General features: G+C 46.8%; 1 protein-coding gene across 1 annotated transcript; it reads right to left on the bottom strand.

Moving 5' to 3' along the window:
- Positions 6,549–43,086, bottom strand: LOC100525140 (up-regulator of cell proliferation). The gene is given in 7 exon segments (XM_021079349.1): positions 6,549–10,340; positions 10,343–11,011; positions 11,014–12,297; positions 14,061–14,099; positions 14,296–14,346; positions 24,064–24,134; positions 42,962–43,086. Coding segments are annotated over 7 exon segments (2,763 nt in total). The 5' UTR covers positions 42,976–43,086; the 3' UTR covers positions 6,549–9,705.

The raw sequence follows: 54,468 nt of genomic DNA, 5'->3' as shown, positions 1-54,468 counted from the left end.
TTTGTTTTCTAAGTCTGTGGAGCTGTTTCTCTTCTGCAAATAAGTTCATTTGTATCCTTTTTTAAAAGATTCTACATATAAGTGATACCATATGATATTTATCTTTGATTTACTTCACTTAGTGTGATAATCTACAGGTCCATCCATGTTGCTGCAAATTTCATTCTTTTTTATGGCTGAATAATATTCCATTGTATATATGTACCACATGTTCCTTACCCATTCCTCTGATGCTGGATATTTAGGTTGCTTCCGTGTCTTGGCAATTGTAAATAGTGCTGCAGTGAAATTATTTTGAATTATTGTTTTCTCCGGATATATGCCCAGGTGTGGGAATGCTGGATCTCATGGTAGTTCTATTTTTAGTTTTTTGAGGGACCGCCATACTGTTTTCCGTAGTGGTTTCACCAATTTACATTCCTACCAACAGTGTAGGAAGATTCCCTTTTCTCTGCACCCTCTGCAGCATTTATTATTTGTAGGCTTTTGATGATGGCCATTCTGGCTGGTGAAAGGTAGTTTTGATTTGCATTTCTCTAATAATGAGTGATGCTGAGCATCTTTTCGTGAGTTTTTTGGCCATCTGAATGTCGCTTTGGAGAAATGTCTGTTTAGATCTTCTCATTTTTGTTTGGGTCGTTTACTTTTTTGACCTTGAGCTGCAGGAGGCATTTGTATATTTTGGAGACTAATCCCTTGTTGGTCACTTTTTTGGCCGATATTTTCTCCCTTTCTGTGAATTGTCTTTTTGTTTTGCTTTATGGTTTCCTTTGCTGTGCAAAAGCTTTTAGGTTTAACTGGGTCCCCCTGTGGTGCAGTTGGTTAAGAATCCAGCTCGAGTCACTGCAGAGGTGCCCAGAACATGGGTTAAAAGGATCCGGCATTCCTGCAGCTGCAGTATAGGTTGCAGCTGTGGCTCAGATTCAGTCCCTGGCCTGGGAACTTCCATATACTGCAGGTGTGCCCATAAAATTAAAAAAAAAGTTTAATTAGGTCTCATTTGTTTATTTTTATTTTCATTACTGTAGGAGGTAGATCTGAAGGAAGATACTGCTGTGGTTTATGTCAGAGTGTTCTGCCTGTGTTTTTCACTAATATTTAGGTCTTTAATCCATGTCGAGTTTATTTTTGTGTATGGTGTTAATGTTCTAATTTCGTTCTATTACATGTAGCTGTCCAGTTTTCCCAGCACCTCTTATCAAAGAGACTGTCTTTTCTCCATTATGTATTCTTGCCTCCTATGTCATAGATTGGTTGACCATAGGTGTGGGGGTTTATTTCTGGGCTTTCTATCCTGCTGCATTGATCTGTATTTCTGTTTTTGTACCAGCACCATATTGTTTTGATGGCTGTAGCTTTGTAGCATAGTCTGAAGTCAGAGAGCCTGATTCATCCAGCTCCATTTTTCTTTCTCAGGATTGCTTTTGCTATTCAGGATCTTTTGTGTTTCCGTACACATTTAATTTTTTTGGTTGTTCTAGTTCTGTGGAAAATGCCATTGGTACTTTGAGAGGGATTGCATTGAATCTGTAGGTTGCCTTGGGTGATACAGTTATTTTGACAACATTGATTCTTCCAATCCAAGAACATGGTATGTCTTGCCGTCTGTTTGTGTCATTTTTTATTCCTTTCAACAGCTTCTTAAAGTTTTCAGTGTGGAAGTCTTTCACCTCTTTAGATAGGTTTATTTTCAGTTATTTTATTCTCTTTGATGTGATGGTAGATGGGATTTTTTCCCCTTAATTTTTCTTATCTTTCAATGTTAGTATATAGGAATGCAAGAGATTCCTGAGTATTAATTTTTTATCCTGCAACTTTACTGAATTCGTTGAGCTCTAGTAGTTTCTGATAGCATCTTTAGGATTTTCTGTGTATAGTATGTTATCTGCGGTGACAATTAAACTTTTTCTTTTCCAATTTGGATTCCTTTTACTTCTCTTTTCTTTCTTTCTTTCTTTTTTTTTTTTTTTTTGTCTTTTGTCTTTTTTTTTTGTTGTTGTTGTTTTTTCTTTTTCTTTTCTAATTGCTGTGGCTAGGACTTCCAAAACTATGTTGAATAAAAGTGGTGACAGGGGAAAGCCTTGTCTTGTTTCTTGTTCCTGATCTTAGCAGAAATTCTTTCAGCTTTTCTCCACTGAGTGATGTTAGCTGTGGGTTTGTCACATTTGGCTTTTATTATGTTGAGGTAGGGTTCCCCCTGTGCCCTTTTTCTGGAGAATTTTGATCATAAATGGGTGTTGAATTTCATCAAAAGCTTTTTTTGCATCTATTGAGATGATCATATGTGTTTTACTCTTCATTTGGCTCCTGTGGTGTATCACACTGATCTGTGGACCTTGAAGAATCCTTGCATCCCTGGGATAAATCCCACTTGAGCATGGTGTATGATCCCTTTAATGTATTGCTGGATTCAGTTTGCTAGTGTTTTGTTGAGGATTTTGGCATCTGTATTCCTCAGACATAATGGCCTGTAATTTTCTTTATTTGTGGTATCTTTGTCTAGTTTTGGTATCAGGGTGATGGTAGCCTCAGAATACGTTTGGAAGTGTTCCTTCCTCTGCAGTGTTTTGGAAGCATTTCAGAAGGATAGGTGTTAACTCTTCTCTAAATGTTTGATAGATTTTGCCTGTGAAGCCATCTGTTCCTGGACTTTTGTTTGTTGCAAGTTTTTTAATCACATTTTCAATTTCAGAACTTGTGACTGGTCCATTCATATTTTTTATTTCTTTCTGGTTCAGTCTGGGAAGATTATACTTCTAAGAATTTGTCCATTTCTTCTAGGCTGTCCATTTTAAGGACGCATAGTTGCCTGTAATGGTGTCTTATGATCCTTTGTATTTCTGTGCTGTCCATTGTGACTTCTCCTTTCTCATTTCTAATTTTATTGACTTGAGCCCCCTCTCCCTTTTTTTCTTGAGTCTGACTAAGGGTTTATCAGTTTTGTTAATCTTTTCAAAGAACCAGCTTTTAGTTTTGTTGATTTTTTCTCTTGTTTTCTTTGTCCCTGTTTCACTTATTTCTGCTCTGATCTTTATGATTTCTTTCCTTCTACTAACTTTGGGTTTTTTGGGGGGTTTTCTTAGTTTGTTTGTTTTTTGGCCACATGCACAGCATATGGAAGTTCCCGGGGCCAGAGAATCTAGACTGCGGCTGCAACATGTGCCACAGCTGTAGCAACGCTGGATCCTTAACCCACTGCACCAGTCAGGGAATGAACCTGCACCTCCACAGTGACCCAAGCCGCTGTAGTCAGATCCTTAACCCACTGCATCACAGTGGGAGCTCTGGGTTTTGTTTGTTCTTCTTTCTCTAGTTGCTTTAAGGTATATATTTCTAAAATTTTAAACTGTGGCCTCATACTCTTCTGCATATTGGATAAGTGGACAGAATAGGAATCAGATGTTCTCTGGTCACAATACTTTCCAAATTTAAGAACTCCAAACTTTTTTTTTTTTCTTTTTAGGGCCACACCTGCAACACATGGAAATTCCTAGGCTGGGGTAGAATCAGAGCTACAGCTGCTGACCTGCACCACAGCCACAGCAACATGGGATCCAAGGCACATCTTCGACCCACACCACAGCTCACAGCAATGCCAAATCCCCGACCCACTGAACAAGGCGAGGAATTGAACCCAAATCCTCATGGATACCAGTCAGATTCGTTTGGCTCCACCACAATGGGAGTTTCCAAGAACTTTTCAACTTTAACTGAAGGACCCTTTTAAGCTGATAGTGTTTTTTTAAAGTTTCCATAAAGTTGGATGATAAATATTGTAAATCTACTGCAAAGCAGTGAGGAACATGGGGTCTTGACGTCTGAATTACTGCTTCCTGGCTGTGCAGTCTGGGCAAGCGAACAGACCTTCCTGAGCCCCAGTTTCTCTCATCTATAAAAAGGAGACAGTGATGGGTTGTTGTGAAAATCACATTGTAAAATCACTGATGGAGCAAAAAGCAGCTGATAAATATGTGTGTGTGTGTGTGTGTGTGTGTGTGTGTGTGTGTGTTTAAAGAATAGTCTCTGATATCTACCTCCTCCTGGGGAGATGAACCAGTTACTGAGCGTTCACGAGCCCTCGCTGGAACAGCACCGTCACCAGGGGACAGGAGCAGAGGCCGCTTCTCCGTCAGGCGAGGGCGGCCTGACCCTGCACTGGAGGACCAGTGCTCTTCAGCTGAGCCGGAGCAACGGTGCCGGGTGTTCAGGCTTTGCCGCTCTTCCTTATGCCTCGGGTGTCTCCCAGGAATTCTAGACTAATCTAGATCTTTCGTGGCTTTTTATATATTTTCTGTGTTTTATACTCTGTTTTATGCTTTGTTTTACCCTCTGCAAAAAAGGGTTTCAGCTGGTTCCTTGATGGGAAGCAGTGGCCAGTCTGGGGTAGCAGGTCATGGGAATGTGTGTGTATGATATAAACAACTTAAAATGACATTTTTAATACATTACTATGAACCGTTACATTGTTTTAAATCACCACTGGAATGGTTTTTTAGGCCCTTTATTTTTCTGTAATTTCCATTTGTTAGTATGTTGATACCCCGTCCTTCTCCCATCAGGCCTGTAAAGGAGGCAGTATTATCCCAGTTGTGCGGATCTGAAGGTGGAGGCTCGGAGACTCCCCTGGGGTTACAGAACCAGCACGCGGTAGCAAGCCTGCTTGTTCTTCCTGGGACTCCCCTGCAGCACTGGGTGGGTGTGAGTGTTCAGGACCAGGTAGGATGTGGGGAAAGCCTGTGTCTCTGTGGTTGGGCACAGACTGCCGCCCTTGATCCTAGATTGGCTGCTCCATACTGAGGATCCAGCCTCACTTTCATGCTCTTAGAGCAGCAGTTCTCCCCCTGCCCCAGCCCCAGCTTCACCTTAGAGTTCTTTGGGTCCCGCACCTCCAGGACAGTACTGGGCGGGGGTGACACCCAAGTGCTCCTCAGATGATGCCAGTTTGCAGCCAAGGCTGAGAATCTGCCGTGAACTCCAGGTTTCTGTGGGAGACCCCCAGACCCGCTCTGTAGAGACCCCTTTGCAGGAAAGGGCTGTTGGTCTGTCCTCACAACCCTTTTCTACCCCCGGACCTGCAAGACCCTCGCAGCTCCTACCCTGAGGAGACCCGGCCCCCAGGACAAAGGCAGGGCATTGTGTGATCTGGATTTTTTTGGAAGGCGTTCTGTCCAGTGGGTCCAGTGGGTCCAGTGCAGAACGCGGGCTCAGCTGTATCAGAGGACAGAGCCTTGGCCAGGCTGTGGGGTGACACTGTGAGAGGGAAACTGGGCCTACGTGGACCTGCAGAACGCCAGTCGAGCCTGAAGCAAGATGTTTGCTTCCTGGAATGCACCAGAAACCAACCTCAGAGAGAGGTGCCCTAGCCAGAGACGCCTGCCTTCCCGTGGGCCATGGGGTTTGCCAAGACAATGCCAGTCTTCGCAAGACTGGCTCTTTTTTCTTTTGGTCTTTTTAGGGCCACACCCACAGCATATGGAAGTTCCCAGGCTGGGGTCAAATCAGAGCTGTAGCTGCCGGCCTACAACAGCCATAGCAACTCAGGATCCGAGCTGCGTATGCAACCACACCACAGGTCATGTCAACACCGGATCCTTAACCCACTGAGTGAGGCAGGGATCAAACCTGTGTCCTCATGGATGCTAGTCAGGTTCGTTAACCGCTGAGCCACGGCAGGAACTCCCAAGACTGATTGATTCTAATTTAGAACTGCTGCCAGCATGTCTACATTTTGTAACCCTATGGTTTTTACATTATTCTTGGTAATTTGTTCTCTTCTAATAACCAACGCATTCACCAAGAAGAATCCCAGAGGTTCTCACAAGCTCCATCCTGGGAATTCAGCCAAACAACCACCGAAACCAAGTTAAAGCAGAGTCTTGAATTGTCCTCTTCGCTTCCACGCAGGCAGCCAGAGGGGCTCTACCTCCTCGTTTCATGGGAGCTCCTGCCGCCCCCTTGTAACCCCCCCCACCCAAGGCCCAGGAGGAAGGGTCGCTTCAGTGGGTGGGGTCCCAAGCTGTCATTACTGACTGACGCCTTGGCGAGCTCAGGAAGCCGTGTCCTGATATCGGAACCAATTAAAACACCACTCCCCACACGGGACTGGGCTGGCGTCAGAACCCCAGGGCTTGGGGTAGACGGAGGGGAGCCGCCTGGCGCGTGCCAGCGCTGGGACCTCACTCCCGGTTCTCAGATGCTGTGCTAGATCTGGACACAGGGGTGGGCTAGACACCCTTCCTTCCCAGGGGCGGGCGAGTAAGGGGCTCAGGGGCCTCACCAGCCCTTCGGTGGGGCTGCCATCCAAGTCTGTCCCGAAGAAGTGGCCGCCAGGACCGAAAATGGGAGGAAGGAGGCCCTGGGCAGACGGGAGCACGAGCGAGCACCCACCAGAGTCCGGAGTGTGGGTGCGGTGGGCGTGGGGTAGAAAGTCACAGAAGCCAGGACCTGGGGCACCTTGGCGCCCTCTTCTGTGGTTCCGACTTACTGGTGCTTATGAGGCTGCGCTCTGATGTAATTTTTTTGAAGTCTTAGGAACTCAGGATAAGTTTGTAGCAAAAATCATTTTTTTATTACTGACTCAGAAAACGAAAAGGGATTTTTCCTTACTGGGCTAATTCACAGCTGGGGAGAGCTACCAGGTCAGGTTGACAGTGGTACAGATTTCTCAGCACCAGCTCTGCTAGGTAATGTGTTTCAATAAATCTAAGATAACGTGGATTAAAAGACACTGCTCTCTATACCATTAAGACGGAGAAAAGGCTGCAAACTAATTTGAAGCTATGACCGCTGATGGATTTACCGGAGGACTCCTGTTTGGCGTATGTGAGAATTCTGAGGCTGGTGTAGAAGGCAGATATAGCAGGTGGCTTCCTCTGCACAAGCCTCGTGGGTGTGCATCAGGTGTGGGCACACCTTCAGCCGCCTTGCTTGTGGCATGCACAGACGAGCTCCTCCACTGCCAGCTTTTGTGCCCTCACCACAGAGCAGGTGCCAGTAGGGGAACAGAGGCTTAAGGAAGCGGAATGACTTTGCTCAAGGGCCACATAATTAGCAGGAAGCAAGACAGAGTTCAGAAGCAGGCTGGCAGCTCCGCGTGCCAGGGAGCTACTTCCAGTCTCCAGGGAGAGGGGCGGGCCCCGTGCCCAGTCTCAGGCTCCCAGGCCCTTTCACTCCGAGATCACCAATGTGCTTCCACCAAAGCAACTGACCCTCTGTGAGCAGCCCATCCACCCTTCCTGATGCAAGGCCCTCACATCGCATCGCTAAGCTTGGTCCAAGGACATTACTGCCCAGTAGCCCTGGGGCAAGTTCTAGGACCTCTCAGACCCCGAAGGTCTGGCTGCAGTGAACCCAGGAGTGGCCAGGGTAGAGTGATGCTGAGTGTTCTGGGCTCCAGGGCACCAGGCAAGACCTGGGTATGGTGGCAGTTTAATCACAAGAGTGGTACTGACTTGAGGCTCTGAAGGTGGACTCCTTTTGCAGGTCATGGAATTTCACATCAACCCCTAAAAAGAGGGATGAAAGTGCCATAACCGACTCCGGGAAAATCGCTCAGCTCCAGGGCCTCCTCTCCTGTTCCTGCACCTGAGAGAGGCCGTGGCCTATGGACACGGCCCGGGCAGCCCCAGACTTCCTCAGCGGCTTGACTGCATCCTCCAAGGTGGTCCTGCCCGGGCTGCCCAGCACAACCTCTTACTCAAGGGCTGTTAACATTGAGTCCTTAGGACCGGTCTGTTTTCAGCAGTTTAAGTACAGTGGCAACTGTTGATGTGATTCCATTTCTTAGGTCCTGGGGATGGGTGGAAGAACTTTCCTGCTCACTGAGCAGTTATTAATCTATTTGGGATCCTGCATCCTTTAGAAAATTTGTCGAAAGCTATGAACTCTTCCTCCCTTCTCCCTTCCAAAAAAAAGCACACACCTAATTTTCAGGAATTTAGTGACTAAACTTTATCTTTGGACAATGGATAGACCCAAAGTAAAGAATCCTGGATTGGTAGGGAACCACTACAGCTGGCTTCCCTGTTTCAGATTTCAGGAATAGCTTGAGTCAATTTTTAAAGGAATTAGTTGATATTCAGCAACTGTAAGCGAGGTTACCAGTGCCTGAACTTGGGGCCCAGGAGTATCCTGGCTGAAATTCCTACGGTGCTAGCGGGGCAACTGGGTCGTTTCCATGGCTCTAGGGAAAAGAAAGGAAAGGTTTTGGTATTTCCAGGTGAGCCAACGTCTTAGCATTTGTATTATTTAATGATCCAGGAAGAAATAAATTTATAATGCCTGAGGATGAGAAATTCTTTTTGAGTTTCAGAAATGAAAAGATTTTCCTAAATTTATTAGCAAAAGATTAGGTTTCCTGAGTTTCAGTGCTCTTCCAGGCTCCTGGCACAAGGGGAGTGGGGGGCAACATTCTGAACCTCAGGCAGCAGCAGGGGGTGTGTCCTGGGGCTTCCGTTTAAGGGTCCCGCCCAGAGGGCTGCCTTGCTGGGGTCGGCAGAAGGAATACAAGGAACAAAACCTCCTGGTCACCCCCGGGGGCCAAGCTTCCCTGAAATCGCAAAATACAGAGGGAAGGCGCCCTGCGGCCTAAGCAGCAACTCCCAGAACTAGTGGCACAGCTGAGGCTGGGGTCCGAGGCCCAGAGTGGTGACCCTGGCCCTTGGTAAGGGCCAGCCCAGACTGATTCCAGCTGGAGAATCCCCAGAGGCGGGGCCCCACAGTCTGAGTCATGCTGTCAAGTGGGCCCTGGACGAAGTCAGGGAGGAGGCCTGCCCCGGGGCATGGAGGTGAGATGAAGGGAGGGGCCAGGCTGGGGGTGAACAGAGGGCAGGTCTGTGGCGCCTGACGGCTCTAGGCTGCCTTTCCTCACCCATAAAACGGGGTTGTGATGGGGCTAGCTTGGAGCCACTGGGAAGGGATTTGGTTCCGTCTTCCAGTAAGAGCCTGCAGAATGGATGTGTACCTAAGGAGAGGGAGCATGATGGCATTTGTAAAGACACTCCTCCCAGCTGTTCTAGCAGGCGCCCTCCTACGACAGCCACTGGGGTCCTCTTGGAGGAAACAGACCATTAAGGCACAGAGAGGAACCTGCCGTTACTATCATGCGTGCGTTCACTAATTTCATTCATTCAACACGTTTATTAAGTGCCTACAGTGTGCCGGGCCCTGGGGTACAAGGTGGGGGGGGCAGCCCCTGCCTCCGGGAGCTCACACGTCTAGGGGAGAGGCAGACACGTGCACAGGTGAGACGATGCGCGTGCTGTGTCGTGGCAGAGGTGTAAACAGTGCCGGGAGCGACAGAGCCAGCAGGAACCCTTCCTGGGCGGGCCTGTCGGGACACAGAACCACAGTGGCGCCTGCACGCAGTGGGCACTTGCTCAGGGGGCAGGATCCGGGCGCCGGTGCGGAGGGAAGGCCTCCCTCTGCTTCCTCAGCGCGCCTTCCCACCCCCTCCCAGGTACCGCCTGCTCGGCCGCGGTGGTCAGGAGCCACTCTCCACTCCAGAGCAGCCGAGTGAAAGGCCAACCCCCCTGCCCGGGGCCTGTTCGGCGCCCCTCCCGAGGGCTCCCTGGGCTGGTCTGAGAGGTGGCTTCCTTTCCTGACACTGTTCGGGCAGCTCCAGACCCCACCCCGTCTTCCCCTCTCCGGGCGGGCCCCCCACCAGAACAGGCCTCTGGCAGCTGGACTTGCCGTCTCTTCGAGGACTCACAGCCGTCTTACCAGCTCAATGAGCTGCTGAATGTTTTTGTTTTGGTTGGACAGCCCGTTCCGGATGTTTTCTAGCAGGCATCGCTTCAACTCGAAGATGGCTTCGCTGTAGCCCAAGCTCACAGCGGCCATGGGAGGCACTCCGTGCCACAGGCCGGGGATGTGCCAGATGTGCTGCTTCTCGGGGTCGCAAAAGGCCAGGTCGGCCAGCGTCCGGATCCCATCGCCCTGCCTCTCCAGCTGCGCCGTGGCTCTGCTCACATCACCCGGCTGATCCCCGAGCTGCCGCCGCTCTCTGGGCCTGGAGCCGGGGACAGACACGTCGTGCAGGTTCTGGTACACAAACTGGTAGTTGGGCATGTGCCCCGTTTTTTCCAGCCTCAGAAACGCGTGCAGAATCGCCGGCGGGACGTCCCTCGTCTCTGCTAGGCTGACCACGGTGACGTTGCTCAGCCCCATGATCAGCGTGGCCAGGGCGGCCTCCCGCTCAAACCGCTCCCCGGCCTCGGCCAGGACCCCGCCTACCAAGCCCCCCGAGTCGATCACCAGGATGTGGTCACAGCCCAGGTCCTGGCTGAAGCTCTCGGCCACCGTGATGAGCTGCATGCAGGCCCCCCGCGGCCCGGAGCCCCGCCCGTGGCGAACCGCAGCCCGAACATGGTGTTGAGGAGGGTGGACTTGCCCGTGCCCGGCGCGCCCAGCGCCGACAGGACCACCAGGCGCGCCCTCCTCTCCAGGCGGACGTGCAGCTCCTTCAGCAGCCCGGTGACCCAGCGCAGCGGGGGGCTCAGCGTGTTCCCGTCGATCAGCTCCAGGGGCAGCCCCTTCAGCAGCAGCTCCAAGGCCAAGCCCGGGAAGTGGGCGAACCGCCGCTGACCCGCTGCCAGCTTCCCTGCCTCCACGAGGCAGCTCTCGGCCTCGTAGAACTGCCCCATCTCCCGCAGGAAGTGCTCCACGCCCAGGGGCTCGGGCCAGGGGGGCTCGCTGCCGTCCACGGCCGCACAGTGCTTGGGTCGCAGGGGCAGCAGCGTCTCCGGGGGCTGTCTTGGCCGGGGCTGGGCCACCCTGGCCAGGCCCCACTCCATCCACCTCAGGAAGTACTGCTTCTCGCCCAGGGAGGGGCTGCTGAGGCCCGAGATGAACTCCTGCAGCCCCCAGGCCGGCTCGTGGCCGTTCTGCTGCGCGCGAAGTTCCAGCAGCCGGTGCCTCAGCTCGGCCCTGGACTTCTCGGGAGGGTCCCCGGCCCACTGGACCTGGCACAGCTCCTTCTCCACCTGGGCCGCCTTTCTCCACGGGTCCCCTGCAGCCTCAGCTCGTCCCGGCGGTAGGCGTCCGAGTCCTTGATCTTCCTGGTGATGCGCTCCATGCGGTCCTTGGCCCGCTGGCACTCCTCGCAGTCCTCGTCCACCTTCAGCCCCAGCTTGCGGGCCGCGTGCGCCATGTCCTCCACGGACACCCTCCGGCACGGGGACCGGGTCACGTGCGCCACGATGGCGCGGACCCTGCGCACGAAGCCCGCGCTGTCGGTGCTGCTGACCTTCACCAGCACGTGCGAGTGGTCCATCTTCAGCACGGGGATGAGCCTGTTGAGAAACCTCAGGTTGGTGTTGCGCTTGCCGCGGTAGGGACTCAGGATGAAGTAGTATTTGGTGGCCGAGCCCTTCATGGAGTAGAGCAGCTTGTACTCCTTCTTGCTGATGTTGTCGGTCAGGATGAACACGGCCGAGGCCACTTCCGTCAAGAGCTTAAACTGCAGCCAGTGCGACCCGATGTCGCCCCGCAGGTTCAGGAAGGCCACGGGCTCCGGGAAGATGTCCAAGTCCTCCCGGCCGCTGGGAAGGAACCAGGAGATCTCCACCAGCCCGTCGGCGATCTCCCGCGGGTTGGTGCCCAGGCTCAGGTCCCGATGCCAGAAGCAGTCGCGCTGCCTGTGGCCGGGGCTGAGCATGGCGTTGAGCAGCTGGGACTTGGAGTTGCTGCTGACCTCCATGCGCACGAAGGCGAAGGCCGGGGCGCGGGACAGGCCCGGGCTGTCCTCTCGGAAGCCGCCCGCCGCCCTCGGGGGCGGCGACCACCACGTCCGCACGGCGCCCCGCATGGCCCACAGCAGAAACGTGTGGTAGTGGTTCTCGGGGTCGGGCAAGACCAGAGGGAGCGCAAACTGGCAGAGGGACATTTTGAACACGATCTCTTGCTGCAGGAAGCTGTCCGAGGAGTGCAGCAGGGCGCAGAGGAGGTCCAGGGGGTTCACAGGCGTGTCGGGCGTGGGCAGCTCGGAGAAGGAGTAGATGTCCGCGGAGATGTCGTCGGCCGTGTCCCAGAAAATGATCTCCTCCTCCATCTGGCTCTCCTTCTCCACAGGCCTGGTGTCCGGGGCCACGTCCAGCACCATGGTGGTGCTCCTGGCTTCGGCGTTGAGGGCCTGCAGCTTCCTGAGGAAATTCCAGGGCAGGTCTCTGGGAGCCTGCGGAGCCCAGTTCTTCATGCTGTCGCTACTTATCTGCAAGGCGTCCTGCAGGCTGAGTTTCTGCACCTGGTATGGCTCTAGTCCCAAAAGGGACAGCATTTCTTGCAGTCTGCTCCTCTCCACTGTGGGGAGAAATGAAGACGTGAGCGCTCAGGCCGCGTGGCAGGGACCCAGGTTGGAGGCGGGGAGGCCGGGCCCGGCCTGGCAGCGGGGGAGAGGGCCTCCTTCAGGGCAAGACACAGGCACCCCCCTGCCCCAGCCACCCGGGACCAAGACAGCGCTCACATCACGCAGCCCAGATCCAAGGCAGGCCAGAGAGGAAAGAGAGGGACGTCCAGGGGCAGCATTTAAGACTTGGGAGATCTGAGCTTAAGAAAAAAAGGTCTGCTTTCTCTCAAAACCGCCAAGATTTAGCAACACCCCACCCCAGTGGAACGGGCTGGAGTGAGCAGCCACGCACCCTGCATGTGAGCACAGGCCCCACTCTCTGCCCACCCCCTGCTTCCTCTAAGATACTCCTGTGCCTCGGGCCCCACCCTCTGGGCCCAGGGGCGGATTCCCTCACACCGTCACCAGGAATGTCCCACAGGGGACACAGTCCCTGGGGCACTTTGATTTTCTAGTTAATGTTCTTGTCTCTCGACACACGGCTGGAAAATGTGTAAAGGAAAAAGGGAGTTACTGCCGGGTACGGAGTGACAGAAATCAGAGATAAATAACGCCTGCAAACCTGAAGCCAGTAATACGGTTTTAAGTTTTCACTACATTAAAGAATTTGGTAGAGATTTACTGTAAGACTGTACTTATTTGTTGAGACTGTCAACCGTTAACACCCAACACGACTGAAGCCTTACAGGGACTCGATGCTCAGGACAGTAAGGCCACCTGCAAAGTTTTCATCCACATCCCTGGTCTTGGCCATGGTCATGGCATCTTTCCAGCTTCCACCGCATGTAATTTACTCCCTGTCATGAGTCAGCTTTAAATGTTAAATATATGAACCACATAAATAAATACAAATGCTGCTGCGCTCCAGGATTCTCTCCATCCTTTTCTCAAAAGAGGAACCTATGTGGCTGTGATGCCACCTGAGATGCTGACAGAAATCACAGAAGGAAGGGCAGGTGAGCAGCCCTCTTCTTGTTTCCGTGGAGGTCACGTGGTGGGTTCAGGACCACTCCTGGCGGATCAGCAGGATGCAAAGCACAGGAAGCGAGGTGTCCCACTCCCCTGTGGGGGTCCCCTTGCTGCCTAGTGTCTCTCCTCAGAAACTCTACCCTCCACAGGGGCTCAGAGGGTCTAGGGGCCATGGGGCTGGGCCGGCCCCCTGGGAGAACAGGAGCTGGCAAACTTGCTGCAGAAACAAAAGAACTGTATGGGGAGAGACATTAGTGAGACAGATCCATCATCTGAATAACTTCCTGAGCGTTGCCTGAATGAAACCAGGGACGTTATTTTTACGTACCCGGGCCTAGAACAACTGTTTTAGAGTCGCGTGGTAGCTAAGTGCAACAGGGAAAAGCCAGAACAAACAGACCTATTTACATGTGCACTCATACCCAGTCCGCGACCCTGGGCAGAACTATAAACGAAACCACTGGATCTGGCGAATGATTCCCAAACTTGGATGCGCTTTAGAATCACTTTGGAAACTTGTTAAAAATAAGATTTCTGGCCTTTACCTCCAAAGAGGCAAACTCACTATGTTGACGCTATACGGTAACGGCTCCCCAGGGAGTTGTCTGATTAATGGCACATAGAGGGTTAATGGGCTGGCAGTGATTTTTGATGCAGTCAGGTGTTGGGATCAGCTGCCGAGAGGGCTGCCCGCTTCAGTAGGAGAGGGAGTGAGTGCAGAGGGAAGCAACAGAGAGAAGAAACATACCTGTTGGAAAGTCACTCTCCTGAGCCTCGTTCGTACCATCTGAAAAAGCCAAGGAAAAGGAAGCGTCAGGCAAGTCAGCTGGAAGTGACACAAATGAACTTAAGCTAAATTAAGAACTCGCTCTCTCTCTCTGATGAAGACAGAGACTTCTCCCAATTGTCCAAAATATAAAATCCCAGTGAGCTGTCAGTTTGCCCGGAGTCCCCTTCTCTTTCCCCAGCCCCGGGGGTTCTACCTCCATAATGAAACTCGCAGTCATCTCCTGCCATCTCTCTCCATTCCAAATCTGGAAGAAAACACACACGCAGTCAGTTTCATGAGCAAGTCTAAGGGAAGATACCATAGCTAGTGTTTAAGTGCGACTGTCCCCTTCAGTTTTTCCTATTAAATTTCATTTGTTTACAACCCCGAATGTGACACCAAGTAGTAACAGCTACGCGCCACAGAATGATTTGCTCTAGAATATATTCCCCACAAAATGTTGTGAAAATAACATACAAATAAACTTCATGAAACTTGTATAGAGTGATCTTTTAGAAACCACTGAAAATATAAACTGATACAAATTCTTTGGTTCCATTTCAAGATGACCTCCCACAAACTTTATTTTTATTCTATCATAAAGACTTTTTGTTAAAGTATGGCACACACATGGGGGGAGGGCATCGAGGGAGGAGCAGTTATAACTTACCAGGAAACTGTTACTTGTTCAAAGTCTCTAACAGCCTGATATATTCGTCAACACTCATTTTAATTAGTGAATTATTTCATTTAGTGCTCTCCAGATATTTACATTGGGAAAAATGACCTTCAAATTCTATAGCTATGCTTGCAGAAGTGGGAGGGTGGGAACAAGACTTCTCTGCACATATTTTTATTGTTTTGACTTTTTTTTTTTTCTTTTTGGCCACACCCACGGCACATGGAAGTCCCCCAGCCAGGGGAAAAAATCTGAGCCGCAGCTGCAACTCGCGCCACAGCTGTAGCAACACAGAGGAGGAGGCAGCAGGACTTCAGACAGGGACACCCGTCAGCAGCAAATACAGGAGGCCAGCACGACACTGTGGGCCTTGGTCGCCACTAAATTTCCTGGTGGTCACGATGGGACAGGCATGGCCTCCAGCCCAGGGGGGATGCAGTGAACTCTAAGTGGGACAATGAAAACCATTTTCACCCATCAAACTAAATGACCTTTTGCCCCTGCCTCAATTATTATACTCGCCAGTATTCACACTGTGGATTTTTTCACCAAATTTTGGAATATTGGTTATTGGGCACTAAATGAACACTTGAGATATCTGACACGTTGGGGCTATTACTGTTAAGAAGGAGCTCTTTTTTTTTTTTTTTTTTTTTTCCTTTTCCTTTTTGGCTCCACCTGTGGCACATGGAAGTTCCCAGGCCAGGGGTCAAATCTGAGCTTCAGCTGCGACCTATGCCACAGCTGTGGCAACACTGGACCCTTAACCCACTGGGCCAGGCAGGGATCAAACCCGCGCCACCTCAGAGACAATGTTAGATATTTAACCTGCTGCACCACAGAGGAAACTCCCAACATTGTTTCTGGATGCACAACATTTTTTAATTTTCATGAAAATTATATATTTTTCTTTTGCGTATTTTCTCCTTTGATGGAGAAGCCTTTTGTGTCATATCTAAGAAATTATAGCCAAATTTGGAGTTCCCATCGTGGCGCAGTGGTTAACGAATCCGACTAGAAACCATGAGGTTGCGGGTTCGATCCCTGCCCTTGCTCAGTGGGTTAAGGATCCGGCGTTGCCGTGAGCTGTGGTGTAGGTCACAGACGCAGCTTGGATCCCACGTTGCTGTGGCTCTGGTGTAGGCCAGTGGCTACAGCTCCGATTCGACCCCTAGCCTGGGAACCTCCATATGCTGCGGGAACTGCCCAAGAAATGGCAAAAAGACAAAAAAAAAGAGAAATTATAGCCAAATGCAAATCCATAAAGCTCTTATCCAATGTTTTTTTCTAAGATCAAGTTTAATGGTAATTTTAATTTAGGATTACATTGATCCATTTTGAGTTAACGTTTTCATACAGTTTTAGGTAAGAGTCCAACTTCAGTCTCTTGCAAGAGAATACCCAGTTTTTCCAGCACTATTTGTTGAAGAGACTTCTTTACCCACTGCATGGTCTTGGCACCCTTGTCAAAATCACTTCACTGTACAGAGATTTGTTTCTGGGCTTTCTATTCTATTCCATTTGTCTATACAGTCTGTCTGTCTTTATGTCAATGTCACATCATTTTGATTTCTGTAGCTTTGGAGTAGGTTTTGAAATTAGGACGTGGGAGCCTCTCGTTTGTTTTTTTTCCAGATCGTTTTGGCCATGCGCTGGCTAGTCACATTTCATATGAAATTTAGAGTGGGCTTTTATCTTTTTGCAAAAAATGTCATTGGGTGCTTGATAGGAATTGCGCTGAATCCGTAGATCGCTTGGGGTAATACTGACATTTTAACAACATTAAATTCAGGGAAGGTGGGGCAAAATAGGAGTGTGGGATTAAGATGAACCAACTACTATGTTTAAAATAAATAAGCAAAGAGAATATATTGTACCACACAGGTGACAGAGCCAATATTTTATAATTATAAAAATTGTGAATCACTGTGGTATGGCTGAAATTTATATATTGTAAATCAACTATTCCTCAATGTAACAAACAATATTAAGTCTTCTAATCCATGAACTTGGCATCTGTTTCCACTTACTGATGTCTGCTTTGATTTCTTTCAAAAATGCTCTGTAATTTTACTGTGCAAGTCTTTTACCTCCTTGGTTAAGCTAATTCCTAAGTATTTTATTCTCTTGGATGCTATTGTAAATGGAAGTATCTTTGCAATTTCCTTTGGAGACTGTTCATTTTTGGTAAAGAAGCACAATTGATTTTTGTGTGCTGTGTGTATATCCCGCTACTTATAATCACTAGAACCAATAATTCATTTAGTAGTTCTAATAGCTTTTTTTTGGTGTGTGGATCTTTAGGACTTTCTACATCTAAGATCATATCATCTGCAAAGATAATTTTACTTCTTCCTCTCCAATGTGGATAACTTTTATTTCCTCTTTGCTCTGGTTAGAACTCCTAGTACCAGGTAGAGTAGAAGTGGTGAAAGCAGGCATCCTTCTCTTGTTTCTGATCTTGGAGGAAAAGCTTTCAGTTTTCACCATTAATATTTGTTGTGGGTTGTTCATATATGGCTTTAATTATATGAAAGTAGTTTCTGGTCTCTTCCTACTTTGTTGAGTGGTTGGTTGGTTGGTTTGTTTTTTAATCAGGAAAGGGCAGTGACTTTTGTCGAAAGCTTGTTCTGCATCAGTTGAGAAGATTATTATTTTTCCACCTTCCATCTGGTTGATGTGGTGGATGGCAGTGACCTATATTTCATACATTAAATCATCCTTACCCTCCAGGAATAAATCCCACTTAGTCATAGGGTATCATTCTTTTAATTCATGGCTGAATTCTGTTTGAATATTAGCGTTTTGTTGAGAATTTTTACATCAATGTTCATAATGGATATTGGTCGGTAGTTTTTTTTTTTTTTTTTCTTCTTTTTTTTTTTAGGGATGCACCTGTAGCATATGGAAGTTCCCAGGCTAGGGGTCGAGTTGAATTGGAGCTACAGCAGCTGGCCAACACCACAGCCACAGCAATGCCAGATCCAAGCCACATCTGTGACCTACACCATAGCTCACAGCACCTCAGGATCCTTCACCCACTGAAGGAGGCCAGGAATCGAACCTGAGTCCTCATGAATACTAGTTGAGTTTGTTTCCCCTGAGCCACAATGGGAACTCTGCTCTGTAGTTTTATTTACTTGTAACGTCTTTGTCTGGCTTTGGTTTCAGGATTATGCTGGCCTTAAGAATGAGTTAGAATTCCCTCTCTGCAATTTTTTGGAAAAGATTAAAAAGGGTTGGTGTTAGTTCTTCTTTTTTTTGTTTTTCTTTTTAGGGCCACACCTGCAGTATGAAGAAGTTCCCAGGCTAGGGATCAAATCATAGCTGCAGCTGCCAGCCTATATTACAGCTGCGGCAACACCAGATCCAAGCCACATCTGCAACCTTCACCACAGCTTTTGGCAACACAGGATCCTTAATCCACTGAGCAAGGGCAGGGATCGAACTGCATCCTCATGGATACTAGTTGGGTTCTTAACCTGCTGAGCTACAACAGAAACTCTTTTTTTTTTTTTTTTTTTTTTTTTAGTTCTTCTTTAATTGTTTGGTAGAATTCAGCAAAGAAGATCAGGAATAGGGCTCTTTGTTGGAAGTTTTTTAAAAAAAACAAAAAACAAAAAACTATTACTATTTATGATAAAGAAATAAATAAAAATTTTAAAAATAAAAAAAAACTATTACTGATTCTCCTTACTATTTATAAGTCTATTCAAATTTTCTATTGCTTTGTGATTTAGTCCTGGTAGGTAAGGTCTATTCAGACTTCCTATTTCTTTGAGACTTAATTTTAATAGGTAAGGTCAATCAGCTTTTCTATTTCTTTGTAGGTTTTGTGTTTTTAAGAATTTGTCAGAGTTCCTGTCATGGCTCAGTGGTTAACGAATCTGACTAGCATCCATGAGAATGCAGGTTTGATCCCTGGCCTTGCTTAGTAGGTTAAGGATCTGGCGTTTCCATGAGCTGTGGTGTAGGTCGCAGAAGCAGCTCGGATCCCGAGTTGCTGTAGCTGTGGTGTAGGCTGGCAGCTACAGCTCTGATTCGACCCCTTGCCTGGGAACCTCCATGTGCTGAGGGTGTAGCCCTAAAAAAAAAAAAAAAAAAAGAATCTATTTCACCTAGGTTTGCCCAGTTTGGGGACATACCATTGTTCACAGCACTCTCCTTTTTATTTCTATTGAGTCAGCAGTGACGTTCCCACTTTCATTTCTGATTTTAGTAACCCAAGTCTTCTCTATTTTTTTTCTTAGTCCACCTAATTATAGGTTTGTCAATTTTGTTGATCTTTCTGAAGAACCAACTTTTTGGGTCACCAATTTGCTCTATTATTTTTCTATTTGATATTTCATTGATCGCTGCTCTTCTCTTTACTATTCCTTCCTTCTGTTAGCTTTGCATTTAGTTTGTTCTTCTTTCCCTAGTTCCTTAGATTGTAAAGTGAGGCTGTTTATATGAGATGGTTCTTGTTTTTAAGGTACGCATTTATAAATTCCCCCCTTAGAACCACCTTGGATGCATCCCACACGTGTTAATATGTTGTGTACTCATTCTCATTCATCTTTAAACTATTTCCTGAATTCCTTGTGATTTCTTCTGTGATCTATTGGTTGTTTAAAAGGATGTTTGATTTCCACAATTTTGTGAATTTTCCAGTGTAAGTTATTGATTTCTAACTTCATCCCATTGTGGTCAGAGAAGATATTCTTTGGGATTTTTTTTTTTTTTTTTTTTTTTTTTAATGGTGTACCCAAGGCATACGGACGTTTCTGGGCCAGGGATGAATCCGAGCTGCAGCTGAGGCAATGCTAGATTCTTTAACCCACTGTGCTGGGCCCGGGATCAAACCCATGCCTCTGCAGCAACCTGAGCCCCTGCAATCAGCTTTTTAACCCACTGTACCACTGCAGGAACACCGATCCATCTTTTTAAAACCACAGAGATTTAATCTGTGGCCGTATCTATGACCTCTCCAGGAGAATGTTCCACGTGCACTTGAGGAGAGTGTGTATGCTGTTGCTGTCAGGTGCCATGTTGTGTGTGTGTGTGTGTGTGTTCGATGTACCTGGTTTACTGTACTGCTGAAGTCCTGTATTTCACTTATCTTCCGTCTAGTTGTTCTACCCATTACTCTGAGTGAGGTACTGGATTCTGCAACCATGATTGTAGAACAGTCTGTGTTTCCCTTCAATTCTCTCAGTTTGGACTTCACATATTTAGATGGTCTGACATGAGGTGCACAAATGCTTGTAACTGTTCCGTCTTCTTGCTGTACTGAAGCATTTGCTAGCATGTAATGTCCTTCTCTGTCTCTTGTAACTGCTTATGATTTAAAGCCTATTTAATTTGAAATTAGTATAGCCAGTCCCATCCTATTCTGGTTACTATTTGCATGTAATGTCTTCCTCCATCCTTTCACTCTCTCAAAAATAGTTTGTGTCTTTGGGTCTCAAGTGTGTCTCTCATAGACAACATGTAGTTAGATCATATGTTTTTAAGCTGTTCTGCCAGTCTCTGTCTTTTGAGATTAGAGGGTGTAATCCATTTATATTTAAAGTAATTACTGATAAGGAGGCACTTATTTCTGTCCTTATGCTGTGTTTACTGTAGGCCTATAGCTTTTTTGTCCCTCATTCCCTACATTCCTCTCTTTTGTGTTTAGCTCATTTTTGGTAGTGAAGCGTTTAAATTCCTCCTGGAATTCCTTTTGTGTATATTCTAGAGTTTTCTTTGTGGTTGCCTTGGGATTACATTAGTGTCCTAACACTGTAACATTCTAATTTGAATTTATAGCAGCTTCACTTCAATAACATATAAAAACTCTGCTCCTTTATACTCTGTTCCCACTTCCTTTGGTTGCTGATGTCACAAAATATGTGCCTCAAACATAAACTAATAATTCTTGAAATGAATCAGTCTCAAATTACCTACAGAACAAGATTTGGAGTTATAAACCAAAGTTACAGTAATACGAGCTATTATATTAATTTTTTCTTTAAATACTTTAAATACTTAAATCATGTAGAAAACAAAGAGCAGCTACAAACCAGTGCTACAGGAGTTCCCGTTGTGGCTCAGTGGTTAACGAATCCAACTAGGAACCAAGAGGTTGTGGGTTCGATCCCTGGCCTCGCTCAGTGGGTTAAGGGTCTGGCATTGCTGTGAGCTGTGGTGTAGGTCGCAGACGCTGCTCGGATCCCATGTTGCTGTGGCTGTGGTATAGGCTAGCAGCTACAGCTCCAATTAGACCCCTAGCCTGGGAACCTCCATATGCTGTGGGTGTGGCCCTAGAAAAGACAAAAAAAACAAAACAAAACAGTGCTACAATAAAACTAGCTATTATAACTGCCTGTGTATCTACTGAGATCTTTATTTCTGCATACATCTTTGGGTTACTGTCTAGTGGTCACAAACTCCTCAGCTTTTGTTCATCTGGGCATGTCTGGATTCCTCCCTCCCTTTTGAAGGACAGCTTTGCTGGATACATGAATCTCCGTTGACAGGTTTTTTGTTTTTTCTTGAGGCACTTTGAATGTATCTGCTCACCATCTTCTGGCCTCCACCATCTTTTCAGGGACAGATTTTGTTGATACATTTTTTTCCTCTGAAGGGCTACAATTTCCTATTTCTTTGTATGCCCTATGATGGTTTTGCTGCAAATCTTTGAATCTAGTAATATGGTAACTCTGGAAATCAGATTCTTCCCCCTTCCCCAGGGTTTGCTGTTGTTATTTTTTTTGGTCTGTTTATTTCATTTTGATTGTTGTAGGCTGTCTCTGTGCCTAGGATCAGCCTAAGGTATAAACTTAAGGTCTTCTCTGGTCTTTTCTGAGCATTTTCTTAGGAATGCACAGTCACTTTCTAATTTTCCCCATATATGCAGTTGTTTTTGAGTGTTCTAGTCTTTTATGTGTGGCTCACAAGGGAGGAAAAAGCAAAAATGATAGAGGGGAGTGCTTGGCCTTTTAATTCTCCTGTAAATCACTTCAGCGGGAGGGGGAGGGACTTGCTACAATGTTTGGAGAAGTAACAGTTGCTGTCCCCCTTTTTGTTTATGATCAGAAGCAGCAATCAGAGCACAGATACCTGATATTTGGAGGACAGGGATCAACTGACCAACCCTGGTCCCTACAAGCTGTGCCAAGCTGCTCCAAGATCATATGCATAGCTGCCTGCCACTTAACTGTATTAGGAGCTGAAACTGTCTAAAATTAACTGCAATTTGCCCTCTGATTCTTCCCCTGAAAGTTACAATTCTTCAACAGACTCCAGAGTTCCAGAATAATTACATCAGACAGATTCTGCCTGGGCCACTATGGTTGGGGGGTGGGGGGGAGAAGGATTCTCAGTGCTTCCTGTTGTGTCATATCCCAGAATCCTCTTTAATGATTTTTAAAGAAAGTTTTAAGGAATGGGTTATGAAGTACTTAAGAGTCCTCAGAGTTGAGTTAAGGCAAATAGATTCTATAGGATGAACATATAAAGCACAAACCAGGAACAACTCATCTATGCTTTTGGAAAAAATCTGGAGAGTGGTTACCCCTGGCAGAGGCAGGGTGGACAGTGGTTACAAGGTGGGCTGCTTAGGTTCCGTTTCTGTCTGGCTTCTTCTGGATGCTGGTTAACATGGGTCAGTTCATGTTTGTGAAACTTTACCAAGCTATGTACTTGTAATATGGGCACTTTTCTGTAGGTATAGTACACCTCAATACAGTTTTTTTAATCTTATAGGTTGAAGATCTTGCTTGAAGTCTTAAAAATGAAATATATGCTGAAGGAATTCATCTACCTCGGGAAGGAAAATGTTTATTTATTTAGTTAGTTAGTTAGTTAGTTTGGTCTATCCACACCCACCGCATATGGAGGTTCCCAGGCTAGGGTCTATTTGGAGCTGCAGCTGCTGGCCTACAGCACAGCCACAGCAACAGTGGATCCTTAACCCACTGAGAAAGGCTGGGAATCAAACCCACATCCCCATGGATACTAGCCGGGTTTATTACTGCTGAGCCACAATGGGAATTCCAGAAATTTAAAAAAAATAATTACAGAAGGCTTATTCACTATAGAGACACATAGAGATAGAACTTGGGGGAAAGACCAGAAGGTCTCTGAGCCTCAGATTCCCCAAATGAAGCAAAGGACTGATAATAACTATCTGATGAGGCTGTTGTAGAAAATTAAATAGGGCGACCTAGCTACCAATAGGCCAGCAAAGTCATTCCTTTTCCTCGCCCCCCCCTTGTTTTCTTTCCTGGTTTTCTAAAGCAACGCCCTCTGACATGACTTGTGATGAAGCAAATGCTCTCCAGCTGCACTGGTGAACATGCAGCCACTGGCTGTGTGGCCACTGAGCACTTCAAACAGGGCTACCGGGACTGCGGGACTGCGTTTTTAATTTTGCTTGATTTTAAATTGTATGCCGAGTGGCCACTGTGTTAAGCAGCACAATCCTAGATCTTGAGAAGTAGAAGAGCTTCGGGCAATTACTTCTTGGTCCCAAATGTGCTCTAAGCCTTGACTGGCTATGACCTCCCACAGTGCCTACTTGCCAGAATTTTAAATTCCATGAAGAATAGGATTTGGGGCCGTTTCATTCACTACTGTTCCCTATATTCACGGTGCTGACAAGGCCAGCACACGGTAAACAGTAAATACATGTTTGGATGAATAAAATAAAATTGAATTAACCCGGACTTATTTGCATATTTTTGTGGGGTTATTTTTACATAACACTTTTAATATCCGATTGAACATATTCATTTTGAGAAGCGTAATGAAAGACAGATCCAAAAATAAGTTATGAAGAGAAATTAAGACGTCTAGAGTGTGGCCACCACACTTTAAAGTTGAAGCCACAAGGGGCAACTATAGTCGCACCCCCAAGTTCCCAGAGGAAGAAGAACCAGCTTCTGTGGACGATGACCAGGAAGACTACAAGCCCCAGTCTTTTAGGGACAGCCCCAATTTAAACCACTGGTCCCAACAAAACACACCTTTCATGCTCTGATGTGCCCAGTTTAGAAGCGAGACAGTCATGCTGAACCCAACTCAGGATGGCAGGAACGACAATGTACTCAAAGCGGAGTGATGGGTTCCAGGTAAGCTGTGTGGCAATCACCTTGTAAAAACTGCATCTTATTTTGAACATACGAGGGAAGCTTAAAAGACCCTTAAGTGGACTTCTTGTAAGAGAGAAATATTCATTTTTGAGATCCATGACCTATAGCCCCAGTGGTGTTGGAATCCAGAATCCCAGTGGGACAGAAGAAGCAGGTCTTCATCAGAGCAGCCCAAGCCCCACGTTACCTGCAATGGCCACAGCTGTTCGTCTCTCGGAGGCTTTTATTTCTGGGGCCACGTCTCCCAAATCTGAGTGCCTGAAACAATTTCAGAAGAAAAGCATAATTAAATTAATGACACACAACTGTCACTTATCAAATTGGCTGCACATCAAAACTTCTTGAGGCGCCCACCTGTTTTTTCTTTTCTTTTTTTTTTGGGGGGGGGCACTGCACCCATGACATAGGGAAGTTCCCAGGCTAGGAGTCCAATCAGAGCTGCAGCTGCCAGCCTACACCACAGCCATATGAGATCCAAGCTGCATCTGTGACCTACACTGCAGCTTGTGCCAGGCAATGCTGGGTCCTTAACCCAAAGAGCGAGGCCAGGGATTGAACCCACATCCTCATGGACACTATGTTGGGTTCTTAACCCACTGAGCCACAACAGGAACTCCCCGAGGAGTCTTTAAAAACTACAAATCCTAGGAACTCCTGTCACGGCACAGCAGAAATGAACCCGACGAGGAACCATGAGGTTGTGGGTTTAATCCCTGGCCTCGCTCAGTGGGTTAAGGATCCAACATTGCCGTGAGCTGTGGTGTAGGTCACAGATGTGGCTCAGATCTGGCTTTGCTGTGGCTGTGGTGTAGGCAGGCAGCTGTAGCTCTGATTAGACCCCTAGCCTGGGAACTTCCATATGCCGCAGATGAGGCCCTAAAAAGACAAAAGACAAAAGACAAAAAAAAAAAACAAAAAAAAAACTAAAAATCCTAGTCACACATCAGATTCTCAAAACTAGAATCTCAGAGCTGCACCCAGGCATCGCTGCTTTTTAAAGTGCCCCCAAATGATTCTACAGTGCAGCCACAGTTGAGAAACACTGGTCTAGAAAAACCAGCACTCTCAAAAACTCTGGGCCGGAGCAAAGAGCCATTCAGATAGACATAACAATATACACATCCTCTGACCAGTAATTCCAGTCCTATCCTAAGGAAATAATTAAAATTTAGTTCCAAATATGGTGATGCCAACTTTATGTTTAATGGTGAAAAACTGAATGCCTTTTAAATTAAAGTCCAATAATAGGAGTTACGGGAGAGTCTTAGTCTGCAGTCTTTAAAAAACATTCTGGAGTTCCCTGGTGGCCTAGCAGTGAAAGAAGTGGCACTGTCAATGCTGTGCTCAGGTCTCTGCTGCGGCGCGGGTCTGATCCCTGGCCCGAGAACTTCCCAGTACTGTGGGCATAGCCAAAAAAAAAGGCTACAGTTCCCATTTGCAGACAAGAAGATGCTGGATACTGTTATGGAATGACGTTAACGACACGTTCATTGGTGGAGGAAACGTCAGCTCACAGCAGAGTATGTACAGTCTGATTACTATTTCATAAAACTAGGTCCATTTTTCTCTAGGTGCATACAGGGAGCTCTACCAGGATGTGCATCTAAAGTTCACAGTGTGAGCAGGAAGGGATGATCCTGAATTTATTTAAGCAGGTTGGATAAGTAGAGTCTATTTAGGATGAGCCACGGGAGGAGTTCCTGTTGTGGCTCAGAGGTTAGCGAACCCGACTAGCATCCATGAGGCCACGGGTTAGATCCCTGGCCTCCCTTGGTGGGTTAAGCATCCGGCGTTGCCGTGAGCTGTGGTGTAGGTCACAGATGTGGCCAGGGTTGCTGTGGCTGTGGTGGAGGCCTGCAGCTGCAGTTTCAATCCGACCCCTTGGCTGGGAACTTCCATATGCCGCAGGTATAGCCATAAAAAGAAAGAAAAAAAATGGATTATTTTAGGTATATCGTAGCAATGAGTGAAATGTGTTGCTTCTCTCAGAAGTCAGGGTTCCGCTGCTGAAGAAAGGGCATACACATGAGGAATGGAGGAAGTTAGAAAAGAACTCACAGAGGCCCACTGGGATCGGCGATGCCAGCGTGCACTCGTGATTTCTCTGCGCGTGCTCGTGTCCACAAGTGCACCCACCGTGTATACGTTTCCTAGCTCTGTCCACTGAACAGCCATGAAGCAAGGCCACCGTAGTAGCAGCGGGCACACCGAGCACTCTTGAATATCATTCCTCACTAAAAGACACCAGGTCCCCTTGAAGAAACTGTAGACCCCAGGGCTGGAGCAGCCAAAGAACACCATGAGCCTGAGTATCTTAACTCAGAAAATTTCGAAGTGCTCAAAAAAAAAAAAAAAACCAAAACAAAACGCCGGGGCATATCACAGGACAGAGAAGCCCTCTTGAAGGGGCTCCCACTACCAAGTGTGAGTCAACTGGAGCATGAATATTATTAAATACAGGAACTGACTTAAAACCATTGACGAACAGGCATTAGGGAGTCCATATATACAACAAACAGATAAAGCGGGGGTGGGGGGGTGGGCTCTGGCTTCTAACAGAATGCGCATGTGGAAGGGTGTGGCAGGTGGAAGAGCATCACTTTAGAACCATCCTCATCAAGAATGGTTCGCGCTGCTCCGCGTGGGTCCATCCACAGAGGAAAGGATACAGAAGATGTGGCACACGTATACAGGGGACTATTCCTCAGCCATCACAAAGCGTGAAATAATGCCATCTGCAGCACCGTGGACGGACCTAGAGATTATCAGACTAAGCCAAGTTAGACAGCGAAAGACAAACAGCATATGACATCACTCACATTTAACATCTAAAAACAACACGAATGAATTTATTTGCAGAACAAAAACAGACTCACAGACTTTGAAAAACATGTGGTTACCAAAGGGGACAGGTGGCGGGGGAGAGGGAGGGACTGGGGGTTTGGGATTGGCATATGCACCCTGAGGTGTATGGACCTGCTGTACAGCCCAGGGAGCTCTACCCAGGACTCTGTGACCATCTACGTGGGGAAAGAATCTGAAAGAGAACAGATATGTGTACATGTATGACTGACTCACTCTGTTGTACAGCAGAAATTATCACAACATTGTAGGTCAACTATACTTGAATAAAACTTTTAAAAATGAAAGAAAAAGAATGGTTCAAGTTAGAAACATCAACAGCAAGAATGCCTGTTCTTGGAGGGAAATGTTGATGAGAAGTAAGACATCTGGGAGTTCCTGTTGTGGCGCAGTGGTTAACGAATCCAAGAACCATGAGATTGCAGGTTCGATCCCTGGCCTTGCTCAGTGGGTGAAGGATCCGGCGTTGCCGTGAGCTGTGGTGTAGGTTGCAGATGCGGCTCGGATCCCGCGTTGCTGTGGCTCTGGCATAGGCTTGTGGCTACAGATCCGATTCGACCCCTAGCCTGGGAACCTCCATATGCCGCAGAAACGGCCCAAGAAATGGCAAAAAGACAAAAAAAAAAAAAAAAAAAAAGAAGTAAGACATCTGTCCGGGTTCAAAATATTTCCTCACAGGTTGCTTACTAGGTTCCGGGCGGGGGGGGGGGGGACCAGCAATTACACTTGGCTGGGTGATCAAAGCCAGTGACCGTAGGGACAGAGGGCTATCTGTGTCCCCAGCTGTGGTACCCTGAGGAAGGGACACATCATCACAGAACCCCGATCGAATCACAAAGACAAACCCGAGAAGGAAATGCTGTGCTTGAGAGGGCGAAGTGTGTTATCCCAAAGTGTGAGTGTCATGAAAGACAAAAAAAGACTGAGGAAATATTTCAGTTAAGGATGTTAAAGAGACAAGAAGACAAAATACAATAGGTAGCCCTAGACTGGATTCCGAACTAGAAGGAGCCATTTTGCGGTCTACTGACCACGTTGAAATATAGGTGCTGGAGTTCCCGTTGTGGCTCAGCGGGTTATGAACCCAACACAGTGTCCGTGAGGATGCAGGTTCGATCCCTGGCCTTGCTCAGTGGGTTAAGGATCCAGCATTGCTATAATCTGCGGCATTGGTTGCAGATGCGCTCAGATCCTGCATTGCTGTGGCTGTGGTGTATGTTGGCAGCTACAGCTCAATATGACCTCTAGCCTGGGAACCTCCATATGCCACAGGTGCAGTGAAAGAAAGAAAGAGAGGGAGGAAGGAAGGAGAGAGGGAGGGAGGAATGAGGAAGGGAAAGAGAGAGAGAGAGAAAGAAAAAAGAAAGAAAGAAATACAGGTGCTATGAATGTTACACAAACTGATGTTGATAACTGCACCGTGGTTAGGTAAGAGAATATCCCTCTTCTTAGGAAATAAGACACTGAAGGATTCAGGGATAAAGAGTGGTGATATACACAAGTTACTCTCTAATGGTTAAGAAAAAATTATCTATGTGTGTAATAGAGACGGCAAGAGAGAATGATAAATGAGCATGGTAAATGAGCTGAAATGTTAAGAAGACTCCAGATAAGAGGCCTTTTTATAAATGTGTAATTTATCTCTAAGTAGAAATTATTTTCAAACAAAACGTTTTAAAAATTAATAGTGGTTAGTTATTTCTAGGTAAGACATCAGTTGATTTTGTCTTACTTGAATTGTTTGAATAGAAGTCACACATGGTGATTTAACAAAACTAAGTGAGTATCGGAGTTCCCGTGGTGGCGCAGTGGTTAACGAATCCGACTAGGAACCATGAGGTTGCGGGTTCGGTCCCTGCCCTTGCTCAGTGGGTTAATGATCCGGCGTTGCCGTGAGCTGTGGTGTAGATTGCAGACGCGGCTCGGATCCCGCGTTGCTGTGGCTCTGGTGTAGGCCGGTGGCTACAGCTCTGATTCAACCCCTAGCCTGGGAACCTCCATATGCCGCGGGAGCAGCCCAAAGAAATAGCAAAAAGACAAAAAAAAGAAAAGGAAAACTAAGTGAGTATTGAAGCAATGCTGTGAGCCAGGGTTGGGGCCAGGATCAGACAGGCAGGTGCCCTGATTAGCAGGTGCGTGCCCTGATAATCGGGCACATCTTCAAACCAATGCCCCGCCAAGAGTGTCCACGATGACACTTCAGTTTGTGGCAGGTTCCCTCAGACACAGGCAACCTGGCTGCGTTTAATCCCCAGCAAAACCCATGTTTTGCGTTAAAATCCTAGAAGAAAGATGATGTCAGGACCCTGGGTTGTTTCTCAGCAGGTTCCCTGACGGTCCCATCCTCAGCCATCCCTGAAGAGAGTCTGGTACCTCAGTGGTCACTGCGTTCGTGGCCATTTTAGCCCCTTTAATGTGCAGAGTACTGAGCGACTCTGACTTCATCGGCCCCTGATGCTGATAAAAGTGGGAGTTTTCATTGTCTTCTCCTAGTTTTTCTGCACATACGGAAAAATACATATTTTGCTTTTGTAATAAGGAAAAAAAAACCACGTAACCTTAAAAAAAGAAAACATGACTGGTTAAAAATAGTCCCCCAGAGGGGAAGAGGCAGGCCTGACCTGGGGGTGGCCCTGAGCACGATGCTGAGCCTGCGGCAAGAGGGCAGAGGACGGGTATTTACGGCGCAGGGCGTCCCCAGGCCCTCCCGCTGCACACGGGGCTCTCAGGACCACGCGCCTAAAAATCCCAAGGCAGGACCTTAACGCCAACCCCTTCTTTTCCACGCAAGAAAGCAGAAAACAAGGGTGAAATGATCACGGGGACAACCCAGAGATCGTGCCAATTTATAAAAATACACATAAAAATCTGTACTTTATTCCCGCCAACAAACTTCCACCTAATTGAGTCCTTGTGTTGGGAACTGGAAGCTGAGCCAAAGAGAGGACAGGAACAGAATCTCACCTTTGGGCCATGCTTTTTAATTCACAGCTCCGCTTTCAATATTCGTATGGCCTGAACTGTGTCTCCTCCAGCCTCGGGCTTCCTATGTTGAGATGCTCACCCACGCGACCGCATCGGGATGCGTGGCCTTTAAGGGAGTGATGAAGGCTGAACGCGGTCAGAAGGCTGCGGCCCTGAGGGGACGGGCTTGGGGTCCTATGAGAGGAGACCCCAAGAGCCTGCTCCCTCTGCAGGGGCACATAAGAGGCCGTGTGAGGCCCACAGACGATGATCAAGCGCAAGCTGGGAGAGACGGCTCGGGAGGAAGTGGATCTGGGACCTCCAGCCTCCAGAAGTGCGAGAAACACATGGTGAGCCACCCAGCCTGTGGGACTTCGTTACGGCGGCCTGAGCTGCCCGACCTCACCAAGCTAGGAAGAAGGAGCCAGAAACTAACCCGAACCCCAACACCGATCTTCTGGCTTCCATTTGGTTCATTATTTGTGAGGCTCAGCTAGGTCTTAGGCACTTCGTAATTCTAAAAATGATAAAACCCAGCCCATCCACCAACTCCACGCCCAGCCCTCTACCCAGCACATGGCTGTACAGCTTTGCCAGGCCTCCTCCTGCTGTCCACAGGCAGAGCCAACCAAGAGTGAAAACAAACTGTGCTTCCCGGCTCCTGACAGGAGCAAGGGGGCTCTGTGCAAAGCAGTTCTTGAAAGTTACCAGTATCTCTTTCTGATTCCAAAATTCAGACCAACATATAACACAGAAAAGTGCCAAGCAAATGCCTTTGCTCTTCTGAACAACTCCTCAGTATATTAACCAATCCTCCCCTCGTCTGCCCTGTTCATGTTGCTGTAGCTCACCCCACTGATGGACGTGCCGGACTACACTCTTTTTTTTGGTCTTTTTAGGGTCACACCCATAGCATATAGAGGTTCCCAGGCTAGGGGTTGAATCAGAGCTGCAGCTGCTGGTCTACGCCACAGCCACAGCAACGCCAGATCAGAGCCAAGTCTGCCCCCTAGGCTGCAGCTTGCAACAATGCCAAATCCTTAACCTACTGAGCGAGGCCAGGGATCGAACACACATCTTCATGGATACTAGTGGGGTTTGTTACTGTTGAGCCACAACGGGAACTCACAGGGCTACATCCTATGTGCCCCATTTTACTTCCTTGTCGGGGCTATTTAGGTTTCAGTCTCCCAGGGCCCATGCTGGTCCTTTCAAGATGCCAGGGCATAGGGCCTAGAGTGGAACCCAGCTCAGGCCCGGCCTGGGGGCCACCAGCACAGCGGTCTGGCCCGGCATGGGCTCACCGTCTCATGCTGCTCAGGCCTGTGGCCTCGGTGCCATGGCTTGACCTCCCTTTGGGGGGCGCCTCCCCATACGGACCTTTCTATGGGACAAGTGGGGATCCAAAAGCCACCCCGAGGGCCAAGTGCGTCTGACAGTTCCTTCTCACTGAGTTAGGAAGCAGACATCCTGGTTTACACACAGGGCTTCTGTCTCGCGGGTGGAATTAAGATCCTGACAGCCCTAGGCCATCTGCCCTGCCAGCCGTCACTCCCGGGAGACAGGACAAGGCATGCCTTCTTTGGCCATCTTCCGTTCTTTTTCCATTTGCCCAACACAATTCCCTGAGGAGCTTGTGTTTTTGCACCTGGGGATTCTGACCCAGGAGACTCACCTCTAAAGTGGAGATGCCTGCTAGCATCTCAGAGTCGGGCCCTCTTGGACAGCATCCCTCGGGGTCAAGAATAAACCGTCCAAAGCCTGCGTGATTCCTAGCAACAAACGGGGCTCCTTCACTGGGTGGTGCCAATCAAACAAGATGGCACAGAAAACCAAACGAAAGGACACTAAAGACAGGGGCCGTCGCGTACCGTGGTGTAGTCAACAATAGATTATCAATCGTTTTGGACAATAGAGTCTGACCCAATTTTCGCCGTGCGATGCTGACAGCTTTCAAGATCTTCGTGTCCCCTCCTGCCCCACATCAGCAGACAAGAGAGCCTGGGGGCTCCCTCCTCTGGTGCTGGCTAGGGACCCTCACCCCACTGCAACTCCCAAAGCAAGGCAAAACCTGAGGCCAGTCGCTCTACCCAGAAAGCCGCACTAAATCAGTAATCAGCTTTTTCAAAGGCTCTTTGTGTGTGTGTGTGTGCTTTTTAGGGCTGCACCTGCAGCATATGGAAGTTCCCAGGCTAGGGGTCGAATTGGAGCTACAACTGCCGGCCTACACCACAGTCACGGCAACGCGGGATCTTAACCCACTAAGCGGAGCCAGGGATCTAGCCCACATCGTCTTGGATCCTATTGGGATTTGTAAACTGCTGAGCCATGAAGGGAACTCCCAGAATATCGTATCTTTTTTTGGCACACCTGAGGGCAGCAGTTCCAAGGCTAGGGCTCGAACCCACACTATCGCAGTGACAAAGCTAGGTCCTTAAGCTGTTGAGCCACCAGAGAACTCCTTTTTCAAATGCTCCTGGTTGGGTTGAACCGTATCCCCCCAAAACATATATTCAAGTGCTATGTACAGTACTTCAGGTGTGACTTCATTTGGACACAGGGTCTTTGCAGGCGCAATTGGTTAAATTAAGATGAAGTCAGGAGTTCCCGTTGTGGCTCAGTGGATTAAGAACCCGACTAGTATCCATGAGGACTAGCATCCAGAGCCTGCTTCCGATCCCTGGCCTTGCTCAGTGGGTTGAGGATCCCGAGCTGCTGTGGCTGTGGTGTAGGCTGGCAGCTACAGCTGCAATTTGACCCCTAGCCTGGGAAGCTCCATATGCCGTGGGTGTGACCCTAAAAACAAAACAAAACAAAACAAAAAGATGAAGCCATACAAGGGTACGGTGAGCCCCTGATGCAACGACTGGCATCCTTAGAAGAGAGAAATCTGGATACCCGGGGAGAAAACCAGCTGGTGATGGAAGGGGAGGCTGGCGAGATGCTTCTCTAATCCAAGGAGCAGCGAGGACTGCTGGCAGCCACCAACAGGAGGAGAGGGGCTTGGGACAGACTCTCCAGGAACTAACCCTGCCAACACCTTGGTTTCGGATGCCTGGCATCCAGGACGGTGAAAGAATGTCAGTTTCCTTAAGCCCCACCAGTTTGCGGTGCAGGGTTCTGGCCTCCCCACCAGACCAGAGCAGCACATATGTGGCTCCAGACAGCTGTCCTCTGTCCCGATGTGGGTTCTCCCCTCTCTGTGTCTGTGCTTCTTCTCTGCTTTTTGGCCGGGCACCAGTCACTGGTTTAGGGTCCCCCCTTCACCCAGCACAACCTCAAATTAACGAGACACATGTGCGAAGAGCCTGTTTGCAAAAAAGGTCATTCCCAAGTACTAGGGGTTAGGGCTTCCACGTGAGTTTCAGACGGAATGCCATTCAACCACAGTACCCACGCCCAAACCAGGGGCCATCCCACTTCTGCGAGGTGACCACAGGCTGTCAAAAGTTTCAAACTCGCAGTGCAGCCGCCAGGACTGGCTAAGAGAACGTACACGAGAAGGTTCCATCAAACGGCACAGGGGGACGAACGGAGGTCAGTTTGTGTGACACAGGCAGTAGATGAGCACCGTGCAGCCGAGCATTTTGGTCCCTGCAACATGCTGGGGTGCGCAGGGAGCGTGGCAGAGGCCACTCCTGTCCACCTGCTTTCAGGCACCTCGAATTTCCTGAGAGCAGCCCACCGAGAAAGGGCCCCTCAAGCAGAAGCGTCTGGGCTGCTGCTGCTGCCCCTCCGGCAAGGCCCCGGGCGACGGTTACAGCAACACCCCGGTCTAAGTGTTCCAAGGAGAGAGTCTGTGTGACAAGCAAGTAGTCTTCGTCTCTGCTTCACTGGACCAGAGGAAACGGCTCTTCGACCTTTTTTTTCCTTTTTTCTTTTTTTTTGCCTACGCTACAGCCACAGCAACACCAGATGCCCAACCCACTGAGTGAGGCCAGGGATCGAGCTGGAATCCTTATGGATACTAGTCGGGTTCGGAACCTGCTGAGCCGCATCGGGAACTCCCTCTTTGGCCTTTCAAGGCAGCTCCAATCTTTCAGGATCTTGTACTAGAGCTGGGTTGGGGAGATGCTATGAACACTCCTTATACAAACTCCACACAATACACGTGTGCTAGTTTATAAAACAGAGCTGGCCTCCCTGCCCTGCACGACGAATCAGGCTGCTGTAAGGATCCAGAGAGATTTACATATGTGAAGCAAAATTATACAAGACAGTTAGTGTTTTCTTGGATTTGACCACTTTATTTATTTATTTATTCTTTTTAGGGCCATACCTGCAGCATCTGGAAGTTCCTGGGCTAGGGGTCGAACTTGGAGCTGCACCTGAGGCCTACGTCACAGCCACGGCAACGCCGGATCTGAGCTACATCTGCAACCCACACAGCAGCCTGCAGCAACGCTGAATCCTTAACCCACCGAGCCAAGCCAGGGATTGAACCTGCCTCCCCACGGACATCCTGTCTGGTTCTTAACATGTTGAGCCACAATAGGAACTCCTACCCATATATTTATTTACTGCTAGAGACTCTTCTAGGAGTTTGGGATACATCAGTGAAGGACATAAATATCTCTGCTCTTGGCTGACCTTCCACAAGGTGGGAGAGACTGACAAAGAACAGTGTTTGAAAGTGTTGAGGATACACTGGCGGGTGTCAAGTGCTGTAGAAGAAAGGAGGTATGGACCGGGATTGGGTACGAGGCGTGTGGGGAACAGGGGCAGAGACTGCGGGAATTAGGCCAGGCTGCACCTCCTGGAGAAGCGAACCTGTGGGCAGGCTTGGCAGGAAGCGAGGGCACACGGCTCCCTGGGAAGAGAGTTCCCGGCAGCCGCATAGGCCGAAGGGGCTCGGGGATCAGGCAGAGGCTGGTGCAAGTGAGCGGGAGGAAGGCAGGAGGGGAGGTCAGGTAAGACTGAACTTTCCAGGCCACAGAAAAGACTCCAGCTTTTTTTTTTTTTTTTTTTGCTTTTTAGGGCCATACCTGAGGCATATAGAAAGTCTCAGGCTAGGGGTCAAATTGGAGCTGCACCTGCCAGTCTACTCCACAGCCACAGCAACTCAGAATCCAAGCCACATCTGTGACCTACACCACAGCTCACGGCAACGCCGGATCCTTAGCCCACTGCATGAAGCCAGGGATCGAACCCGCAACCTCATGGTTCCTAATAGGATTCATTTCCGCTGAGCCACTACGGGAACTCCAAGACTTCAGCTTTTATTCTGGAGGATGCTCAGAGTGCAAGTTGACACGCTTGTTCTATGCTGAGGACAGATCAGAGATGACGAAGGTCAGACCCAGGAGGCAGCAGCAGAGGCTACCACCCAGGGTTGGGCTCCGAAAGACTGACAGATTTCATCAGACCGGGAAGAGGGTGTGACAAAGAGCCCAGGAAACCTCCAAATATTCAGGCTCAAGAGAGCTGCTACTGTCTCCAGGGGGAAGGCCGTGGATGAGTGGGGCTGTGCGACATGAGAGGGGCTGGTGCTCATGTTCTAGCCCGGGTGGGGGGACCCACTTCCTTGGAGACGCTGGGCAGCACAGGGACTAGGGGGCTGGGGGTGCTTAAGGAGGGCAGTACTCACTGTGCACCCTTTCCTAAAGACACGCAGTCTGCCCACAACAAAGGTAGAGTCAGGAGTTCCTGCTGTGGCACAGTGGGATCAGAGCCCTGGGACGCAGGTTCAATCGCAGGCCTGGGCACAGTGGGCTAAGGATCCAGTGTTGCCTCAACAGTGGGGTAGGTTGCAGCTGATCCCTGGCCCAGGAACGCCACATGCCATGGGGAGGGGGGTAAGAAAAGCAGAGTCAACTTGCTCTTCATCCATGATAGCAGAAAAAAATTAGGGTGTGGTCAGATCTGGAAAATCAAGAGACCAACTGGAAAACCACTATGAGCAATGAGAGAATTCAATAAGCTGGGGACATTAGGGCTGCACCCGAGGCATATGGAAGTTCCCAGGCTGCACCCAAGGCATATGGAAGTTCCCAGGCTAGGGGTTGAATCGGAGCTACAGCAGCCAGTCTGCACCACAGCCACAGCAAGGCCAGATCTGAGCGGCGTCTGCCATCTACACAGCAGCTCACGGCAATGCTGGATCCTTAACCCACTGAGCGAGGCCAGGGATCAAACCCACATCCTCATGAATACAAGTTGGGTTCGTTACCACTGAGCCACAAGGGGAACGCCCCCCAAAATTTTAAAAGCCAAATAGCCATCCTATATACAAAAAGAAGTTTCAAAATGTGGAAGGAAGACTCCTATGGGGTGGGGGAGGCTTACTATAATTTTAAAGTCAATCCTCCCCAAATTAACCTGTAAGTGAATTCAGGTTCAAAAACGGATAAACTGATTCTATTGAAATATTTGTACAAGAATAGGAAAATTCTAACAGAACAGTAATGAAAGAGAACAAAACCTGCCAGACAGTAGAACATAGTACAAGCCACAGTAAGTTAAGGCTGTAGTACTGGTTCATGAACAGACAGAGTCCGGTAAAAGAAGAGCCCCCCGTAGGTCCAAATGCAATTGGGAACTGTGTCCCCGATCTGATAGCTCTGCAACTGTAACTCAATTACAATAACCTGAAAAAAAAAAGGTAAATCCCTACTGCTCTTTTCACCAAAATGAACACTACCTGCATCTGAGTTAAATTAGAAATTGAAAGAGTTCCCGCTGTGTCGTACTCTGTTAAGAATCTGACTGCAGCATCTCGGGTTGCTGTGGAGGCATGGGTTTGATCCCTGGACTCGTGCCGTGGGTTAAAAGGATCCATAGTTACCCGAAGCTGCTGCCTAGGTCGCAGCTGTAGCTCAGAGTCAATCCCTGGCCCAGGGAACTTCCATATGCCGTGGGTGCCATTAAAAAAAAATGAAAAGAAAAGAAAACGAAGTATAAAATACACTGAAAGAAAATATTAGAGATTAAAAAAAAAAAAAGATCTCAGAGTAAGGAAAGTTTCATAAAGTCAGAAGGCAAATGACAGACAGGAAAAAGCATTCGTAATACAAACAACAAAAATTGGTTTGCTCAGCCTACACAGATCTGCAAATCCATGAGAAAGAGCCAAGAATCTAAAGAGAAACAAAATAACAAAGGACATCTCTAAAAGGCCTTCTGGGTCTACAACAGAACAGGGAGGAGGACAGGAATCCCCACTGTGCCCTGCCTGGACCCCGCTGCTGCTCCAATGATGCTGGCTTCTCACACAGGAACAGCGGGTACCTGAATTTTCATTCGTGTTCCTCTTATACCTTTTGAGATTTTTACCATGTGCATATATTACTGTCTTTTTTTTTTTTTTTTTAAAGTAAAGCAACTAACAATTTTGTTAAAGGTTACAAGGTAGAGAGAGAACCTAAGACAGAACCACCGCATCTCAACTATAAGACTTTCCGGACAAGCAGGTGATCTTGCTCAGAAAGCACAACCTCCCAGAGGGAGTCCTTCCTTAAAGAAAAGGGCCGCTTCTAAGTTATTCCACACTCCACCGTCTTCCCTAAAAGCGTAATTGAAGGTACAACCACTCTGCAACACGGCTTCTCACGCCAACGAACCACGCCAACACACCCTTCACTTTCCTCCAGAGCGCGCCACGGAGAGGCCGAAGGAGCTTCGTGATGAGAACAACGTAAGGTAACTATTTCAAAGGCAAAAAATAAACATTAATTTTACTTCTTTGAACAGCTCCTTACATGTTGCTAATTTTTAAAACTTCTTTTGTAAGAGCATTTGAAACTAATGAATAGCAAAGAATTAATAAACTCTCAATTGATTACATAAAAAAAAACTGAATCCAACATTATTGTTGGGCCTCAGTAAAAAAAAAACTGAATCCAACATTATTGTTGGGCCTCAGTAGCCAAATTTAAACCAAATGTCCTTAATGGGGTCACTGTGTATCATATTTTAACTGAAACGGCTTAGCTGGGCCTCAGTTCCCCGTCTGTGTAATATGGTCAGTAACAGTTACTTGCCATAGGGTTGCTGTGAAGATTAAATAACATAAGATATGCAAGAGCACTTAAGACAGAGCCTGCAGACACATGTCCTGGAAGCAGACAGCATCTCAATTTCCTACACCCTCCCTCGGACTGGAAAGCCCCTGCCGCTCGTGGTTCTGGGCAAGAGGAGGCTCTCCTTTGAGCTGGGACAGAGGGTGGCCGCATGACATCTGCCACCTGTGGGCAGGTCAGTGGGGTTCAGGGCCAGAGCCAGAGAGGCTTCAGCCTACAACCCCATCCTGGGCCTCTCATTTTCTCCAGTAGGGACACACTGGGGTGGCTGCTGGCTCCCTGCGCAACCCCAGCGGGGCGGGGGCACACTCTGCCTCCTGCTGGCAAAGCCATGTGCGTTCTTTGGCTCTTTGGAAGGTGCAGAGGCTAAGGCTCCTGCTGGACCTCTCCCGGGAGCACGTGCACACCTTGGCTGAGCTCCTGAGCGTCTCCTCCCACAGTGGCATCCGTAGGCCCTTTCCCCTCCTCCCGCCCCGGCCTGGCCAGCGGACCCAGCCTTCACCCAGGGCGAAGAGCTCGCAGCTCTGCGGACCCATTTGGACCAGGCCAGGCTCCCATGGAAAGCTGAGCCCCTTCCTGAAGGACCTTTTCCTGCCCCACAAATGATGGCATTAGGAGAGAATCTGCCTGGACGGGGAAGGCAATAGGTCTCCCTTTCCCGTCCGTCCGGGGGATGCTAACGGGCAGTGCTTTCAGCAGCCAAGGAGCTGAGCGGCCAGGAGGGCAGGCGAGGCCGTCCGCTGGGGCTCCTGGCCTCCCCCACTTTCCCCAGGACCCTCTCATGGCATCCGCTCCCCTCCCACCCCGGCCAGGGCAGAGGCTGCTTCAGTGCTACAAGGACCACATTTTCTGAAACGAAAACCGGTTTACTTAGGGGATGTGGGTGGTTAGAATTCGATGTTACCAACCAGATCAAAGAAACTGGGACTATCTCTGAAGGACCAAGTTCTGAGGAATTTCAAGGATGATGTTTCCATCTTAGAAGATGGGGTGCATGAAAATGCCATTAGCGTCCCATTTCTCTTTTTTTCTTTCTTCTTTTTAATTTTTATTTTATTTTATTATTTTATTTATTTATTTTGCTTTTTAGGACCACACCTTCGGCATAGGGAAGTTCCCAGGCTAGGGGTGGAATCAGAGCTGCAGCAGGATTCGAGCTGCGTCTGCGACCGCAGCTCATGGCAATGCTGGATCCTTAATCCACTGAGTGGGGCCAGGGATGGAACCCAAATCCTCATGGATGCTAGTTGGGTTCTTAACCCACTGAGCCAGAAAGGGAACTCCTAGAAGAACACTTGTGCATGTCCAGAGGGAGATACCCACTGCGTGGCACCATCTTACAGAGAAACCTGGAAACGGTCTTAACTAAATAACATAACCATGCCACAGAATGTTCTATACATGCCAAATTTTAGGTAAATCTTCTTGTTCTCACGGGGGAGAATGCTGAAGCACAGCCCTGGGTGAATAAAGCAAAGCTGTAGAAGAGCATGAGCCCATTTATGTACAAAGAGAGGAAATAAATGGTTAAGATGACAAGTTTTATGTTACATGCAAAATAAAACAATAAATGTAAAAATTGGGGGAGAAACAAAGAACAAATATAACACATAAATGCAACAAAAAATGTCAGGATACCTGCCTAACTAAGATGGGGGGAGGGGGAGGAGCTCTAGTCGACTCTGTAAGCATGTCTCTCTCAGAAAAATAATAGCCTAATTTCAGAAACACTAAAACTTTTTAAGTGGTGGTCTATGGAAACGCAGACGACGTCTGATTTTTTTTCTTTCTTTCTTTCTTTTTTTTTCTTTTTAGGGCCGCACCCACAGCACATGGAGTTTCCCAGCCTCGGGGTTGAATTGGAGCTGCAGCTGGAGCCTAAGCCACAGCCACAGCAACGCCAGATCTGAGTGGCGTCTGCGACCTACACCACAGCTCACAGCAACACCGGATCCTTAACCCACTGAGCGAGGCCAAGGACTGAACCCGCATCCTCATGGATACTAGTCAGATTCGTTTCCACTGTGCCACAACGGCAAACGAATCCCTACGTTTGATTTTTCTCCTCTGTTTCATAGTTTTGGTTTGTTTGTTTTTCAAAGCATCTACCACTAACAATCTGAAAAAAAATATACATATTTTGCACAGTTAACTGTCCTTCTAGAGAGGTGTGGATGGATGGCTATAAAACTGCTGGAGCCCCTCAAGATGGGCTACACATGATGAGGGCCATAGACCTTGGTCCCAGGAAAATACACAGGAACCTCCAGTGCTGCATACAATTTCAGGGGATGCAGGGCCCTGGCAGCCCACCCATGAACCATGGACCCCAGGTTAAGAACCTCTGATCTGCACATTTAAAGCTGCAGAAATGGATGCAGAGAACACGTGCTGGGATTAGACAGACTCCCGGACCCAAGGCAACTCCAACAGTGACGGCGCAGGCAGAGCAGAGAAGAGACAGGGGCTGCAAGGAGTGGAAGCTCGTAGGAGACGGTCGATGGTCGCGGGATGCGCATCTCCACCTCGCCTGCCCTCTCCGCCTCCTCCACCCTGCTGTCACATGGATTCCCCGAGAGCTTGGTGACAAACATCCTTCAGCGAACAGGGAGCAACAAGCCCACAAAACGAGGCCAGGTCCTGTAATCTGGCCCCGACTCCATCTCCGGCCTTGTCTCGACGTAGCTCCAGAGACGCTGGGCTGTGAGGCGTCTCAAACATCTCTTTTCCTTCGATGGCTTCATTCTTGCCATTTTCTTTTGCACGATGCCTAGCACAGGGGTAAGGGCCTCAAAACCTCTCAGGGTTTCTTCTTTCCTTCCCAGCTCTCGCATGGAAATCGTCACTTAGAAAAGAACACCAGGAGTTCCCGTCGTGGCGCAGTGGTTAACGAATCCGACTAGGAACCATGAGGTTGCGGGTTCGGTCCCTGCCCTTGCTCAGTGGGTTAACGATCCGGCGTTGCCGTGAGCTGTGATGTAGGTTGCAGACGCGGCTCGTATCCCGCATTGCTGTGGCTCTGGTGTAGGCCGGTGGCTACAGCTCCAATTCGACCCCTGGCCTGGGAACCTCCATGTGCCGCAGGAGCGGCCCAAGAAATGGCAAAAAGACAAAAAAAAAAAAAAAAAAAAAAAAAGAGAAAAGAAAATAACACCAGTGGGGAGGGAGTGGGATGGACCGGGAAGCTCGGAGTGAGCAAACTACTACACTTGGTAATGGATCAGCAGTGCGGTCCTGCCGTATAGCACGCGGAGCTATACCCAGTCTCTTGGGATAGACCATGATGGAAGATAATATAAGAAAGGGAATGTGTATACATATGAACGACTGGGTCGCTTTGCTGTACAGCAGAAATTGGCACAACACTGTAAATCAACTATACCTTGATTAAAAAAATAAATTTCAAAAAATGTTCAAAAAAAGAAAAGAACGCCAGATTCGGAGGCTTCTCCATGACCAGCCCAGCAGAAAGAAAGGCTCCCCTCCCATCCCTGCCTTGAATCGTTGGACTTGTTCCCACAGCACCTAGTCTAGGAGGCTGAACGTCTGCTGACTTGAGAGAGATCAAAGAATCCTAGGAAACCAGGCCTCGCTGGCTAGACTCTGGTCTACCAGCAAAGCGTACAGACCTCTTGAGGTGTGAACCGTCCCCACATTCGTACATAAGCACATGGTTCTTTCCATGAAATGAAATAAAGTATACTACATACGACAGGGTCACTGTGCTGTACAGTAGAAACGGACAGAACACTGTAAATCAACTATAATGGAAAAAAATAAAAATCATTAAAAAAAATAAAGTCCACTAAACACTTTGTGGCAGCTTTGCCATGGGTATGCCTCAGAAATTAATGCCAAACGCAGACTTGGGAGGTAGCTCATACACAGAACTGCAAATATCAAATCTGCACTAAGACCACCTGACACAGGGACAGAGTTTAGCACGACCGCCCCAATAGACCCAGATCTACCAAGTAGAGGGCTTGGATGCCAAATGCCCCATCACTTTTGTAAAGGTCTCATGGCAGCGGCACACAGGCTTAGCCTCCCTCCTGCTGCCTTCAGCCTGCTCTGCCTCACCCTGTTGTGACAAGAGGGCTGGGAATGCAGTGGGACCTTCAACCTCTCGATGAATCAGCCTGGCCTTCTGAGAGATGAGCTATTTATTCTATTTACAAGCTCAAAGTACTGGGTACTCCTGACTGCTCCTCCCCGAACCTCGAAAGACTGCAGGTAGATGGAAAATGCCCATGACTTGGCTCGAGTCAAACGCAGCTTGCTCCATGCAGGCCCAGTGCATTCAGGGCACGGCTCGGGCCTCACGGGCAAGGGGCCTAAGGGCCACCATCGCCACCCCCAGCAGCCCCCACGCCAACCCCGCCCCAGTCAAAGCCCTTTGTGAGGTGTGAGGATGAACTTGAACGGCTATGCCAGCCACAAGCTTGAAGACACTCTGGATGATGGACAACAGTCAAATAAAGTCCAATACCAACTAAAGCAATGACCTTGAGACGAATCTTCCTCCTCTGCGAAGCGTGGCTGTTGGATTAATTCTGTCATGCCCAGCTTTCGAGACTAGTTAAATTACCAAAACAAAAAGTAATCATAATGAATGGCCGAGGTTTTATTTTGCAGTAAGGATTGTATAAAATTGCAAACTCTGTGTGTCACCCGCATTTCCGAAAAGAAATCACGTTTTAACGCCAGGACAGGAGAATGGAGATGATGTCAGAATAGGGGCACCCCCTGTAACCCGGCCCGCGGCCCGGCCCAAGCAGGAGGCCCAGGCCAGGCCGAAGCAGGGTCTGCCCGGCCCTCGCTGCCGACGGTGGGGACTTTCGGGCTGCGTCCCGACGGCGGCGAGAACCCAGCATCAACTCCAACGCGAGCAAGCGGAGAAAAGAGATGCGGAAGGCGGGGTGGCGGGCGCCGCGGCTCCAGGCCGGGGGCGCCGGGGGGGGGCCGCGCCCGCGCTGCCGGGCCCCGGCCCCCGCGCCCCCCGCCCCGGATCCCGCCCCCGGCGCCGCGATCCCCACTCCGCCCGCGCCCCCCGCCCGTCTCCGCCCGCCCCCGCCCCGGCCGCCTCCGCCCAAGGTCGGCAGGAGAGGGCCGCGGGGCCTGGCGCGCCGGCGGGCGGGGGTCCGGGGCCGCCGGCCGGGAAGGGCCGCAGCCCGCCGCCGGCCGCCCGCAGCCCCCACCCCGCAGCCCCCTCCCCAGCGCGGCCGCGAGCGCCGCACTCACCCGGGCGACGCCATGAGCGCGGCGAGGTCTCGGCGCTGCCGCCGCCTCCGCTTCCTCCGCGCTGAGCGACTCCGCCGGGGAGGGGCCTCGCGCCGGCCGCCGGCCGCCCGCCGCCCGCCGGGGCAGCTCCCGGCGGCGGGGGCGCGGGGAGGGCGCCGAGGCGGCCCGAGAAGGGTGCGAGCGGCCCCGGCGGCGGCGGAGGGCGCCCGGGTCCCGGCGCGGAGCGGCCCGGGCGGGGGCGGGGGACCTCGGGGAGGCGGCCCGGGGTCAGCTCGGCGCGGCCCGGGGGCGGCGGGGGCACGGGGTTGCCACGGGCACGAGGGCGGTCCGCCGCGACCCGCAGCCCGGACCCGCCCATCTGCCCAGGTGCCCGGGTGCCCGCGGGCCAGGACTCCTCGGGAGGCGCCTTCGGGGCCAGTGCGGCCGAGAACCTGCCCAGGGGCCACGAAGCAGCGGCAGCAGCCAGGTGAGGTCCACACCTCCCTGCGATGTGAGTTTCATTTCCCTGCGAAAAGCCTTGTCTTCAGCTCTGGCGTGCAAGGCGTTGTTGTTGAGCAAAGCAATAACTGCTGTTTCTTACGTGATGTGCTGTCTCGCCCGCGTCGCTGGCCTCTGAGAGCCAGTTAGCTCTTGTAAAACGTGTGTGAATTCACATTGTGAAGCCCTGAGGAGCGTGGGCACTTTTTATCATTATTCGCATCGTATTGTTTATCAATAATATTGAGTCTGGACGTCCTGCACTGGGTTTCACAGCATCTACTCTGGGTACATGGAGCCTCCGTTCCTGTCTCAGCAAAATGAATTTTCACAGGTAAATGGCCTCTTGCAAGTAAAAACACTTAATAAAAAGCTCTGGACAATGAAAACCATTGTTGATGACATTTCTCTTATGTTAAGTATTATTCGTCCACTAATAAGAACAAGAGAAAGCAAAAGCTGTGAGTGAAAGCCTAGGCTCTGGGTTGAAATCATACCTGGGTTGAAATCTCAACTCTACCAATCACTAGCTCTGGAACGTGAGGCAAGTTAGAACCTTCCCAGGGCTCTACCTTCCTCAGTTGAAAAACGAGGATAATAAAATAGGTCTCTTCGTCTCTATGAGAATTGAATGAATTAATATTTGTAAAGTGGTTAATGCATTGCCTGGTAAATGGTCTCAACCTCCCAAGAATCCCTGCAGCCTCCTTGGTTCCGAAAATGGATCTTACAGTCGCTGCCTTGAGTTCAGAGTTCAGAATTAATACTCTGTAAGTAAAGCCACAGGACTTGTGAGACCCAAAGTCGGGGTAAGTCCAAGAGGACCAGGGTTACAGAAGCGTTTGGGGAGTGGGCAGCTGCTAAATGGCCTGATTCACGACAGTAATGACTGCCACTGGAATGAGGGCGCTTAGATCCTTTTTTTAAATAAGCAGTTGGTGTTAAAATCTATTTGGAAATAATAATGTCAGTTCGATGAAATTATTCTTCCTCAGGATGAGTTTTACCAGGTATGTAGCATTTCACTGTGTGCTGGACCACCTTTAACCAACCCCTCTTATTAAACATATGTCTTTCTACTAGTATTTCATTATTGTAAGGAAAGGAATAAATATTCTTATAGCCCAAACTCCCCATACATATCCATGAGTATTTCTTTAGGCCAGGTTCCTCGGAGTCAGATAATACTAGTGTTTTTAATCTCGTCAGATACATACATAATCTCTCGCACGCACACACATATAAGCTAGTCCACATATTTACAGACACGCATATACACATACACACACAGACGCGCACACACAGACTGCTGTCCCAGCACGATCATCAGCACTGATGGGAGTGCCAACTTCCCAAAACTCTCAATAAATTTCACAATTTATCACTGCAAATTTAATTGGTTAAAAACCAGTGTTTTGACAAAATGGCAGACTAGGAAGTTCAAGCACTCCTTTTCCCACAGAAACATGAAGAAAACAACCAGAAGCTGTCTGAACTAATTTCGTAGGAGCTCTGGAAAAGTCCCAATTTTACAGCAAGCAAGAAAAGGTCATCCTTAAAATGGCAGGAAGGTTTTGTGGCATTTTCACTTACTATTGCCCCACACCCTCGCCAGTGTGGCAGTGGTCTTGCTCTTGAGCAGGTAGCATCCTGCTTCCCACTCCCCTGACCCCATCACCTTGAACTGGATGGAACAGAGCAGAACTTATTTGTATACTACCTGATCTGTAAGAAATAGTGAAGGCAGTCCTTTAGTTTGAAATGATAGGATGCTAGACAGTAACTTACAGCAGCATGAAGATGTCAAGATCTGATGAATACCTGGACAAATATAAAAACCAGTATTACCTTAATTTTGGCAGAAACTCCACTTTGTATTTCAGCAGAAGACAAATGCATTAAAATAATTATTAAATTATAAGTCTATGTTATTAGACACACAATGTATAAAGATGTAATGTGTGATATTAATAAGATGAAGAGGAAACAGAACAGTATAGGAGTAGAGTTTTTGTACGCAATTGAGGTCAAGTTGGTAACATCCTAATTAGATTGTGTTATAACTTGAGACTGTTATATGTAATCCCCAGGTAACCACAAAGAAAATATCTATAGAATATACAGAAAAGTATACATGAGAAGGGAATTAAAATATATCATTACAAAAAGAAAAAGAGCCAAACAGAAAACAAGGCAGTAATAGAGACCAAAAAACTATAAGACTTTTTTTTTTTAAGTAGCAAAATGGCAGTAGTAAGTTTCTCCTTGTTAGTAGTTACTTTAAATGTAAGTGGATTAGGAGTTCTGTAGTGGTGCAGCGGAAAGGACTCTAACTAGGAACCATGAGGTTGCCAGTTTGATCCCTGGCCTTGCTCAGTGGGTTAAGGATCCGGCATTGCCTCTGTCTGTGGCGTAAGCTGGCAGCTGTAGCTCCTATTAGACCCCTAGCCTGGGAACCTAAAAAAAAAAAAATATATATATATATATATATAAGTGGATTAAATGGTCTGATCAAAGGCAGAGATAGGCAGAATGGATTAGGAAAATAATCCAAATATATATATATATATATATATATATATATATATATATATATGTAGTCTTAAAAGGACACACTTTAGATTTAAAGACAGAAAAAGATTAAATGTAAAAGGATAAAAAGAGATATTCCAAGTAAATATTAATCAAAAGAAAGCTGGTAGGGTATATTAATTCAGATGAAATAGACCTCAGTTCAAAAACTTAAAAAGACAAAGACACATCTTGGACAAAAAGTAATTGTATAAGATATAACAATTATAAACTATAATTCCACCAAAAATCCTCAACAAAATACTAGCAAACAGAACACAGAAAAATAGAAAAGGATTATATACTATGACCAAGTGGATTTATTCCTAGAATACAAGGATGGGCCAACAAATGAAATTCTATCAGTGTAATATATCACATTAATATGATGAAGGAAAAAAAACATATGATATCAATTCATGCAGAAAAAAAAGGCATTTAACAAAATTCAATAATATTTCACAATAAAAATCCTAAAACTAAGAATGGAAGGAAACTTCTTCATTATATTAAAGGTCATATATGGAAACCCCCAGAACAATGATGAAAGCCTAAAGGTTTTTCCCTAAAATCAGAAACAAACCCCCAAAAACCCCCAAAACAACAAAAACCCCCCAAAAAGAATGCTGTCTTTTGCCTCCTCTGTTCAACACAGCGCTGTAAGTCCTAGAAAGAGCAGTTAAGCAGTAAGAAGAAATAAAAGGGATCCAAATTAGAAAGGAAGAAGTAAAAGTATCTCTGTTTTCAGATCATGTGATCTATCTGGAACACCCAAAAGACTCCACCAAAAGCCATTAGAATCACTATATGAATTCAGTAAATTTGCAAGATACAAATATCAACATACCGAAAGAAGCAGACAAAAACCTATACACAAACCAAAGCCTATCCAAAAAGGAAAGTAGGAAATAATCTTGTTTACAATAGCATCAAAAAGAATAAAATACTTAGGAATAAGCTTAACTAAGCAGGTGAAAGACTTGAAACTAAAGAGTATAAAACATTCATGAAAGAAATCAAAGACGACACAAATAATATGAAGGACATCCCATGTTCATGGATCGAAAAAATTGATGTTGTTAAAATGTCCATATTACCCAAAGTGATCTATAGTTTCAGTGCAATCCGTATCAAAATTCCAATGGCATTCTTTACAGAAATAGAAGAAATAATCCTAGAATTCACTTGGAACCATAAAAGACCCTGTAAAATTGCATGTCCAAAACAATTTTACAAAAGAAGAACAAAGCTGGAGGTGTCACATTTCCTGATTTCAAAAGCTATTACAAAGCCATGGTACTAGCATTACAACAAACATAAAACAACAGAACATAGTAGAGAGCTCAGAAATTAGTCCACAGATTTACTATCAACTGATCTTTGAGAAGTATATCAAGAATACAGAATTGGGGGAGTGTCCATTGTGGCTCAGCAGGTTAAGAACCCAACACAGTCTGAAGATGTGAGTTTGATTCCTGGCCTCTTGGTGGGTTAAGGATCCGGCATGGCCACAAGCTGTGGCGTAGGTTGGAGATGTGGCTCAGATCCAGTATTGCTGTGGCTGTGGTGTAAGCCAGCAGCTGCAGCTCTAATTAGACCCCTAGCCTGGGATCTTCCATAAGCAGCAGCCTTAGCCCTAAAAAAGGGGGGAAAAAAAATACACAATTGGAAAAGGATAGTTTCTTCAATAATCAGTACAGGAAAACGGGATATACACACGTAGAATAATGAAGTTGAGTCATCTCACACCACATAAAAAATCAACTCAAGATGGATTGAAGAAATAAACATAAAATCCATAACCATAAAACTCTTAGAAAAAAACATAAGGAAAGCAAAATATTGGGCTTAACAATGACTTATTGGATGACACCAAAATTTCAGGCAATGAAAGCAAAAATAGACAGGTAGAATTACATCAAACTAAAAAGCTACTGCACAGCAAAAGAAACAATCAAGAAAATATAAAGGTAAACTAAGGAATGGAAGAAATATTTGCAAACCATATGTCAGATAAGAGGTTGATATCCAAAATACAGAAGGAACCATGACAAAATGGGCAAAGGACTGGTTGACATTTCTCAAAAGAAGACATACAAATGTCCTTCATACAAACAGGTATATGAGATGTTCAACATCACCAACCGTCAGGGAACCGCAAATGGAAAAAAAAAAAAAAAAAAAAAAAAAAAGCCAGGGGGGCTATTACTTCACAGCTGTTAGAACGGCTGTTACCAAAAACCCCAGAAGATGTCAAATGCGGCGAGGATGTGGAAAAATGGGATGCCTTGTACACTGGTGCTGGGTGTTTAAATTGCTGCAGCCACTATGGAAAACCTATAGAGGTTCTTCAAAAAACTGAACATGGAAACGCCAAGAGATCCAGTAATCCCACGTCTGGGTCTATATCCCAAAGTACTGAAGTCAGAATCTCAAAGAGACATCTGAACTTCATTGCAACATTATTCACAATAATTGGGATATTGCACACAGGATAAATGTCTGTCAATGGGTGATTAATGAGCAAAGAAAAACATGGTATACAAATACAAAGGAATATTAGCCTTTAAAAGGCAGCAAATCGGAGTTCCCGTCATGGCTCAGTGGTTAACGAATCCGACACTGACTACAGAGACAATGAAATCCCTATCAAAGTTCCAAGCCATTTTCTACAGTTAGAGAAGAACTCATCCTAAATTTTATATGGACTCTCCAGGACCACTGAATAAGTGAAACAGACCGAAAATGAAGTACAAAGTTCAAACTCACATATACTGATTTCAAAACTAACTACAAATCTACAATAATCAAAACTGTAGGAGTTCTCATCGTGGCTCAGTGGTTAACAAATCCAACTAGGAACCATGAGGTTGAGGGTTCGATCCCTGGTCTTGCTCAGTGGATTAAGAATCTGGCGTTGCCATGACCTGTGGTGTAGGTCACAGAGGGGGCTCAGATCTGGCATTGCTGTGGCTGTGGTATAGGCCGGTGGCTATAGCTCCGATTAGACCCCTAGCCTGGGAACCTCCATATGCCGTGGGAGCAGCCCTAGAAAAGGCAAAAAGACAAAAAAAAAAAAAAAAAAAAAAACCAAAAACCTGTAGAATTGACATATAGACCAAAGGAACAGAAAAACGAGGCCAGAAATTCTCATACATATTGTCCTATATATGTATGTATGTCTTACATATATAGTTATTAGTTTCAGGTATACAGCAAAGTTAGTTATATTTTTCTGATTTTTCCCATTATAGGTTATGATAAGATATTAAATACAGTTCCCTGTGCTCTACAATAAATCCTTGCTGCTTATCTATTTTTCGTAGGGTAGCTTGGTAATCCCATACTCCTACTGTATCCCTCCTCCCCCTCCCCCCTTAGTTTGTATCTATGTCTGTGAGAATGTTTCTGCTTTGTGTATATATTCATTTGTATTATTTTTTAGAATCAACATATAAGTGATATCATACAATATTTGTCTTTTTCTGTATGACTGACTTCACTAAGTAAAATATTCTTAGTGTCCACCCATGTTTCTACAAATGGCAAGCTTTCGTTTATATATATATATATATATATATATATATATATATATAGTAAATATACACCACAGTTTCTTAAGCCAATTATCTGTTGATGAGCGCTTGGGTTGTTTCTGTGTCTTGGCTATTACAAATAATGCTGCTATGAGCTTTGGGATGCATGTATCGTTTCAAATTAGAGTTTTCATCTTTTTCAGATATATACCCAGGTGTGGGATTGCTGGATCACATGGTAGCTATTTTTAGTTTTTAAAGGACCCTCCACAGGGTTTTCTGCAGCAGCTGCACCAATTCACATTTCCACCAACAGTGTAGGAGTGTGCCCTTTTCTCCACAATCTCTCCAGCATTTATTTGTAGTCTTTCAATGACAGCTATTCTGACTGGTGTGAGCTAACACCTCACCATGGTTTTGTTTTGCATTTCACTAATAATAAGTGATGTTGAGCATCTTTTCATGTGCCTGTTGGCCATCTGTATGTCTTCTTTGGAGAAAGTCTCTTTGGGTCTTCTGCCCATTTTTTGATTGCTGGGTTATTATTTATACTGAGTTGTATGAGCTGTTGGTGTATTTTGGATATTTACCCCTTTTCAGTCACATCGTTTGCAAATACTTTTTCCCATTCCATTGGTTGTCTTTTTATGTTGATGGTGTCCTTTGTTGCGCAAAATCTTTTAAATTTGATGCTGTCCAGTTTGCTTATTTTTGTTTTTCTTTCTTTTGCCCTGGAAGACTGATCTAAGAAAATATGACTACAATTTATGTTTGAGAATGTTTTGCCTATGTATTCTTTTAGGAATTTTATAATGTTAGGTCTTACATTTAGATCTTTAGGAAGTTCCCAGCGTGGCTCCGCGGTGATGATGAGCTCCATGGTAATATAGTATCAATGTCCTCATCCCTGCTTCCATCCCTGGCCTCGCTCAGTGGGTTAAGGATCCAACATTGCTGAGTTGTGGTGTAGGCTGTAGACATGGCTTGGGTCCTGCATTGCTATGGCTGTGGTGGAGGCCAGCAGCTGTAGCCCTGATTCAACCCCTAGCCCGGGAACTTCCTTATGCCACAGGTGCGGCTCTAAAAAGCAAATAAATAAACAAATGGATCTATAAATCAGCCGATCTGATTTTGGGGTATGTTGTGAGGGAGTGTTCCAATTTCATTACATGCAAGTTTCCCAACACCCTTTCTTGAAGAAACTGTCTTGTCTCCATTGTATATTCTTGCTTCCCTTGTTGTAGAGTAATTAACCACATGTGTATGTGGGTTTATTTCTGGCTCTCTATTCTGTTCCATTGACCTATATGCACCTTTTTGTGCCAATATCACACGGTTTTGATGATGAGAGCTTTGAGTATAGTCTGAAGTCCAGAAGGGTTTTGCCTCCAGCTCCATTCTTTTTCTTCAGGATTGCTTTGGCAACTCTGGGTCGTTTTTGGTTCCATATAAATTTTAGGATGATTTGTTCTAATTCTGTGAAAAATGTCATGGGTATTTTGATAGGGATTGCATGAAATCTGTAGATTGCTTTGGGTAGTATGGCTATGTTAGCAATATTAATTCTTCCCATCCAATAACATGGGTTATCTTTCCATTTCTTTGAATGGTCTTCATTTCATTTATCACTGTTTTACAGCCTCCAGTGTATAGTTCTTTCACCTCCTTGGTTAAGTTTATTTGTAGGTATTTTGTTTTTTTTGAACACGATTTTAAATGGGATTTTTTGTGCTTTCTCTTTCTGATATTTTATTATTAAAGAAACGCAACCGATTTCTGCATATTAATCTTGTATCCCGCTATCCTGATACCTTGCTAAATTCATTTATTCTAAGAGTAGTTGTGTGGAGACATTAGGGTTCTCTACATGTGAGATCATGTCATTATAGTGACAGTTTTGTTTTTTTACCTTTTGGCCACCTTGCGGCATATGGAGCTCCCCGGCCAGGGATCAGATCCAAGCCAAAGTCAAAACCTAAGCCGTCTCTGTGGCAATGTCTGATCTTTAAGCCACGTGCTGGGCCAGAGAGCGAACCTGCGTCCCAGCGCTCCCAAGATGCCATGGATCCTGTTGTGCCACAGTGGGAACTCCCACAGTGACAGTTTTCTTTCTCCCCTTCCAATCTGTATACATTTTCTTTCTTTTTCTTTTTTTTCTTTTCTTTGCTTTTTAGGCCACACCCACAGCATGTAGAGGTTCCTGGGCTAGGGGCTGAATCTGAACTGTAGCTGCCGGCCTACACCACAGCCACAGCAATACCAGATCCGAGTCATGTCTGTGACCTACACCACAACTCATGGCAACATCAGATCCTTAACCCACTGAGCAAGGCCAGGGATCAAACCCTCAACCTCATGGTTCCTAGTCCGATTCGTTAACCACTGAGCCATGAACAGGAACTCCCTTTTTCTATTCTCTATTTCTTTGATCTCTGCTCTAATCTTTACTATTTTCTGCCTTCTGCTAGCTTTGCATTTAGTTTGTTCATCTTTCTCTAGTTCCTTAAATTGTAAAGTCAGGCTGTTTATATGTTTCTTTTTTTAAGGTAAGCATTTATAAATTTTCCCCTTAGTACTGCTTTTGATACATCCCATAAGTATTAATATTTTTTGTCTTTATTCTCATTCACCTTCAAACCATTTCCTGATTTTTTTGAGATTTCTTCTTTGATCCATTGCTGGTTTAAAAGGATACTGCTTAGTTTTCACAATTTTGTAAATCTTCCAGTTTATGTTATTGATTTCTAACTTCACCCCACTGTGGTCAGAGAAGATACTCTGTGTGATTTCTTATTAAAACCATTGTAACTTAAAATGTGGCCACACATACAGTCTATTCAGGAAAGTGTCCCATATGCATTTGAGAAGAACGTATATGCTGTTGCTGGGTGGAATGCTCTGTGTATGTTTATTACATCTAGTTAGCTTATTGAGTTGTTGAAGTCTTCTATTTCCTCACTTATCGTCTATTTAGTTGTTCTGTCCATAATTCTGAGTAAAGCATTGGATTCTACAGTCATTACTATAGAATTATTTTTCCCTTCAATTCTCTCAGTTTTGGCTTCATATGTTTTCATGGTCTGATGCCAGCTGCATGAATGTTTGTAATTGTTCTATCTTCCTGCTGTATTGAAGCATTTGTTAGCATGTAATGTCTGTGTCTCTTGTAACTGTTTATGATTTAAAGCCAATTTTCTCTGCAACTAAAACAAGCCATTCCCATTCTCTTCTGGTTACATTTGCATGGAGTATCTTCCTCCATCCTTTCACTCTCTCAAAAATGGTTTGTCATTGGGTATCAAGTGAGTCTCTATAGAGACAGCATACAGTTGGATCATGTGTTTCTAATCCATTCAGACAATCTCTGTCTTTTGAGATTGGAGGGTATAATCCACTTATATTTAAAGTAATTACTGATAAGGAGGCACTTATTTCTGTCCTTGTGCTGTGTTTACTGTAGGCCTATAGCTTTTTTGTCCCTCATTCCCTACATTCCTCTCTTCTTTTGTGTTTAGTTCATTTTTGGTAGTGAAGCGTTTAAATTCCTCCTGGATTTCCTTTTGTGTGTATTCTAGAGTTTTCTTTGTGGTTGCCTTGGGGATTACATTAGTGTCCCAACACTGTAACATTCTAATTTGAATTTATAGCAGCTTCACTTCAGTAACAAATTAAAAGTCTGCACCTTTATACTCTGTTCCCACCTCTTTAAGTGTTGATGTCACTTTTTTTTTTTTTTTTTTTTTTTTGGTCTTTTTAAGGCCACAACTAAAACATATGGAGGTTCCAGGCTAGGGGTTGAATCACAGCTGTAGCTGCCAGCCTACACCACAGCCACAGAAATGCCAGATCCAAGCCATGTCTGTGACCTACACCACAGCTCATGGCAATGCAGGATCCTTAACCCACTGAGCAAGGCCAGGGATCAAACCTACATCCTCATGGATACTAATCAGATTCGTTTCCACTGAGCCATGATGGGAACTCCACAAATTTATATCTTTATACAATGTGTGAACCAAACATAAACTAATAATTCTTTAAATGCATCAGTCTCAAATTACCTACAGAACAAGATTTGGAGTTATAAATCAAAGTTACAGTAATACTAGCTATTACATTAGGTTTACTTCAAATATATTGGTCTCTTAAATCATGTAGAAAACAAAAAGGGCAGTTACAAACCAGTGCTATAATACTACTAGCTATTATAATTGCCCATGTATTTACTGAGATCTTTATTTCTCCATACAGCTTCAGCTTACTGTCTAATGTCCTTTGCAGGACTCCCTTGAGCACTTCTTCCAGGGCCAGTCTAGTGGTCACAAACTCCTTCAGCTTTTGTTCACCTGGGAATGTCTGGATTCCTCCCTCACTTTTGAAGGACAGTTTTGCTGGATGTGTGAATCATGGTTGACAGGTTTTTTTCCTTTCAACACTTTGAATGTATCTGTCAACTGTCTTCTGGCCTTCAAGATTTCTAATGAGAAATTTGCAGATTTTCTCTTTAAGGATCTCTTCTATGTAATTACGTCCTTCTCACTTGCTGCTTTAGAGATTTATTTTTCTTTGTCCTTTGAAAGTTTAATTACAATGTGTCTTGGTGTGGGTCTCTTTATATTCATCTTACTTGGAATTCACTGAGTGTGTTGGATGTTTACATGCATACCTTTCTTTAAATTTGGGACAATTTTAGCCATTACTTCTTCAAATATTCTCTCTGCCTCTTTCTCCTTTCTCCTTCTGGGACTCCCACAATACATTTCTTGGTCCTTTTGATGGTGTCCAATAGGTCTCTTAGGCTCTGCATGTATTTTTTGTTTTTGTTTTTTGTCTTTTTAGGGCCACATCCACAGCATATGGAGGTTCCCATGCTAGGGGTCAAATTGGAGCTGTATGTGCCAACCTACACCAGAGCCTCAGCAA

Source organism: Sus scrofa, chromosome 18 (assembly GCF_000003025.6).
Source record: "Sus scrofa isolate TJ Tabasco breed Duroc chromosome 18, Sscrofa11.1, whole genome shotgun sequence".
Lineage (NCBI taxonomy): Eukaryota > Metazoa > Chordata > Mammalia > Artiodactyla > Suidae > Sus > Sus scrofa.
The sequence above is the reverse complement of the archived record's forward strand: the minus strand, read 5'-3'. Positions and strand labels throughout refer to the sequence as shown.